This window comes from Procambarus clarkii, chromosome 46 (assembly GCF_040958095.1).
Source record: "Procambarus clarkii isolate CNS0578487 chromosome 46, FALCON_Pclarkii_2.0, whole genome shotgun sequence".
In the NCBI taxonomy this organism is placed as follows: domain Eukaryota; kingdom Metazoa; phylum Arthropoda; class Malacostraca; order Decapoda; family Cambaridae; genus Procambarus; species Procambarus clarkii.
In genome coordinates this window covers 19271436-19323647 of record NC_091195.1, presented here as the reverse complement: position 1 = coordinate 19323647, position 52212 = coordinate 19271436, and the positions used below count along the sequence as shown (strand labels likewise).

The following is a 52212-nucleotide window of genomic DNA, read 5'->3' as shown; positions in this document are numbered from 1 at the left end:
CCTACTCGTAGATGTTTGCAATTCTTTAATTATTCATTTACTTGTTTTGCAGGTAATTGACAGTGAGCCAGCAAGGCCTTCACACGAGATTATGGAGCAGGAGCATCAGGGGAGCAGCAGCCACAGTAGTCATCTTCTAGTAAAAGTTCCTCCTACATACCGCTCACATGCTTCCCTGAGTCAGTTCAGCTTGCAAGTACACAATCAACAGCTTGGGGGACCTGTTATTGTCAATGGCCGAGCACCTCTCCCAGAAAACTTTTCAAACTCTTCGGGTAACAGAGCGGCATTACAACAGACTAATGTTCCGCTGAATCTAACAGGCCATAACAAATCGCCAGATGACACGGAAAAGGAAGATAAAGATCCATTTTTTGGCAAGATCTTGACAAATCGCAAGAAAAGACTTCGTGGGCCAAAATCCTGGGAGTATCTGGTACGTCTTCTCAAGGATCCCACAACTAATCCATCCCTCATCCGCTGGGAGAACGAAACCTCGGGAGTGTTCCGGCTCGTTCAACCTTCGGTCATAGCGCAGCGGTGGGGAAGGCGGACCGGTAGACATGCCGGCGAGACTTTGAGCTATGAAAACTTTGCCAGGGGACTACGCTACCACTATGCCACTGGAGCCCTTTTGCCCGTGTCAGAGAGAAGCTTTGTATACCGGTTTGGGCCTAAAGCTCTCAAAGTTTTGAAGGAATGTAATTCATCAGAATTCCCATATATATGATAGACGAGATTACAGAATTTCCAAAGTTGTGTATACTGTATCTCAGTGAATCCAATTATCTGTGATTTTAACCATTATGACAATACAGTTGTTAATGTTAAATAAAGTATTGCCATTTGGTTTCAATATATTACTGTTTTAATAAAAATGGTTATTATTTGTTATAAAATTTGCTTTATAAATGTAGCATATAAAAGTTATGGGATAAAAAAAAAAATTGGAATGTCATTTAATCCTTAGTTGAATTTCGATAAGGTAGCAACTTTATTTGATAAAGCAATCATCATTACAGTACTACACATATCATGTCAAATATATATAGTGTATTATTACTTGATTATTTATATAGCCATTTCAGTTATTATATTGTGCTGTACGAGTTACTTTTATTTCTAATGCATGCTATATAATGTTAGTGTTCCCTCTTGCTAAAACTGAAGTCAAAATCAGAAAGTGAAGAGATTAATGTCAACACATTAAGCAGTCCCCGTGGTGAAGCGGTAAGATACTCGCTTGGCGTTTCACGAGCGCTTTGATTTGGGTTCATGTCTTGGCCGGGGGAGGATTGACTGGGTGCCAATCCTTAACTGTAGCCTCTGTTCACCCAGCAGTGAATGGGTACCTGGTTATTAAACGATTTGGCGGGTCGAGTTCCAGGGAAAATTAGGATTAAGAACTTGCTCGAAACACTATACGAGCTAGTGGCTGTTCAAGAATGTAAGAACTCTTGTATATAGTGTATGATTATATATAAATGATTACTCTGCGTAATTACAGTGACATGGCAGATCCATCCAAATAATGTTTCAGCCTTTAAACTATGCAATACTTGTACATTAAGGGTCCTATAGCATGGTGGTCTAAGCATTCGGCCCACAATCTGTAGATCCTGAGTCTGATCCTTGGGCGAGGCAGAAATAGGTAGTAAATAGGTATCAGAGTTAGTCAATTGTTGTAGGTTGTATCCTGGAGAAGGTCAGAAACTGACCTAGGGAAGGTCAGAAATTGACCTAGGGAGGCATAGACTGACCTAAGTACAGACATTCTGTCCCGGACAATGGGAATTATTAATACCGTCTACAGCTTTGTAACTTAACTCGGCGGCTTCTACACAAAATGGGGTTAGGCCTAGTGCAGGCTCGTCGCAGCTATGTTTACTCTCACCTAACACAATGTTGAAAAAATTAATTCTTATACACTGCTAGTGCTCATTATTTGCAATGCACGGAGTGATAATTAGTGAGCTCTGAGCTATCAAACATAGTATATGGAATGCACAATGAAATCACAACAGCAAGATGCAGTGTATGTAAGAGAAAATCTTTTCGAAACAAAATAATAGAATTGGACTTCATTACCTACACGAAAGCATGAGCAGTGGACGAGTAACATAAAAATTGGATTTGGTACTCGCTCGGTGCCTTCTAAACCCTTTGTATAGTTAGGAATGCATTAGGCAGGTTGTGTTACTTTTAAACCCATCGTGGTCTAGTGGATAATACAGTACATTCTTCTTAGCTGATCTAAAACGCAAGTTCGATTCCATTGTATTGCTCCAAAAAGATTTTTGCATTGTATATGGAATCTTTGATTTTCATAGATGTTAAAGAACGGGCAAGAAATTGTCTTGAAGAAGGTGTTACTTCTATTTTTGAAGCTATCAAGAGAATTTGGACATTCTTGACTAAAGTATTTTTTACCCAGAGGGCACCGCTGGTTGAAAGTGACCGATGTTATACATTAAATCGAATGTAACGTGGGTGACTTTCAACCAATGTTGCCCACTGGGTGTGTCTTCACCTCAACTCTCTACTTCTCCTATGAAGTCTGGCAAGACATTTTTTAACATTCATCTTTCCAATCCTCGGTTGTTCCGTTTGCACTTTGTTAAGGCTTTTATTGATATTTTTCTATGCATCAACCTCAACAGGTTAGGTGGGTTGCTTAGGTTTGCATGTTTCTGATTAGGCAAAAGAGATGCATTTTTTTTGGAGTGGCAAATTGAGAGAATGGGCCACCCAGCGACACCAATCGTGCTCAATTCGTCTCTGTATTCCCTAATTAATATATATTTTCCTCACACAAAACAAAATAAATTCACCATGCTAAACAGTAAATACAATAATACTAAAAAAAAAAAACAGAAAATGGAATTTAACCTTTTCAAGCAAGATTTTTGTATCTTGTTTGGCATCTCTTTGTACAGCTGACTACATTCTCACCCCACAATTGAGGATCCCAGATTCAATTCCCAGGTGGGACAGAATGGTTTGGCTCCTTTCATTTCACCTAATGCCTCTGTTCACCTAGCAGTAAATAAGTACCCGGCAGTTAGGCAACTGTTGTAGGGTTGTATCCTAGGGGAGGGTCGGTAATTCGACTTTAGGGGGGAACCTTGATACAGAACAAGCGTGAAGTATATATAGATACACAGGCTCCCTGCCCCAACAAAACTAATCAAATGATAAGCAATACACTGTTTTGTATTCTATTATGTCTAAAAGCATCTCTTTTAGGAGCTTATTATTTACCATAATAAATTTTATGGTTCTGCATGGATAACTTGAGCTAAGCATGGACAAGAGTAACACTATAAAGCATAAAAAATCCTGAAGTCTGCTTGTAGCTCATTTTGCATCTATGTACAGTACTTTTACCTAAATAAACTACCATTACTATTATTATTGTTATAAAGTTTGAGCCTAGAGGTAAAAATGCAAAAATCTCACCTTGATTAGGCTGTGTCTGAAAACGTTTCCATTAAAGACTGGTATGTGCATCACATTCCAAAAGGATTCACGGTCCACGTACATCTCCTTACACCATCAATGGGTGTGAAGAGAGAGAACTCTGCAACATCAAATCAAATTTAACCAAGCGTCTCTTTTGTAAGAATCGGAAAAAAAACAAGGAATTATAAAAACACAAAATCTCAAAGACTCAACTATGGGCCTGGCTAATTTAATGGAGAATTATACGAATAAAAATAACACTGTTGCCCTTAGGCCAATAAATGGTTCTTACAAAAATCAAGAAAAGGTTATTTATTGATTTGTTAAATTTAAGACTTTATATTTAATGTTTTATTTTATTTTCAGACAGAGGTATGGTCCACAACAAGGCATATTATATGTAATAAATAAGGTCAAAGACCAGCCCCAAAATCAGCCCATAAATTGTGGGCTGATTTTGCCCATAATCAGCCCATAAATTGTGGGCTGATTTTTTTGCCTAAATTAAATGAAAATGTTACGGACACACACTAACCACACAATGCTACCTTGCACATTAATACGAGACTTTAACAGGCACGGTGGTTCCCCAGAAACGATTCACTGAACATAGAATCTTTTTATGCGAGTTTTCGAATGCAGGAAGAACACAGTCAAAAATATTACAAGTAAAAAGAGTACAGAAACACAATTCTCCCACGTTCCATAATATCAGATCTTAACACTCAGCAGTTTCCGAGAAATGAACTGCCAAACATTGGGATACCAGTCACCTATCTCCGCACCTCTGAGGACTAGTTTCCAATACATCGGCAGGTTATAATATAGTCCATAATAGACTTTGTTCTACTGGCAAAAACTTCTCGTACAAATGCGTGATGCTGTATGTTTCTCTGTACAGAGACTCTCACTAGCGAGTCGAGAGACTTACTTTGTGATGAAGCAAAATGTTACCATAATTTGTCAATATCTTTGTAGCTACATGTAATTTTTACCAAACAACATCTCTTTTGAATGATACCATACATTATACAATAAACCTAACAAGAGATAATTTTGACTCCGTGAACACCAATAACTTTCTTAAGCATCTGAAGACTAATGACATTCCTCTATATGACTCTATATTATTATTATTATTTTTTTTTTCTTTTCAATTCTATAATACAATTAATATAAATAAATAAATAAATAAATATGTTTATTCAGGTAAGGTACATACATACAAGTGATGTTACATTAATGGATTGATATATAGGTAGAGCTAGTACATACAATGCCTAAAGCCACTATTACGCAATGCGTTTCGGGCAAACATGATGAATAGATATATATGATGTATGCAAATATGATGAATAGATGAGTGATATTCTTCTTATTTTAATATCTATTGCCTTCTTTCCCTACAACATCATGATTGAACGTATAGGTACATACTGTATGCATGTACAAGATTAACAAAAGGTTTCAGATTTTAAAAAAAGAATTCTTAATCAATGGACATACAAGCAATCTTCTATATAATAAGAATAATAATTAAAATGTTATATTCCTGAAAAAAAGTTCAATTAAAATATGTGCAAATTATACTTAAAGGTATCTGAGAAAATAAAAAATGTTGTGTTTCAAAGGTTTCACAAAGTCCACAGCTTCCCACAAAGTACCAATTAGAACATTACTATTTAATTCTCCCTCCATTTTCCCGCCACAAACTGAATACACAAGAAAACTTGGGATGCACAATGATGCATAAACATAAACTAAATATATAAATATATATATATAAATATATATATATAAATATATATATATATATATATATATATATATATATATATATATATATATATATATTCATATATATATATATATATATATTCATATATATATATATTCATATATATATATATTCATATATATTTATGAATATATATTCATAAATCACATGAAGATAGTGAGTGGGAATGCAACTTACTGCTGAGAATCTGGTAAATTTGCTCTCGTCTGCATGTATCCAAATATAATTAAAATAATTAATTGTGTTGGGCACAGGAAGCCAGAGTGTATGCATACACAGTGGACTTATATCGAGGTAAGACATATCGAATATGCATAATTAAATATCATGTAAATACCAACTCCCTACATATAACTCGTGTACCGATTGTACAAACTGTAACAGCAGCAATGGTCTCATAAAACAGTTGGCTTCGCTCCTGACTCACAATCGGGGATCTCGGGTTTAATTGTTCGGGAGGACAGAAATAGGTGGACTCATTTCCTTACACGTGATGCCTCTGTTCACCTTGCCTTAAACAGATAGGAGAATAATTCTCAAAATTCCTGTACATATTACCTGTACTCACCTAGTTGTGCTCGAGGGGGGCCTGTGTAGCTGTTACTTGTTAAAGTCATCTTGCAATGCTGGTTATACTTGGCTTAATTTTAATTTTGCAACGAGGGGCGAGTTTATTGGGCAGCGTCACTCATCCTGTGAGTGGACACACCGCCATAGTGACAGTATTGGGCAGCGTCACTCATCCTGTGAGCGGACACACCGCCATAGTGACAGTATTGGGCAGCGCCACTCATCCTGTGAGTGGACACACCACCATAGTGACAGTATTGGGCAGCGCCACTCATCCTGTGAGTGAACACACCGCCATAGTGACAGTATTGGGCAGCGCCACTCATCCTGCGAGTGGACACACCACCATAGTGACAGTATTGGGCAGCGCCACTCATCCTGCGAGTGGACACACCACCATAGTGACAGTATTGGGCAGCGCCACTCATCCTGCGAGTGGACACACCACCATAGTGACAGTATTGGGCAGCGCCACTCATCCTGTGAGTGGACACACCACCATAGTGACAGTATTGGGCAGCGCCACTCATCCTGTGAGTGGACACACCGCCATAGTGACAGTATTGGGCAGCGCCACTCATCCTGTGAGTGGACACACCGCCATAGTGACAGTATTGGGCAGCGTCACTCATCCTGTGAGTGGACACACCGCCATAGTGACAGTATTGGGCAGCGTCACTCATCCTGTGAGTGGACACACCGCCATAGTGACAGTATTGGGCAGCGTCACTCATCCTGTGAGTGGACACACCGCCATAGTGACAGTATTGGGCAGCGTCACTCATCCTGTGAGTGGACACACCGCCATAGTGACAGTATTGGGCAGCGTCACTCATCCTGTGAGTGGACACACCGCCATAGTGACAGTATTGGGCAGCGCCACTCATCCTGTGAGTGGACACACCGCCTTAGTGACAGTATTGGGCAGCGCCACTCATCCTGTGAGTGGACACACCGCCATAGTGACAGTATTGGGCAGCGCCACTCATCCTGTGAGTGGACACACCGCCATAGTGACAGTATTAGGCAGCGCCACTCATCCTGTGAGTGGACACACCGCCATAGTGACAGTATTGGGCAGCGTCACTCATCCTGTGGGTGGACACACCGCCATAGTGACAGTATTGGGCAGCGCCACTCATCCTGTGAGTGGACACACCGCCTTAGTGACAGTATTGGGCAGCGCCACTCATCCTGTGAGTGGACACACCGCCATAGTGACAGTATTGGGCAGCGCCACTCATCCTGTGAGTGGACACACCGCCATAGTGACAGTATTGGGCAGCGCCACTCATCCTGTGAGTGGACACACCACCATAGTGACAGTATTGGGCAGCGTCACTCATCCTGTGGGTGGACACACCGCCATAGTGACAGTATTGGGCAGCGTCACTCATCCTGTGGGTGGACACACCGCCATAGTGACAGTATTGGGCAGCGCCACTCATCCTGTGAGTGGACACACCGCCTTAGTGACAGTATTGGGCAGCGCCACTCATCCTGTGAGTGGACACACCACCATAGTGACAGTATTGGGCAGCGCCACTCATCCTGTGAGTGGACACACCGCCATAGTGACAGTATTGGGCAGCGCCACTCATCCTGTGAGTGGACACACCGCCATAGTGACAGTATTGGGCAGCGCCACTCATCTTGTGAGTGGACACACCACCATAGTGACAGTATTGGGCAGCGCCACTCATCCTGTGAGTGGACACAGCGCCATAGTGACAGTATTGGCCAGCGTCACTCATCCTGTGAGTGGACACACCACCATAGTGACAGTATTGGGCAGCGCCACTCATCCTGTGAGTGGACACACCGCCATAGTGACAGTATTGGGCAGCGCCACTCATCCTGTGAGTGGACACACCGCCATAGTGACAGTATTGGGCAGCGCCACTCATCTTGTGAGTGGACACACCGCCATAGTGACAGTATTGGGCAGCGCCACTCATCCTGTGAGTGGACACAGCGCCATAGTGACAGTATTGGGCAGCGCCACTCATCCTGTGAGTGGACACACCACCATAGTGACAGTATTGGGCAGCGCCACTCATCCTGTGAGTGGACGCACCGCCATAGTGACAGTATTGGGCAGCGCCACTCATCCTGTGAGTGGACGCACCGCCATAGCAGCATGTACAACACTCCCCAATAGGAAGAAAGCCCGCTGGGTTGATCATCCTGTCACTTGTAACCAGACACAGCTGGGACTTGCTTAACTGTCTCACGGAAACAGCTTGTAGTCTTAGTTACTCAGGTTGCTCTGGCACTTGACGATTCTCTCGGGTTCAGAATGTCCTCCTGCTGAAGGTAATTAGATAGGACAAATAAGGGAACCTTTTGACAATCCGCTGCTTTCCTGTCCTCGCCGAGGCCACCAGAGATCATGGTCCTCAGGTTAATGCAGGTAAATAATCCGTTCACAACCCGGACACTAGGACCCTTTTGTTGTTGTTGTCCTGACGTGGCTGTGTTTGGACTTAATCTTCGACTTCGTTTTGGGAATCTTCAATTAGTTTCTAATGTCATTTAAGGTTCCTTCTTAGTGTCTTGTATTCTTCATCCTCCTGCCGGTGTTGTAAATCATTCATAGGAGGTATTTTAAATCGCTTGTATGGAGGATATTATTCGGTTATTAAAGATGGTTCTGTGGCCAGGGATTCGGACACTTCGCGCCACATTTCGATTGGGGACAGGGGAAGGGGGAAAAGATCAGGAAGATCAGGGGAAAGCGCCAAACCATTATGGCTATATAGCGTTTATTTGCTATATAGCAAATATAGCTATATTTGTCCTGCACACCACCCCTGGATGGGGGGCGGTGTGCAGGACAAACATATCAATTGTGACACTAGCTCTCCACATATGTCAGTTGCTTAATTTAGAAACTGTACTTGTGGTCGATCTCGAACCCATTGTTGATGTGACGACTTATATTGAATTTTGTAACTAGCTCATCAAGATTGTAACTTGCTTAGCTAAATGAATTGTGGAGTTCAGTCCCTGAGCCCATTATGTGCCTCTGTAACCCTTTCCACTACCGCCCACAAGATGGGTATGGGGTGCATAATAAATGAACTAAACTAAAACTATATACCACTGGGAAGGGGTCAGGATAAGGATTTGGGATGGGACGGAGAGGAAAGGAATGGTGCCCAACCACTTGTTGAACGGTCTGGGATTGAACGCCGACCTGCATAAAGCGAGACCGTCGCTCTACCGTCCAGTCCAAGTAGTTGGGCATTTCGACATTAGGGGTTGAACTGCGTCTCTCAACTTACATATTTTTTTTCCATCTAGCAATCGTAGGTGCACAGCGTTTGACTTCTACATGTGAGGGATTACATATAGTGCAGGACAATGCCTAAGCTGCAGACTAACCATAGCCCGAGCTTCTTGCCTCGCTCCTGTGCCGTAAGTTACGGGCTCACCATAGCCCGTGCTACTTGGAACTTGTTCCGAGTAGCTGAATCTATAACAACAGCCTAAGCTGACTCCTAAGATGCAGCTGCACCCGTCTAAGCCACGTAGTACAATTGGCTTCGTTCTCCACTCATAATCGGGGATCTCGGGGTTGATTCCGAGGCGGGACAGAAATGATTGGGCACGTTTCCTTTTCACCTAAATTCTGTTTACCCAGCGGTAAATAGGTACCCGCGAATTTGTTAAATGTTGTGGGGTTCCATCCTTGGGCAGGTTAGAAGTTCGATCGACCTTGGCTTGACCTGGATACAAGCCTAATTTAGAACCGTAGTTCGGCGTCCTAGTTGAAACACTTGTTCCAATTAATAACTCATTTGATATATGCAAAACTCAAAATTTTTCTGAATATACATAACCTACGTATTAATAAAATAATTTTAATATTATGTAACTTACTGAAGACCTTAAAATAACTAGATTATTATATAGTAGAACTTGCTTATTTATATAACAGAAATCGAAATTTTAATAGTTCTATGATAGTTGCATATATCGTTCACCCAGCGGTAAATAGGTACCCAAGGAGTCAGCTTTTGTGGAGTTGCATCCTGGAGAGGTCAGTAGTTCCAGCGACCTTGGCGTGCCCTTGTTACAAGCGAAGATTTAAACCCTAGTTTAGAGTTCAGATATACGTAATTTATTAAATTTCAAAATTTATAGCACAAGCAACAGGTAGTATCTTTTACAACAATATTTTTTATATAACTAAATTTACTGAAGACCTTATCCTAAAGTCATTGTTATATAGTAGAAATTGCTTATTTAAAAAAGATATCTCATAAGATTTATCATTCTAAAAAAAATGTTAAAAATAATGTTTTCTGTCAATTTTTTATCAAATTATTGAAATTAGGTGTAATAACATAGGAACATAATAATGAAGGCAACTGCAGAAGGCCTATTGACCCTCGGGGCAGCTCCTAAGTGAAGTTTATAACCAGAACCGTGCGCGCCATCTCAGCTGATGGTTGACAGATGGTTGAGTGTGACGGATGAGCGTGAACCATCACATGCTTAGCGTGAAGGCGCACGTCAATGAGTCGGTCCTCACGAGTTAGTCACCTTGTTATGGGGTTGCATCCTGGGCGGGGTCAGTAAGGCGGCCTTTTCCCTCGTTGTTGTAGGGGGGGGGGGGGTTACCTCGATTTAAGTCTACTGTGAATGAATACTGTGACAACTACGGGCTCACCATACCCCGTGCTGCTTGGAACTTTTTATCCCAGGTAGCGAATCTTTAACAACAATAACAATACTGTGACGTAAAAGTGAAAGAATAGAGCAGTGGCTATTCTGGCTGGTGAAATGCTTATCACATTAAATAAAAGAAGTAAAACAAAGTAAATAGGCTCGATCTCCTTGCCTAAGCAAGAGATTTACGTAACAATATATTCTGGCTTCCTGTCCCCCGACACAATGATATTTTTAAATTATATTTAGATAAATGCAGACGAAAGCGGATTTACCAGGTTCTCGGCAATAAATTGCATTCCCACTCACTCTATCTTCTTGTGATTTATAAAATATTTATTGATATTGTATGTTTATGCATCATTGCACATCCCACGTTCTCTTGTGTGTTCAGTTTGTGGCAGGAAAGTGGAGGGAGCATTAAATAGTAATGTTCTAATTGGTACTTTGTTTATTATAAAGAGTGGAAAACTGTGGACTGTGTGAAACCTTTGACACCTAATACTTTTTATTTTCTCAGATATCTTCATGTTTATTTTGCACACACTTTAATTGTATTTTTTCATGAATGTAATATTTCAATTATTATTATTTCATAGATGATTGCTTGTATGTCTATAGATAAAGAGCTATTTTTTTACATCTGCAAACTTTTGTTAAATCTGTACATGCATACATTATGTACCTATACGTTCAATCATGATATTGTAGGGAAAGAAGGTAATAGATATTAAAAAAAGGAAGAATATAACTCATCTATTCATCATAACAATAAACTACAGAACTGTATAAAATAATATGCAGTTGTTCCTGTCTGGGAAGCAGATGTTTCTGTTCAAGGAGTAGCTGTACCTTTCTATCATGCACCTCTACCTGCCTTAGAAGCTGTAAATGCCCAAGAAATAGCTGTTCCCATCTATGACGCAGCTGCACCCATTTAAGAGGCTACACCCGTCTAAGACGCAGCTGCACTCGTCTGAGGAGCAGGTGCACTCGTCTAAGACGCAGCTGTACTCGTCTATGACGCTGCTGCACCCATCTTAGACGCATATACACCCGTCTAAGACGCATATACACCCGTCTAAGATGCAGCTGTACCCGTCTATGACGCGGCTGCACCCATCTTAGACGCAGCTGCACCCGTCTGAGGCGCAGCTCTCCGCGGGTGTCTGGCGAGACCAGGAAACTGGCGTTGTGTGAGTGTCCACTCAACTTTTTTTTTAAGTTGGTGAGTTTCGTGGGGCCTTGTTTTTGGAGCCACGTAGTACAGTTGGCTTCGTTCTCGACTCACAATCCGGGATCCCGGGGTTGAATCCCAGGCGGGACAGAAATGGTTGGGCACGTTTCTTTTTCAGCTAATATCCCCTGTTCACCCAGCGGTAAATAGGTACCCGGGAGTTTGTTAACTGTTGTGGGGTTGTATTCTGGGGAGGGTTAGTAGTTCGATCAACCTTGTTATGGCCTCAATATAAAGAGACTTTCAAACCTTAGTTTAGCCTCCAAACAATGATTTATTTAATATATTTAACTCTAAAAATTTTATCCATGTCCTATTTCTGCTAAAGTTCAGTTGCAATAATTTTTATATAAATCAATTTACTGAGGCATTTAATTCACTATGATTTTTATATAGTAGCAAAGGCTTACTTAAAGAGATATAATAAAAACGTTTATAATTCTAAAATAATGTTAAAAAATAATGTTTAGACTTGTTTTTTTAATTAATTTAATTTAAGATATAATAACATAGGAAAATAAGAAAGACGGTAACTGCAGAAGGCCTATTGGCCCACACGAGGCAGCTCCTAAGTGGTGAAGTTTATAACCAGAACCGTGCGCGCCATCTCAGCTGATGGTTGAGTGTGACGGATGAGCGTGAACCATCACATGCTTAGCGTGAAGGCGCACACCAATGAGTCGGTCCTCACGAGTTAGTCAGCTTGTTATGGGGTTGCATCCTGGGCGGGGTCAGTAATTCGGCCATGGCTGGGGTTTGGGTTTTTGGGGGTAGGGAACCTCGATATAAGTCTACTGTTTATGAATATATTCTGGCTTCCTGTCCCTCGACAAAATGATTTTTTAAATTATTTTCAGATATATGCAGACGAGAGCTGATTTACCGGATTCTGGGCAAATTGCATTCCCACTCACTCTATCTTTTTGTGATTTATGAAATATTTATTGATATTGTATGTTTATGCATCATTTCACATCCCAAGTTCTCTTGTGTGTTCAGTTTGTGGCAGGAAAGTGGAGGGAGCATTAAATAGTAATGTTCTAATTGGTACTTTGTTTATTATAAAGAGTGGAAAGCTGTGGACTTTGTGAAACCTTTGACACCTAACACTTTTTATTTTATCAGATACTTTTATATTTATTTTGCACATATTTAATTATACTTTTTCAGGGATGTAAAATTTCAATTATTATTATTATATAGAAGATTCCTTATATGTCTATAGGTAAAGAATAATTTTTTTTATCTGCAAATTTTGATAATTCTGTACATGCATACAATATGTACCTATACGTTCAATCATGATATTATAGGGAAAGAAATTAACAGATATTAAAAAAAGAAGAATATCACTCATCTATAACATCCCAGGTATAACTGGGATGTAGACACCAATTTATCCTCGTTTGAGGCTGCTTCCATCACCCAGTAACTGATACACAAAGCTTGTTTCCTCTTCTTGACCTGTCAAAGGGCACTAGCTGTAAAGCCAGAAACCTAATATATGACAGCTATATCAGAGAAAACACTGTATAATGAATCATAACAACCAAGGCTTAATTACCTTTTATTAAGAGGCTGTTTGCATTCTAACCGGTTCGCTCTATCTACCTAATATCAATGGCCAAAAATGATTAGATAAACGGGTTTCGGCAGAACACTTCCCTTGATTATTGTTGACAGCGTGTTGATGATGGTAGAGCACTAATATGATCTCCATTACACTTCGTCCAAGAGAAATGATAGGAGCTGTTTACTCCCGTGCGCCTCTGATCTTAACAACAATGGCTGATCACTCCTTCCCCACTGTCCAGATGTCAGTAACTGATAGAAGGGTCACATTTACTTTATTTTTGATACTAATAATTAACTTAATTTATATGAGATGTTTTATGATGTTAAAAAGTCCAAAGACTAATGTATTTAAGAATAATTCCCAACAAATAGCTGGTGAATTTATAATAGAACGTGGCAATGATGTCCCGTTTTCTATAGACGGAAAATTCCACTACAAGCTACATTTTCTATGGGTTAACTTGTGTATACAATGCAGCAATATTATCTGCAATTGCATGATATTAGTAATTGATGTCGGATTTTCCGACAATACAAGCAAAGTTTAGAACCCTAGTTTGGCGTCCTAGCTGATGCACTGACATGCTTGCTCCAACCAATGACACATATTTAATATGTTTAAAACCCAAAATTTTGATTGATAAATTCATTTATACTGCATAAGGCAATATTTTGAATATAAATGAATTTACTGCTGTTCTTAGTTTATTAAAAAGTATTATATAATAGCAATTGCTTATCTGAAAAGATATATCAAAATAATTTTAAAACTATAATAAAGTTTAAAAATAATGTTTTCTGTTTTTTTTAATTAAATAATTTAAACCAAAGTATATTACCATAGGATGATAATTGAATGAAGGTAACTGCAGAAGGCCTATTGACCAACACGAGGCAGCTCCTAAGTGGTGAAGTTTATAACCAGAACCGTGCGCGCCATCTCAGCTGATGGTTGACAGATGGTTGAGTGTGACGGATGAGCGTGAACCATCACATGCTTAGCGTGAAGGCGCACGTCAATGAGTAGGTACTCAGGAGTTAGTCAGCTTTTATGTTTATGCATCATTGCACATCCCAAGTTTTCTCGTGTGTTCAGTTTGTGGCAGGAAAGTGGCGGAAGCATTAAATAGTAATGTTCTAATTGGTTCTTTGTTTATTAATAGTGGAAAACTGTGGACTTTGTGAAACCTTTGACACCTAATACTTTTTATTTTATCGGAAACTTTTATATTTATTTTGCACATATTTAATTATACTGTTTTCAGGGATGTAAAATTTCAATTCTTATTATTATATAGAAGATTGCTTGTATGTCTATAGATAAAGAATAATTTTTTTATCTGCAAAATTTTGTTAATCTTGTACATGCATACAATATGTACCTATACGTTCAATCATGATATTGTAGGGAAAGAAGGTAATAGATATTAAAAAATGAAGAATATCACTCATCTATTCATCATAATTATTATACTACAAAACTGTATAAAATAATATGCAGCTGTACTTAAGATACAGTTGTTCCTGTTCGGGAAGCAGATGTTCCTGTTCAAGAAGCAGCTGTACCTGTCTAACATGCACCTCTACTTGCCTTAGAACAGCAGCAAACGTCCAGGAAATAGCAGCTCCCGTCTAAGGCGCAGCTGCACCCGTCTAAGGCGCAGCTGCACCCGGCTGAGACAGCTGCACCCGTTTAAGACAGCTGCACCCGTCTAAGACACAGCTGCACCCGTCTAAGACACAGCTGCACTCGTCTAAGACACAGTTGCAACCGTCTAAGACTCAGCTGCACCCGTCTAAGACACAGCTGCACCCGTCTAAGACACAGCTACACCCGCCTAAGACACAGCTGCACCCGTCTAAGATGCAGCTGCACCCGTCTAAGGCGCAGCTGCACCTGTCTAAGACACAGCTGCACCCGTCTAAGACACAGCTGCACCCGTCTAAGACACAGCTACACCCGCCTAAGACACAGCTGCACCCGTCTAAGACACAGCTGCACCCGTCTAAGACACAGCTGCACCCGTCTAAGACACAGCTGCACCCGTCTAAGACACAACTGCACCCGTCTAAGACACAGCTGCACCCGTCTAAGACACAGCTGCACCCGTCTAAGACACAGCTGCACCCGTCTAAGACACAGCTGCACCCGTCTAAGACACAGCTACACTCGTCTAAGACACAGCTACACCCGTCTAAGACACAGCTGCACCCGTCTAAGACATAGCTACACCCGTCTAAGACACAGCTGCACCCGTCTAAGACACAGCTGCACCTAAGACGCAGCTCTTGGCTGGTGACTGGAGATGACCAGGAAGATGGCGTCGTGCGAATATCCTCCTCACCTTATTTTTATTATTTTTCAGTTGGTGAGTTTCGTGGGGCTTTGTTTTTGGCGCCACGTAGAGCAATTGGCTTCGTTCTCGACTCACAATCGGGGATCCCGGGAGATAATTCCCAGGTGGGACAGAAATGGTTGGGCACGTTTCCATTTCACCTAATTCGTCTGTTCACCCAGCGGTAAATAGGTACCCCGGGAGTTAGTCAGCTGTTGTGGAGTTGCATCCTGGAGAGGGTCAGTAGTTCGAGCGACCTTGGCGTGCCCTTGTTACAAGCGAAGTTTTTAACCCTAGTTTGGAGTCCAAGCTGATATATTTACTCCATATAATTATATATTTAATATAATAAATCTCAAAATTTATAGTGGAAGAACAAACAGGATGTGTCAGTAGTAATTTTAATTAATATAACTAAATTTACTGAAGACCTTATCCTAAGGTGATTGTTATATAGTAGAAATTGCTTTTGTAAAAAAAAGATATCTCATATAGTTTATCAATCTGAAAGAATGTTAAAAAATAATGTTTTCTATTCATTATTTCATTAAATTATTGAAATTAGGTGTAATAATATAGGAACATAATAACAAGTACAAGTAACAGTGCAAGGCCCATTGGCCCACACGAGGCAGCTCCTAAGTGGTGAAGTTTATAACCAGAACCGTGCGCGCCATCTCAGCTGATGGTTGACAGATGGTTGAGTGTGACGGATGAGCGTGAACCATCACATGCTTAGCGTGAAGGCGCACACCAATGAGTAGGTCCTCACTAGTTAGTCACCTTGTTATGGGGTTGTATCCTGGGCGGGGTCAGTAATTCGACCTTGGAGGAGGGAGGACCTTGATAATAGCCGAAAAACGTGTATGTATACACTCTGGCTTCCTGTCCCCCGACACAATGAATTATTATTATTAAACAAATTTCATGAGGAGGCAACACTGAGCTTGACCCTTAACACTCATTATAAGTTTTAAGCTCAACACCTTACCATTGCAAGGCTGCATCCTGTTGTGTGTGTTCTGAGGCGAGTGTTGGAAATATTTCTTAATGTGATGTTTTGAATGTAATAATTAACATGTTGATATGCACATATACACATCTCAAGGATCTTCTCCTCAACTCTTATATAATTATTTCACTGTGTCGAGGGACAGGAAGCCAGAGTGTCGAGGGACAGGAAGCCAGAGTGTCGAGGGACAGGAAGCCAGAGTGTCGAGGGACAGGAAGCCAGAGTGTATTCACACGTTTTATGGCTTTTATCGAGGTCCCCCCCCCCCTCCTCCAAGGCCGAATTACTGACCCCGCCCAGGATACAACCCCCACAAGCTGACTAATTCCTGAGTACCTACTCAGTGCTAGGTGAACAGAGTGACTAGGTGAAAGGAAGTGTGCCCTATCATTTTTGTCCCGCCCATGGATTCGAACCCGAAATTCTCGGTTGAGCGTCGAGAACAAACCCGACTGTACTACCAGGACCCTTAAATTTTCGCCATCCTGGTATTTATGGCCGTGTTTTTGTATATTATATATTACACGCTTATTATATATATATATATATATATATATATATATATATATATATATATATATATATATATATGCGGAAAATCCACAGAGAAATATGAAATGAGGTGAACGTTTCGGCTTTGTTAAAGCCATTGTCAACACCAGACTGACTGAGTCAGTCAGACTTCAGTCAGTCTGGTGTTGACAAAGGCTTTAACAAAGCCGAAACGTTCACCTCATTTCATATTTCTCTGTGGATTTTCCGCATAAAATGATCAGTGTTTTGTGATCGTCAATTGCATATTATATATATATATGCGAACGACCTGAATGGTCCCCAGGACTATATGCAACTGTTTCTCTTTTTGTGAGGAACACTGTTTGTGTTCCTCACGTGTTGCCCCAAAGAATGAGGTGATTTGATAAAATGCTATGCCCAAGATAACCATCCGAGTGCCGGCGGGGTTCAAATAGTAGTTCAAATAGCTTCGGTTTTCACTTCCTTATGTCTGGTCGTGATGGTCAAGCGGTTTAAGGCGTCCTGTACATACCAGTTGCGTTACTCCTGGCAGTATGGGTTCGAGTCACTTCTTGGGTGGTAGTTTTCAGTTGTATATATATGCCTCTGTTCGCCTGTTCGTTATGTTCACATTTTGAACTATACACTATCCTATTTTCTATATTCCTCCAACTCTGATGGCTGTGTTTTTTAACCACAAACTATCAATAATATTTAATGTACATAAAGGTACATATTTTTACGTATGAAACCGTGGAGAATTTCTAGGGAAGAAATATACATTACATAAAGCCAATAATACGCCACTAGAATTACAGCGGGTGGGAGGGATCGTCAGTGTAGGTGGGAGGCACCATCCCTCTCCCCTCATCCCATCCCAAATCCTTATCCTGACCCTTTCAATAAATAAATAAATAAATAAATAAATAAGTGTTATTCCGCCAAACCACAGCGCCGAGTCACGTTGTGACTTGGCGCTTTCTCCTGGTAGATCCCTTCCCTTCAATATTGGAAGGTTCAAATTGCTGGTTATAATGTTCAACTTCAAGTATGTTTATTGAGACAAGAAAGAAATACATCTCAAAGGGATAGAGTAGCTTAGGCTATTTCTATCCCCCTAATGTGCGAGGTTACTGAACGGGGTGAGAATAGCTTGAGCTACCTCATCCCTTTGTGTGTATTTTACCTCAATAAACTTATTTCAATTTCAATTTCAATTTCAATGTGCGAGGTCTTCTTCCCACAGCTCGACTTAAAGACCTGCTTGTGACGGGACGTCATCGTCCCGTCACCTTCTAGTGTGCGGTCTGGTCAAACTACTTCAGCCACGTTATTGTGTCTCATCGCCTGCAATACAGATTTGTATCGATCGATTATTGTTATTATCATAACAATATTTATGGTATATGAGTTGCCAATATTGGTGGTGGTTGAGACAGGTGTGGCTTCTCCCCTGTGTAACCTTGGCGGCCGTGGGGTTCCCCAGGCGCTGCTCCTCTCATTCTCTGGGGTCACTGACGATTCACAATATCATTCTCTTCTGTGGTTCTCTAACTATTGTTGTTTATGCCGAACGAGGAGAATTCAGATGCAGGATTGTATACTATGATAGTGATTGTATAAATGAGTATTTTGTGTCTGGGTTAATTGAGAGATGATTGTGAGTTGAAGCTTGTGGATGTTACCTGATTTTTTTTTTAGGATGTTCATTATATAGGTGTTTGAAACTTGATATAATTTTCTCTCCGTCAGGAGATAATAGTATTTGATTTCTGTATTATTTAAGTAAATGTCAAATGAAAAAAAACCCTCCAACACTTAATATTTTATCATTGTTGCGCTAAACCAAATCATCTGACACAAATATATAAAACTACTGCGCATATGACAGTTGCCACTTACCAAATCAAAGCAGACCAGAAAGCACAATTCTACCATTATTGTTGAGTTTCTGACCCTTCCTCCTACTATCTCTTAAATAAATTGATAGACAGTGTAAATAAATTAATAAATAACATGCAAAAAAAAAAGATGCTGTATTGGGAATATAAAAATCTGGCATCTTCGTAAGAAAAACAAGTTTTTAAAGGTATGTTCACTTGCCTTGAAGTCCTCAGTCAGCTACCGGCGCGCGGGTTGACAAGTGCAGGTGAGGATTGAAACAAATTTTGCCGGTGAACCTGTTATTGATAGCCATGGATCCTAAATTTACCAGTTCTGACGATGTAAAGGTTTGACAGTACAATGTGGAGCTCTGAAACGCTGTATAGCTACTTGCCGACTTCAAAACAGAAAGGTGTTATATATGCCAGAACATAAAGATGAAGTGATAGCCAGGTTAGGTTGGAAACGGATTTGAAAACCTTCCTAATTAAGTTACTTATCTTCTTGTGTGGGCGTGATCTGAATCATTTTTATCATTCTCCAGAGATGTCAACATTTGTTTTTTTCACTTTCTTAAAGTTTCGTATATAATACAATATACATATATATATATATATATTCGTATATAATAATATATTCGTATATACAACTTCGGTCTCCACTTTAGTGCGCTTAGAAACACAACACTACTCTTTCTAAATCACTGATATCGAAGTTTTAACTTATGGTAAATTAGAAGAAACATACAGTAAGTTCCCCTCCTATTGTATGTTCCCTCTAACTTCCTTCTAATTTCTCTTCTAAGTTCTATTAGGAGGACGGATTGCTCTGTGGCTCATTTGAATACTCAGTTTCCACCCGTTTGAGTAGAATATATTGTGTGACCACTCAAACAGGTGGAAACTGAGTATTCAAATGAGCCACAGAGCAATCCGTCCTCCTAATAGAACTTAGAAGAGAAATTAGAAGGAAGTTAGAGGGAACATACAATAGGAGGGGAACTTACTGTATGTTTCTTCTAATTTACCATAAGTTAAAACTTCGATATCAGTGATTTAGAAAGAGTAGTGTTGTGTTTCTAAGCGCACTAAAGAGGAGACCGAAGTTGTATATACGAATATATTATTATACACTACATACACTGGATCTTCCTCACATGGACAAATATATCTTGAATATATAACTAAATTACTATATCATTATATTTTAAATTATCATATAATTATATAACTAAATTATTATAACATTATATAACAAAATTATTATATCATTAGATAACTAAATTATTATATCATTATATAACTAAATCATTATATCATGATATTAGCAATGCAGGTCCCTGCTTACATGTACCACTTACGGGCTATTCATGCCCGTGCCACCTCTTGGGTGGCTTAATCTTTATCAATCTGCTTACATGTGTCTTAGCTCTCACATCACTCCCGTGCCAGGTAAGTCCACTACGGGCTCACCATAGCCCGTGCTACTTGGAACTTGTTCCGAGTAGCTGAATCTATAACAACAACAACATGTGTCTTAGAGCTTCCTACGAGAGTGTAGGAGCCACTACAAGTGTTTCTGACTTCATTTTCTCTCGTTCCATCCTCAGGTGGTCCCAGAACGCAACGCACGAGCGATGGTACGCCTGGTGACGCCCTTCGCCACCCTGGTGTTGGTGACGCTGGCGGTGGCAAGTCCCCAGAGGCCAACGGGTAAGTCAAGGTTTTAGGTTTTACCTGTGGAAACCACTGCGCTATAATGAGGGTATATTCAGTGCGTAGTTAAGGTGCGCGGCTGGGAATATCCTGATTCGAGTCATCTTGTTGCTCCAGTTGATTTTTATCATATCAATAAGCAGTAAGAATAACAGAAGCAAGGTAATTGCAATGTGAAAGGGTAGATATTGACTACAGAGCCAATGTTGTTAAAGATTCGCTACCTGGAACAAAATGTTCCAAGTAACATGGGCTATGGTGAGCCCGTAGATAGTTATATTCTATAAAGAGCCAATGTTGTTAAAGATTCGCTACCTGGAACAAAAAGTTCCAAGTAACACGGGCTATGGTGAGTCCGTAATGCCTTTGGAGTGGTTATGTAGCTATAGGATGATTGTGAGGTCATGCGGGTGGGGAGTTATGAGGACAAGATAGGATTGCGTGAAGGAATGGCGCCCAACGTATTTCCTGTTGTACAATTGTATATCCTTGTTGTAATTCACGTTGTATTTACGGTTGAATGCATTATTGAATGTATTGTTGTATTTTCTATTGTTACCAAGCTGTTGAGGGACACCACCGGAGGCTGGGAAAGACCAGAGATGGTTGTCATGGTGAGAGATGTCTATCTCACAGCATCCTGGAAATAACCTTCGGATCCCTTAAGATCTGTTGTCAAAACCTGTCTTCCAAGACACTGTTGCCAGAATCTGTATTTCATGAACCAATGTTACTTTAGTTATTTCATTTATTTTGCACCCTATACTCATCCAGTGGGCAGTAGTGGAAAGGGTTATAGAGGTACATAATGGGCTCAGGGACTGAACCCCACAATTCATTTAGGTAAGCAAGTTACAATCTTAACTTGTGTACATGATTTGAGAGAGAGAATCAATATGGCTTAAGGCGTTGAGCTTTGCCTCACGACGAAGCTTGGGCTGATCTCTCATTTGCTTCTTGGGTGGAAAGGGAGGGATTAAAATTGGAAAGGGTGTAATCTCCCACGGTCCATCAATGTTGTAAAGCCTTTCTTCAGTAAAACACTGTTGCCATAAATAACTCCTTATTGAAACACTGTTGTCAGAACAACTCTTTATTGAAACACTGTTGCCAGAACAACTCCTTATTGAAACACTGTTGTCAGAACAACTCCTTATTGAAACACTCTTGTCAGAACAACGCTTTATTGAAACACTGTTGCCAGAACAACTTCTTATTGAAACACTGTTGTCAGAACAACAACTTATTGAAACACTGTTGTCAGAACAACTTCTTATTGAAACACTGTTGTCAGAACAACTCCTTATTGAAACACTGTTGCCAAGGCTGTCGTAGAACATAAAAAAATCCATCTTCGTTAAGAATGACTAACATTTCATTGAATTTCATGAGTATACTCATTTAATTACCCTGCAGGAACAAGCATTAGCTCTTGGGCCCTGGCATTTCAAATGTTGGCTGGGAATTCAGTGATTCCTGACCCAATAGAGTTCTTTGATACATTTAAACATAAGCATATTACTGGATTAAGATATATTTCCCTACACCTCTATACTTCATCTTCATGTCTAGATAGCGTCCATGATCTCTCTGTTTTTTACGTGTTGTACAACTTGCCCGAACCTACTTTGTCAAAAGGTATTTGTATTATGTACGTCGCGGTCATGTCTCCTGTTGTCTGCTTTTAGAAAGATCCGCTCTTAGCGTTCCCTCAAGTGCCGATCCGCTTCGTTGAGAGAGAGAGAGAGAGAGAGAGAGAGAGAGAGAGAGAGAGAGAGAGAGAGAGAGAGAGAGAGAGAGAGAGAGAGAGAGAGAGAGAGAGAGAGAGAGAGAGAGAGAGAGAGAGAGAGAGAGAGAGAGAGAGAGAGAGAGAGAGAGAGAGAGAGAGAGAGAGAGAGAGAGAGAGAGAGAGAGAGAGCTAGCTAGAGCTAGAACGAGAGTGTGAGAGAGAGAGAAAACAGATGTACAAACAAATACAAATTAATTAAATTACAATATTAGCTCTCAAACAATACAAAAACTAGACGAACTAGAGATAAACGCAAAAAATAAGATATCCGGAAAAGAAAGTGTACTATCACTTAGCATAACTTCAATAACCTTCAACGATGACATGGTAGTTTAGTTCCGGGGCTGACTGTAGGATGCAGTCAGCGCGATAAATTTACCGATCAATGCCAAACGAAATTGCTTAGTTTCCCCTAAAACTTATTGTCCAACTCTTTGTCCTCAGTAGTTTACACCGAAAAAATGAACCCTATGAACAAATTCACAAGGGCCGTGACGAGGTTCTAATCCTCGTCACGGCCCTTGTGGATTTGTTACATTACGCTATTGTGATTTAGGTGTGAAATGAACCCTATATTTTAGTATATGTAATCCGAGTTTACATTACCTAGGGTGTAAGCCAAACACAAAGCCAATGCAAGTATTGCAAAAGTGTATACAATTATATAGTGAATATATAATGACAGCATAAAACTGTAGTTGAACCTATTTTACAACAATATTGTAGTATTTATGATATAGTGAAACAACTAAAATCTTTGCATATATAATGTTATGATTGACAGCAATATAAGGCGACTATTCCCATTTAGTGTTTTCATACTTAGGAATACAAACCTTTCTTGCTCCTATGAACACGTGTATACATCCTGAGCATGTGCACATGTAAGCGTGTGTGTACATCCTGAGCATGTGCACATGTAAGCGTGTGTGTACATCGTGAGCATGTACACATGAAGGCGTGTGTGTACATCCTGTGTTTGTCACCTATGAACGTGTCTACATCCTGAGGATGTACACCTGTGAACGTATATACACACTGGGTGTATTACAGCCGGCTTTCCCAAGCCATGTTTAGCTGGATAGATAGATAGATAGATACGTTATCTATCAGTGCTTGTTTTTGTATATTTGTAGTTCAGTTTACACAGATTTACAGTAAATTGTTTACCTAAGAGAAAGTTATTTTAATAACAAGCGATATCTGTAATGATAAACTGTAAACTCAAGAATTTGAATTAGATTTAGAAGCTTCATTTATCAATTTAAAGTCATGATCGTTGTCAAAATCAGAAACAAAGTTTCATAAATTGTTACAATAATACCTGACCTAACAGGTTTACATCAGTCTTAATCAATGTTGACCAGACCACACACTAGAAGGTGAAGGGACGACGACGTTTCGGTCCGTCCTGGACCATTCTCAAGTCGATTGTGAATGGTCCAGGACGGACCGAAACGTCGTCGTCCCTTCACCTTCTAGTGTGTGGTCTGGTCAACATACTTTAGCCACGTTATTGTGACTCATCGCCTGCAGTCTTAATCAATGTTTACCTTTTGGTTTAAAATGAGTAGCATTTAGTTAACAATTTGAAAGGGGGTATAAAGTGGAAAATTAAAGTGTAGTTTAGTAAGTCGAACCTCCAATACTGTCGAACGTTTGACCACGTCGCCAAATAAAACCTAATTTTCAGTAACTGTGCCCCCCCCCCCCCCACACACACACCAGAGGGGATAAACTAGTTCATCTCAATGTTTGCTGATGATGCACAAATTGTGAGGAGGATTAAGACAGAGGAAGATAGTATGAGGCTACAAGATGACCTAGACAAACTGAAGGAATGGTCCAACAAAACCACTCTAAAGTTACTACTAAAGTTCAACCCAAGCAAGTGTAAGGTAATGCAACTAGGCGGTGAAAACAGGAGGCCAGACACAGGATACCGAATGGGATATAAAATCCTTCATGAAACGGACAGAGAGAAAGATCTAGGAGTTGACATCACACCAAACCTGTCTCCTGAAGCCTACATCAAAAGAATAACATTAGCGGCGTATGCGAGGCTGGCTAACATCAGAACAGCCTTCAGGAACCTGTGTAAGGAATCATTCAGAACCTTGTATACCATATATGTAAGACCAATCCTGGAGTATGCGGTCCCAGCATGGAGCCCGTACCTTGTCAAGCACAAGACGAAGCTGGAAAAAGGTCAGAGGTATGCCACTAGGCTAGTCCCAGAACTAAGAGGCATGAGTTACGAGGAAAGGCTGCGTGAAATGCACCCATGTCGCTGGAAGACTGGAGAGCTCGGGGAGACATGATCACTACCTACAAAATTCTCAGAGGTAAATTGAATGGGTAGATAAAGATAACCTGTTTAACACGGGAGGTACGCGAACAAGGGGACACAGGTGGAAACTGAGTACCCCAATGAGCCACAGAGATGTTAGAAAGAACTTTTTCAGTGTCAGAGTAGTTAACAGATGGAATACATTAGGCAGTGATGTGGTGGAGGCTGACTCCATATACAGTTTCAAGTGTAGATATGATAGAGCCCAATAGGCTCAGGAACCTGTACACCAGTTGACAGATGAAAGGCGGGACCAAGGAGCCAGATCTCAACCCCCGCAAGCACGACTAAGTGAGTACAACTAGGCGAGAACACACACACACACATTACGGGCCTCACGGCTGAGTGGACAGCGTTCTGGGGTCGTGGTTCTAAGGTTCCGGGTTCGATCTCCGGCGTAGGCGGAAACAAATGGGCAGAGTTTCTGTCACCCCTGATGCCTCCTGTTCACCTGTACTGAGGCTGAACCTTCAGATTATAACCAGTTGTCGTGGCTGAACACTCCTACGCCCTCAGAATCTAACGCAGGTTTAACATAGTCCTCCCTCTACTTCTTCAGTAACTAATAAATGGACAACAAAGACCTTTCACAGTCTTCTCAAAGAGAGATATATGCACAGAGATATATTCAGTTTCTTGGTGTATACACACTGAGAGTTTAGTTCTGGACTCTGTTCAGGACTAAAGTATACTTGTTGGTTGGTCAGTAGGCTGTTGTGGTGGTCTTAATTACCCTCTAGAGGTTGATAGGCCTTAATTACCCTCTAGAGGTTGATAGGCCTTAATTACCCTCCAGAGGTTGATAGGCCCTAATAACCCTCCATTAAGCTAGCCTTCCTCTCTTCTCTCCCTCCAGATCTTCTCCCGGAAAAACTGGATAAACTCAAAGAAATTTTCGAAGCCGTTACAAATACAGGTAAAGTATTGCATGCGGGATTTGTTCCAGTATTAGGCTCAAGGCCTATCAACCTCTGGAAGAATATTAAGGCCACCACATTAGAATACTGACCAACCAGCATGTATACTTTATTCCTACAGGTGGCATGTATATTCGTCTGATATTACAGGTAGAATGTATAGCCATTTGGTCGTACAGAAAGCATGTTTATCCATGTTTACATACTGTGTGGGCACATGGACATGCCAAATCTACTCTCTAACGTAACTCCTGAACTGTTGTGTGTCTTCCTGCAGGAGGAGGAGGAGGCGACTGTCCGGACGATTGCCCGGATACCGTCAAGCCCGTTTGTGGTTCCAACAGTGTCCTGTACCGCAATGACTGTTCCCTCGCCAGGGTCGCCTGCAGGGACCCGACTCTCTCTAAGCGCAACGATGGACCTTGCTGTGAGTACTGACGAAGGCGCCTAACAAGAACTTTATTTTAATTTTATTTTAATTTATTTTATTTACTTTATAATTGTATTTTTATTTATTTAATTTATTTATTTACTTTATTTACTTATTTTATTTATATTTATTTGCATATTTATTTTATGTCTTTATTTTAATTTATTACGTTGTTGCTATTTGTTCATATTAAGTTAGTTGCAGGACTTAAGTGACAATAACATGATTGAAAGTTAAATACCCAACCCACACATCAGGAAAAAAAAAAGGATTTGACGATGTTTTGATCCGTCCTGGATCACTTTAAGTCGGGAACTGATTAGGCTTCTGTTCTAATTAAATTTGTATTAAATAGGAAAATTAAAAAATTTAAGTGACGTGATTTGGTTAAATACTTTTTCTAGTTAAACCTACACGAGCGCCGGGCTTGCATAACTAGGTGCTGTTGCAGGGAAGATAGTATGTGAAATGATCGCTTAAGAGATGGCTGTGATTTGAGAATCAAGCTGATCCTGTCCTTTATTTTCCATAGAATCACTTTGATTGCGTTAGATCCAATAACAGCTTCGAGGATTGTAAAATAAATATAAACTGATCGATGATTTTGGATTGGCAGAGGCTGTTGCATATTAGCTGTTCTTTTTGGATTGTTTTTTGTCGATGCTCTTTAACAGTGATCTTAAGAACATAAGAACAAAGGTAACTGCAGAAGGCCTATTGGCCCATACGAGGCAGCTCCTATTCTATAACCACCCAATCCCACTCATATACTTGTCCAACCCGTGCTTGAAACAATCGAGGGACCCCACCTCCACCACGTTACGCGGCAATTGGTTCCACAAATCAACAACCCTGTTACTGAACCAGTATTTACCCAAGTCTTTCCTAAATCTAAACTTCAAGATGGTATCTTGTGGTACCATCTTGAGTACAATCGTTCCAAACAAGAAAATGAAGTCACTGGATAGACCTGTTGTTTTCCTAATGATTAAGAACAAATGGAAAACGACAAATCACTTTTGTTTACCTGGATGATCGGGTAAACGGAAGACCTATTATGACCTGCTTAAAGTACAACATCTTTTTAGACTATATTGGCAGCGTTTAAAATCGCCTACAATAGAATTGTGGAGTCCTGAAGCTAAACTTGAATTAGGACAGGGTTGTGGGCACCTCGAGAGAGAGATTACCCCTCACCCTAGGCGTGGGAATGAGTTGATCAAAAAAACAATGGGGTTAATGTTACTTTCTGATAATTTAAATGCACAGTAGCAGTCCTAGGCGTTCAATCCCCGACCGTCCAAGTGGTTTGGTACCATTCCTCCCCATCCCGTCCCAGATCCTTATCCTGATCCCTTCCCAGTGTTAAATAGTTGTAATGAATGTGCAAGTTGTGTAAATGTGCATCTTTTTGTGTGTGGATAGGCAGGCGAGAGGGTTAATCAGTAGACAAAATATTGAAGTAACTTGCTAGGCAGGATCAAGTATAACATTTGAGGGTTTATGGCCCATGCTCTATGATATGAAAAATTGGTTTACTGAGAATTATATAAATTATATATAAATGTAGTATTTTCCCTAGTAAATTGATTGATGTAAATATGATCTTTATATTTCATATTATATAACAAAGAAAAAAATTCCTCGTACATATTTTATTAACTGACATTGAATTTTAGATCAATATTACGTTTTCTACAAGTACTGTCACTCTCCATTCAATCACCTGCCACCCTCATCTTGAGGTTATCTTCAGATGATTTCGGGGCTTTAGTGTCCCCGCGGCCCGGTCCTCGACCAGGCCTCCACCCCCAGGAAGCAGCCCGTGACAGCTGACTAACTCCCAGGTACCTATTTACTGCTAGGTAACAGGGGCATTCAGGGTGAAAGAAACTTTGCCCATTTGTTTCTGCCTCGTGCGGGAATCGAACCCGCGCCACAGAATTACGAGTCCTGCGCGCTATCCACCAGGCTACGAGGCCACCTAAATATATTATATATTATTACAAGATTTACTGTTCAACACACACACTAGCCCAAAAAGCAATTACATGCCAGCCACCTCTATAGATTCTTAAAACCAACTTTTAATTTCACCAGTTGCTACGCAGTCACCTCCGACCGGGTCTCGCCCAAGCGGCGGGTCGACGATAAACGCTTCAACACAGTGTAGAGAGGAGTGCACGAAGATATACATGCCGGTCTGCGGAACTGACGGCAGGACTTACAACAACAAGTGCATCCTGGAGGCGGAGAGCTGCAAGTCCCGTAACTCTGGTGGGAGAGGCATCGGGATTGCTGCAGAAGGCGTTTGTAGTAAGTGAAAAAGAGAGAGAGAGAGAGAAAGAGAGAGAGAGAGAGAGAGAGAGAGAGAGAGAGAGAGAGAGAGAGAGAGACATAGAGAGAGAGAGAGACATAGAGAGAGAGAGAGAGAGAGAGAGAGAGAGAGAGAGGGAGAGAGAGAGAGAGAGACATAGAGAGACAGAGAGAGAGACAGAGAGAGAGACACAGAGAGAGAGACACAGAGAGAGAGAGACAGAGAGAGAGACAGAGAGAGAGAGAGAGACATAGAGAGAGACAGAGAGAGAGACAGAGAGAGAGATAGTCGAGCTGGTAAACTGGTGGCAGGCTTTCCATATTTTAATTGTATTCAACTATCTTAATTCCTTTGTAGCTCGACAGCCGGTAAATTTGTTAGCCGTTTTCAACGCATGATACGATGATTTAGAAAGAGCGTTGTTGCTTTATGAAGCAACTGGGTAACATGATAGATGTGGGATCGATGGAGTATTTAAAAAGTTATAATATTATATTATATATATAAATGCCCTTTGCAGTGTCATTTATTCTCATATAGTCTCCGTGGCGCAGTGGTAAGACACTCAGGCGCTTCGCGAGCCGGGGAAGATTGAGTGGGCACCAGTCCTTAACTGTAGCTTCTGTTCACCCAGCAGTGAATGGGTACCTGGTTGTTAAACGATTTGGCGGGTCGTATTCCCAGGCCTACGCGCTCGCGAAATGACGGTCGAGTGAGTTACCACTGCGCCACAGAGAGACTGTCCGTGCTGTGGCGCTTGTAATTATTGAGAGCAATATCGTGCATGAACTCATATATCTCTTAATGCCACTCAACGCGAAGGGATTTTTTCCTGAGAGATCAATAAATATTAACATTCAATTATCACTAAATTCAATTATCACTGGATTGTATTCAATTATCACTGCATTGAATTCAATTATCACATTTAATTATCACTGTAACTTGGCTTTCTACATACTATTGTCTTGTGTTCTATCTCAATATTAAACGCAAGCCACATTGCTCATGAAATATATATATTCAAATATTACTAATAATATAATTGCCAGGCGTGTAAATCCGTCCCATAATAATAATGAACACTAATGTACTAGAACTCTGCAATAATTTTGAAAGCCCTTAAAAACGTGCAGCTTAATTTTTTTTTGTTATTACATATTTTCCGGCAAGCACAAATAGAAGACAATTTCATATTGTACTGTCAATGTCTAGATTTCATATTGTGTGTCTTTAATTTAATAAACACTAATTTATTAAGTGTTTACATCGACACCAGTTATTCAAATTCCCCTCCCAAGAACCGCTAATTGTCCTCTGATCACTAAACAGATATTGTATTGAATTTATTGAATAATAAAGTATTGAATGGACATTCATTGACTTTTCTCACTAAAAAATAACCTCATTTCACTTTTGTAAATAAAAGCTGCATTATCAGATAGCGGCTTTAATCATGGTAAAGGAATATATATATAAAGGTATAACCCCGGTATACTGTGTATGTTCACAGAGTTTACTTTAGTCCTAGATTATGTCCAGGACTAATGTATACTTGCTGGTTGGTCAGTATACACTTGTGGGGGCCTTAATATCCCCCGGAGGTTGATAGGCATTAAGCCCAACACAAAGATAAAATAGTTTGTGCTACATATTGCATTTTTGGCCCGTTTTCTGTGATTAGCAACGAAAATGTATTTTCCTCTAAATCGCATCAAAAGTATTTTCCTATATGCCGATTAAGTATGTAAAAGAGGAAATAATAATAATAATAATATCTCTCGGTGTACATATTCTTTTGTGTGGTAATTATCACAACAAAAGTGAAACAAGTAAAGAGTCAGACTTCTAGATTATCTAACTTGCCCCGTTCCGATATATTGTTTAAAATTTTATTGTGATAAAAATGCATTTCCTATTTAACTATTCATGCTGGTTCCTTAGTAAGCTAGTGTCGAGGCCTTACCATAAGAACATAAGACTGAAAGTAACTGCAGAAGGCTTATTGGCCCAAACGAGGCATCTCGTATTTATATCCAGCCAATCTCAGTCTAACCTACGCTTGAAACAATCAAAAGGACCCTACTTCTATTATGTTACGCGGTAATTGGTTCGACAAATCAACAACTCTGTTGCGGAACCAGGGGTTCGATAACAGCCTTTCAGAGGATGATGAGTCTTAAGCCCGACACCAAACCATGGAAAGAATTTGTAAACGCTCTAATGCACTAAACTGATGGCTTATAAGATATTTAGAAAGCTCAGAGGTGATGTGGTGTATAATGGAGAAGTCATTAGGTTGAACACCTTTTCATAAGGCCAATAACTGGTTGGGTGACTTCGCGGATTGCCGCATTCCTTGGCTAGTAGATGCCGCCAATAAGCAACCTCTGAGTACCGTTGTCTGAATTTGACTTAATCATTATCTAACGGTGGTAGACGAGTGGAATGGGTTGCTAGCCATCATAATTGAGACAAATGGTATAACTACCTTCAAAAATAATGTTTTAGATACATGGGAATGTGGCGTTGAATCTATAATGAGCAAAGCCCACAGTGAACTGAAAGACCAAACTGCGTTGATTTCTATGTCTTAGGCCCTAAAGTTAATGGGAAACTTAGGTATTTTTTGACCAGAGGTACTAGTAGTGTCATCCCATTGTTAATTGTAGCAGGTTTCCTGAGATATACAGTTTATTTTCTTCCATAGCTGATGTTTATATTCTCAAACAATTGTGTGTGCTACAGGCGCCAGTGACTTGGCCAACAAGTTACATGTTGACCAGACCACACACTAGAAGTTGAAGGGACGACGACGTTTCGGTCCGTCCTGGACCATTCTCAAGTCGATTGTGACTTGAGAATGGTCCAGGATTGTGACTTGAGAATGGTCACAATCGACTTGAGAATGGTCCAGGACGGACCGAAACGTCGTCGTCCCTTCAACTTCTAGTGTGTGGTCTGGTCAACATACTTCAGCCACGTTATTGTGACTCATCGCCTGCAACAAGTTACATGTTTCCTGACACCCCAGAAACGCTATGCGTACTAAGAGGCTTTACAAGAACTTATGAACTATTGTATATATAAATCTAATACAAATACTAATTACTTAAATCACAATTCCTAAGTCTGTATTATTTTCCAACAGAAAACGACACTTGTCAAACCAACTGCGGGGACTCGTACCAGCCTGTGTGTGGCACCAATGGTGTCACCTACAGTAACAGATGCGAGCTGACAGCTGCAGCCTGTAGAAATGCCACTATCAGCCAACGATCTGAGGGAGCCTGCCGTGAGTAGACCTATAGAAGGCTGTAATTTTATATAAAGTATTTTTTTCATATTAAAAATATCTAAGTTACTGTTCAAAAGATTGCACTATGCAGGGATAACTATTTAACACAGTGTGTCACTGAATAGTCAAGAATACCAGGATATCGTTCAGGATTCTAATATAAGAACAAAAGTACAATGTCCAAGGAATCAGTCACTGATACCTGGTTGATACCTGCTTGATGGGGTTCTGGGAGTTCTTCTACTGCCCAAGCCCGGCCCGAGGCCAGGCTTGACTTGTGAGAGTTTGGTCCACCAGGCTGTTGCTTGGAGCGGCCCGCAGGCCCACATACCCACCACAGTCACTGAGGATTCTATATTTGGACAAATAACAAGGAAATTGTATTATAAATCATCTCGTTTAGCTTGAATAACAGCCGTCTTAAGTATTATATGAAGGTGAGTACACACTTTGACACAAAGATTGTTCCCCTTTTTAAAACTCGGCGCCACATTCGCTCCGACGGGGAGCCGGTCGGCCGAGCGGACAGCACGCTGTACTTGTGGTCCTGTAGTCCCGGGTTCGATCCCAGGCGCCGGCGAGAAACAATGGGCAGAGTTTCTTTCACCCTATGCCCCTGTTACCTAGCAGTAAAATAGGTACCTGAGTGTTAGTCAGCTGACACGGGCTGCTTCTTGGGGGTGGAGGCCTGGTCGAGGACCGGGCCGCGGGGACACTAAAGCCCCGAAATCATCTCAAGATAACCTCAAGAAGATAGCTCAATGTTACATTCTTTAAGTACCTTGGCAAATACCTCGTCTGAATGCGAAAACTTGCTGGACGTGAGTTCAAAATTCAAAAATGTTCAAAATTCAAAAATGTTCAAAATTCAAAAATGTTCAAAATTCAAAAATGTTCAAAATTCAAAAATGTTCAAAATTCAAAAATGTTCAAAATTCAAAAATGTTCAAAATTCAAAAATGTTCAAAATTCAAAAATGTTCAAAATTCAAAAATGTTCAAAATTCAAAAATGTTCAAAATTCAAAAATGTTCAAAATTCAAAAATGTTCAAAATTCAAAAAATTCAAATATTTATTCAGGTAAAGTACATACATACAAGGTGAGATACAAAACGTTGATGGATTTATAGATAGCGCTATAGATGGAGAGTTCAGAGAATTTAGTACATTATTTTATTGACGTTGTGAACGCTCGAGAGGGCGGGGTGAATTTGGATGCCTTTTTGATGAGTTTCTTAAAATTGTTTGCTGTAATTACAAAACCCGTCTTGTGCCATCAAATAATGGTTCAGAATGTGGTTGAACAATTGTAAACGCTGATTTTTTTTTTTTATCTTATAACAATTCCACAGCTAAAGTTATTTTCACTGTCAAAAAATATTAAAATTGTATTTCCGGAGCAGTGTAAGAACTAGGGGCCAGATTCACGAAGCAGTTACGCAAGCACTTACGAACCTATACATTTATTCTTAATCTTTGGAAGCTTTGTTTCCAATTATTAAACAGTTAATAAGCTCGGAAGCACCAGGAGGCTGTTTATAACAATAACAACAGTTGATTTGCAAGTTTTCCTGCTTGTAAACTGTTTAATAAATGTAACCAAAGCCGTCAAAGATTGAGGAAAGATGTACACGTTCGTAAGTGCTTCGTGAATCTGGCTCTAGGATAGTATTCCTTCAACACTTTATCACAAACTTTGAAACCTAAATATTCCTCTTTCTCCTCAGCACCGTCAACCTCCAGAGTGCATTCCGTCACCGTCAGTTCAGTTCAGGTTCCTCCTATTCCATCCGCTCCTGTGACGACCGGCCCGGACTGCCCGGATACATGCAACCCAGGATTCCGGCCTGTGTGTGGCTCGGACGGTCAGGTATACGGTTCGGAATGCAAGCTGAATCTGGCCCGATGCAAGAACAGCAACCCGTCGCTAGTCAAGAAGAATGACGGAGTCTGCAGTAAGTGTCAGTTAGTGTGGGAGATGAAGCTCGTTTTCTAATCATTACAACTGTATACTGTTAAGCGTAGACTGCATAAGGTTCTTTAACAGTTCCAGAGATGCATTCTGGGAAGAGTCAGTAGTTTGAGCTTGCGGAGGGGGGATGGAACTTAATATAAACCTAACATATAAACATACACAGGCTGGTTGTCCCCCGACAAAACGAATTATGTTTCAGCGTCAACTGAATAATGCTAGAAAACTGCTACACTTTGAGGATTACTGAACACCTCAAATTACGCGTGAATCTAATTAAAAGTAACAGATATCAGGCATAAGCACATTTTCTTCTATTCTTATCGGCAGCGTTATGACTGAATAACCAGAAGACAAAAATAATTGGGTGAACGTGTATGAAACAGGAAGGAAACCTCCTGACTGCGAGAAATGCTCTCGACAAGAGTGAACGCTCTTCGTGTTCCAGTTAGAATTCTAGAATAGCAGTGGATTAGTCTAGAGTTTATTAGTAGCACATCACAGAATTAGCCTGTGGATTATTCTCCACTGAAATTATTAAATAATCTAGCCAGTGGATTATTACATTTTTTTTTACATTATTTAATTTAAAATGTGATATATTTTAAATGTAATAATTTCAAAATTTTTTGTGATTTTATTTAAGTTAAATTATTTTAATATGCAAGATTTTAATAAATACAATTTATTACTAATTTTAAAAAAACTATGTGTATGAGCTTACTGAGCCAAAAATTCTGAGCTAAATTCTTAATTGAGAAGCTACATTATTTGAAATAAAGTCAATATATCCCCTCAAAAGTCAAAAGTTACAGAGAATTTTACTGAACTTCAGAGCATTTACCAAATCAAAGAAAACTGAAAGATTATGTTATGTTGTGTCTCTCCAGCCAAGGATTGTAGTATCGTCTGCTACGAGGATGATGAACCTGTCTGTGGCAGCAACAAAGTTACTTACATCAACGACTGCTTCCTGGCCGTTGCTCGCTGCAAGGATCGTTCCATCTCCAAGGTTTCCAACGGCGCATGCAGTAAGTGATCACTGCAGTATTTACAGGAAAAAATCTCCAACAGTATGTACTAAGTCCTCAGTACTTCCAGAAAATATCTCTAACAGTATGGAGTAAGCCCTCAATGCTTACAAGAAGACCTTGAACAACTGATGCATCAAGCTCTTTCCAGAGGGTTTCCAACCTTCTGTACATTAAATCCAGTTCTTAATATTATGGAAGACACGATTGCCTGTAGGTCTTCAGTTCCGTTAGGTAAGTCTATAATGATCCTTACAGAAAGCCGTCAGTTCTGCCACAAGTCTCTAACGCAGGGAGACTTCCATACTGTGTGTTGGTCTATGGGGAAGTATGTATAATCTTGCATTTAAATCATAATGGTTATCCTCACTCTTGGTGGATTTTTGGTTCATCAATAGGTTGCACAACAGTTCTGTTAAATGAACAAATCCACAAGGGCCGTGACGAGGATTCGAACCTGCGTCCGGGAGCATCCCAGACACTGCCTTAATCGACTGAGCTACGACAGGGTAAAAAGAGTTGAAACCGAAGTTCTACTGAACTTACTGGATCCCGTAATTTGATGCATGAAATGGATCATTTGATGCATCACGTTAGTGTGATCTCTGTGTGTAACAGTTCTGTTGTTGACGAGGTAGCTGGCGGGATGAGCAGGATGATAAATTTTGAGACTAGTTTCACACAAATGTGAAAATCATGCCCAAAACCTTTGGGAATTTGATGTGGGCTGATAAAGCCTAATGATACGGATGATAAACTCCGTCCTCTCGAGTATTCACATGACAGAAAATGGGGCACTAAAATTTTCGAACTGAACCCTAGACTAAAAGCGTTCATGAGAGCCGCTAGGACGTATATCCCGTTATTTGTTCACATGGGATTTTGACGTCAAAATGCCGTGTACTCTGTGAGATGACGGGTTGCAACATCAGCAACATAGACAACAAAGCTAGCAATAACGAAGTTGATAATGATACATTCAAATCTACCTGTTGTAATCCGTGTTCACCCTCTCACCAGACACCACAGTGCGACCCGTGTGCGCGCTACAGTGTGACGAGGTGTCCAACCCCGTGTGTGGCAGTGACGGAGGCACTTATAACAACAACTGCCAGCTACTGGCCGCCAGCTGCTACTACAGGGGACTCATCAAGCTCTATGACGGCCGCTGTAGTAAGTATACCACTTGTGTGACGGCCGTTGTAGTTTCATAGGTTCGTGACGGCAGCTGTAGTATGTGTCCCAGGTGTGCGACGGCCGCTGTAGTAAGTATACCACTTGTGTGACGGCCGCTGTAGTTTCATAGGTTCGTGACGGCAGCTGTAGTATGTGTCCCAGGTGTGCGACGGTCGCTGTAGTAAGTATACCACTTGTGTGACGGCCGGGTTAGTAAGTATACTACTTGTGTGACGGTCGCTGTATTAGGTATACCACTTGTGTGATGGTCGCTGAGGTAAGCAGTCTCCACTGCGATAAAGTGTCCGCTGTATTACGGTTGCTTCATTAAGTACCCATGAGAAGATGGTCAATGCAACTGGTGTCCACTGCATGATGGTCAATGTTGAGAGTGGCCACTGAATGTTTACTTAAGTCATTAAACTGAAATAAATTAAATTCATTGTTAAACTGCTTTAGTTTTGTGTTTGGCTTAATAAGTCCTAGAACTGTGTATATACACCAAGAAACTGCATACATCTCTTTGTATTAATATAAAAATTGTAAATTTCTATAACTTTGGAATTATACCACGACTGAAACAGTATAGTATAAATAGTACACATATGCTAAAAGGTTGTATTTCAGGAAGTATCAGGATATATGTGAATGTAATCTTGTGAAAAAATCATATTTTTGTTTTAAATATTATTGAAGTTTCCGTATTTAAAACAAAAATGTACTAATATTTGTGAAATCAAATTTAAAATTTATTTTAACTTTGCACTTTCTTCACCCTAGAAGCTAACAGCAAGTGAAACAGCACTCTGCAAGGGCTTCAACACCGGAGCACCTCCTCCGAGCAACACCCCCAGCACAGTATTCTAGCAACCTCCAGTTCAGCATCCTAGCAACCTTCAGTCACAGCATCCTAGCAACATACAGCACATTTTCCTAGCATGATCCCTTAAGCAAAATTCTGCTGTGCTGTCAGTCTCAACCCTCAGTACAGCTTTCATTATGTCGCATGATTATTGTTGCTCTCTAGACTTGGCCTCTTTCTCCTTGTATTGAATAATCGTAGATGTAGATTGTAGACACCTCATTCTTCTTCGCATAGGATAATCGTAGATTTAGATCAAAGACACACCGCTTTCTCTTCGTATAGGATAATCGTAGATTTAGATCGTAGACACACCCATTCTTTTAATATAAGATAATCGTTGATTTAAATCGTTAAGTTTGTATTACTCTCAAAACGTCACTCGTTCCTGTTAGTGTGCGACCTAATATATTTATCTCAGTTTTTATAAATAGTTATGTTTACCCTCAAAATTATTTGTTTTTAAATATATCATCATTGTGCCAGCCAATTTCTATCATGTTCTGTCTGCCTGTCACACACAGTGTCTCTGCCTGTCTAAAATATCTACCTACTTGTCTGTCTCTTTCTGTCTCCCCCCCTTCCTCTTGATACAACACCAGGAGACTAGATAATAATCCCCTCCCTCTACGTTCATTCCAAGAGCCAGATCCGCCATTCTGTGACTTCTTCTGTGCAGACAGCAAGAGGGACCTCGTCTGCGGCAGCGACGGCAGCACCTACCACAACCACTGCGCCCTGATCGTCAGCGCCTGCCGCAGGGGTCAGCAGGTTGTTAAGATCGGCAGCGGCCCTTGTCCCAGGAGTATCAAATTGGGTGATTCCATGTGGACACTCAAAAGGCGTTCGGATCTTGGCTACAGACCGGCCTCTGTTAGGCATCAAGGCGTTTGAAATTGGTCAGTGTTCGAACGTTTGTCTTGCATTCGAACGCTTGATTCGGATGTTCCTCGTGTGTTTGATCAATAGATATACAGGTGTCTGGCTGTCGTTGTAACGTTAGGTAATGACATTAAATGCATTCGAACGTTATATACAAGCGTTCGAACGTTAGATACAGGCATTCGAACGTTAGATACAGGCATTCGAACGTTAGATACATGCTTTCGAACGTTAGATACTTTCAACTGGGATTCGAACGCTAAATACAGACGATTATCTGGCGTTCGGGATGTTAGATGACAGTGTTCGTTTCAAGTTGGAACTCTTAGCGAGGAGGCACCTAAGATTATCACAGCGGGTGTGAGGACTACTTAACTCTTATGACTTACGATGAGGAAATATATTAACCGAGAATGAAATAGAAACGCGTTTAAAAAAGACCAAAAAATCTGAATAACGATGTCAAACCTTAAGTTTTATCGAAGGAATAAAGATCATACAAGTAAATATTTAGATAAAGAAGTATCAGTTACCCTTATTTGTGTGTGTATATATATATATATATATATATATATATATATATATATATATATATATATATATATATATATATATATATATATAATATATATATATATATATATATATATATATATATATATATAATATATTTATACATATATATTATATATATATATATATTTCATTCACTACTGTCATCGGGGCTTCGAACACAGGACCACAAAAGCAGTAGCCTGTAGCTCTACCCACTACACTACTGAACACCCACAATATGGAAGGATGTCAACGATATCCAACTGATATCCAACTGCGATCTGAAGCCTTCCCTGGGGTGTCACGGATGTGTAGAGGTACAGGGTGATCCAGGCCCTTACAAATATTAAGACCTTCAAATATTTTAAATACTTGAAGGTCTGAATAATTTTCAATTGATTTAACTGAAGCAATTAGTATTATTCAGCAAGCATTCAGTCCTTTGGAATGGAAGTACCCAAAATTGTTAACCCCTGGGTGGATTACTTTTCACTGTATAGAATACTCTTTAATACCGAACTCCTTATCAAAAACAGCCCGAAGCCGACGGAGAACCCCCTACAGCAGTCAAGCGTTGTATACATGTACACTTGCCCCCACGAAGGATGTAACCTTCAATCTAAGTACATAGGTAGGACGTCGACCAAGCTGACGAGGCGATTGACATGCCATCTTCAATCCGGTGCCCCCAGGAATCACATGAGACAAATACTCTTTAAATGCATAGTGCATAGATTACCGGCATCAGTGTTGGGGAAACCTTGACAATTGCATTTTCTAAGACATGATCAGTTTGTAAAGACTTTACTGGTGAAACTACATCTCACGTCTACTCTAAATTTACACTTAGAAACGTAATTCATAAGTGATTTGTGCAAATCATGAGAGTTATGGCTGGAGCAAACAGGTGAATAGCCGTAAAAAACGTGATTACAACTACATTGGCAAAACATATATGATATGAAATTATAATGAAGAGAATGAAATTTGAAGGATAACTAATGTAAATTGATACGTCTACGCCTGAGAACTTCATGTAACCCTTACCTCCGTATGCAGGTTAGGTCAAGGTTCCAGACAGAGAAGTCTTGAAGCCTTTGTGACCTGCTAGGCATTGTTTAGTTAGTTTAGTTCATTTATTATGCACCCCATACCCATCTTGTGTGCGGTAGTGGAAAGGGTTACAGAGGCACATAATGGGCTCAGGGACTGAACCCCACAATTCATTTAGCTAAGCAAGTTACAATCTTGATGAGCTAGTTACAAAATTCAATATAAGTCATCACATCAACAATGGGTTCGAGATAGACCTCAAGTACAGGTTCTAAATTAAGCAACTGACATATGTGGAGAGCTAGTGTCACAATTTTGAAGGTTATGTTCCATACACATCAGTATTGCACGATTTATCAGTTATCTGAGCCTATATATCACCTACTTGATAGAAAGACAAGATTGGTGATGAACTGAATACCAATCAACCGAGTGAGTGTTAATCAAGCAACCACAATGATTTACTGATGGACCAGCAAGTATATTTTGCAGTGTTAGTCGTGAAGAGGGAGATACGGATGGGCTTAAGGCCTATCAACCTCTAGAGAGTAATCAGGCCACACAACTACCTTAACTGACCAACCAGCAACACTAACCCTGAACATTGTTGTCCAGAGCATAACTTAGTACATGAACACTTAAGTGTAGGGTACAGATATGACGTATATAATCCTTTTGCGAAAAAGAAAATGGATTTGATTTGATGTTGGACTTACCGCCTATCAATCTCTAGAGGGTTATTAAGGCAGAGGCATAATTTACAGGCCAACCAGCAAGTACTTTTCATCCTTAGACATTGTCCAGAACTAAAGTAGAAGTTCTAATAAAGTAGAACTATAGTAGTAAAGTTGTGCAATCCTTTTACACCAAGAAGCATGTTATACCTCTAATTTTATATATTACTTTAGAGCATCTCTCTCTCTATATATATATAATCTCTGACTGAGGAACAAGAAAGGAGTTGAACAGAGATACAATGTTGATGGGAACAGATTAGACTGAAAGTGGCTATATTTTGTTTTGTTTTGCCATGTAGGGCATTTATTGTATGTTTGTTTTTAGTGATATTTATGCATTTGTTTTTTGGCGTGATGAGACATTTATTAAAATTGTTTAACATTGTATTGGTGATTTATTTTTCTTTACCTTGCCATCGGTATTTTGTAACCCCTTGAACAGTAGGTGTAATTCGAAGAGAATGCACAACCACGTAATTGTTGCAGAATGTGTGCTTTGCAACGCGCTCGTGACTGCAATAAGCAATTATCCGTACAACATCCTGGAAGAAAATTCTCTCCCCCCATCCTTAAGTGAACATAACCTCAGCCTCCTTAAAAAAGCACCACCTTGACCTATTCAACCCTATTACATGTGCCGTTGTTTTAATAGAGACTTTAGCTTTCATGACAGCAGTACGTTGGGTATGAAAACAATCGGTTCGAGGGTTAATGATATTGATAATTATTCCATAAAAAGTACATTCATACACAGGCAGAGAGAAATACATTACAACATACATTCATACAAAATGAGAAATAAAAATCAACATACACAATGAATTACAAGCAGCAAGTTGAAAATTAATAGTATATACCATAATTAATACACAACAGTATGGCATACCGCGCCTCTCAGTGTATCTACACTTCAGGGAGTACATTAGACCTGATTGACGTTCAGAATTAAAGTACTGTTTGCTGGTTGGTCAGGAAGGAATTGTGATCGTGAACCCTCTCCTAAGGTTGATAGGCCTTAATCCCAACACCAAACAAATAAAACACTAAAGTTAGTAAGTTAGTAAAGTAAATACACTGTTAGATTAAGGATCTGCCCGAAACGCTGCGCGTACTAGTTGGTTTACAAGATTGTAAATACTATGCTATGTATTCTCACAAACCCATTGTACCTTCTTGTATATAAATAAATAAATAAATATATAAATAAAATACATAAATAAAGGGTGTACTCCACTACAAGGTGTACTTATCCTGAGAGTTTACACAAGTGGTTGGGCAATGTTCAGACCACACACTAGAAGGTGAAGGGACGACGACGACGTTTCGGTCCGTCCTGGACCATTCTCAAGTCGATTGTGACTTGAGAATGGTCCAGGACGGACCGAAACGTCGTCGTCCCTTCACCTTCTAGTGTGTGGTCTGGTCAAACAAGAGTATTGTTGCTGGTTGGTCAGTAAGCACTAATCTTCTCGTGGTTCATAGAACATTTGACGTACATTCTACCCACGACCAAAAATTGTCGTACTAGAAAATGGTAGCGACTCGTAAAATTGACATACTGTCCCGTTTTCTATAATAATAATAATAATAATAATAATAATAATAATAATAATAATAATAATAATAATAATAATAATAATAATAATAATAATTTTTATTTAGGTAAGGTACATACATAAAGAGATTTTACAAAGTTTGTTGGCTTTATAGATAGAGCTAGTACATACAATGCCTAAAGCCACTATTACGCAAAGCGTTTCGGGCAGTTTTGGGTCAGGATCTGCATGATCAGGGGGCACTTTAGTACGACAGTTTCCAGACGTTGGGAAACCTTGGGAGTACGAGCTAGTCCAACAACGTATCAGAAACAGATGCATCCCAACACCAAGGCCACAAACTGCTTCATCCAACAGAAAACGGGCCGTGATTATATACCATACAACCGAGGAGGAGAGACTTCGAGAGTAATACATTAAGTTGATAGAAACAACAGTCGACTCGTCAGGTTAAGGAAACAATGCATAGTTGAGTTACCTTGAACCAGCCGTTATCATCCAACGAATTCCTATGTCGTCATTTCCTCTCTCTCTCCCTCCTTCTCTCTTCTCATTTCTTCCTCTCCTTCACCCCTTCACCTCTTCCCCCTTTCCAAGAGCCTGACAGCTTCTCCCAAATGCACATAGATGAGGAAATGTAATTACAAATTGCTGCAAGGTGATATGAGGAATATGTGGGGAGAGAGAGAGAGAGAGAGAGAGAGAGAGAGAGAGAGAGAGCGAGAGAGAGAGAGAGAGAGAGAGAGAGAGAGAGAGAGAGAGAGAGAGAGAGAGAGAGAGAGAGGCAGGCAGAGAGAGAGAGAGAGAGAGGCAGGCAGAGAGAGAGAGGCAGGCAGAGAGAGAGAGAGAGAGAGAGAGAGAGAGAGAGAGAGAGAGAGAGAGAGAGAGAGAGAGAGAGAGAGAGAGAGAGAGAGAGAGAGAGAGAGAGAGGCAGGCAGAGAGAGAGAGAGGCAGGCAGAGAGAGAGAGAGGCAGGCAGAGAGAGAGAGAGAGAGAGAGAGAGAGAGAGAGAGAGAGAGAGAGAGAGAGAGAGAGAGAGAGAGAGAGAGAGAGAGAGAGAGAGAGAGAGAGAGAGAGAAATGAGTCCATCTCATATATATAAAAAAGTAGACATCGCTCCTGGGTATACATAGTTTACTATAGTCCTGGACTATGTTCAGGACTAAAGTATACTTATTGGTTGGTCGGTAAGCTGATGTGGTGGTCTTAATAACCCTCCAGCGGTTGATAGGCCTTAATAACCCTCCAGCGGTTGATAGGCCTTAATAACCCTCCAGAGGTTGATAGGCCTTAATAACCCTCCAGAGGTTGATAGGTCTTAATAACCCTCCAGAGGTTGATAGGCCTTAATAACCCTCCAGAGGTTGATAGGTCTTAATAACCCTCCAGAGGTTGATAGGCCTTAATAACCCTCCAGAGGTTGATAGGTCTTAATAACCCTCCAGAGGTTGATAGGCCTTAATAACCCTCCAGAGGTTGATAGGTCTTAATAACCCTCCAGAGGTTGATAGGCCTTAATAACCCTCCAGAGGTTGATAGGTCTTAATAACCCTCCAGAGGTTGATAGGCCTTAATAACCCTCCAGAGGTTGATAGCTCTTAATAACCCTCCAGAGGTTGATAGGCCTTAATAACCCTCCAGAGGTTGATAGGTCTTAATAACCCTCCAGAGGTTGATAGGCCTTAATAACCCTCCAGTGGTTGATAGTCCTTAATAACCCTCCAGAGGTTGATAGGCCTTAATAACCCTCCAGAGGTTGATAGGCCTTAATAACCCTCCAGAGGTTGAAAGACCCTAACCTCAGCACCAAACTGAACCACTACAGCCTCGTCACATCATAACGTGTCGAGGGATGATTCTTTTCCCTCCAGAGCGTGACGCCCTTGAAGCGTCAACCACCAATCAAAACCCTTCAATGACTCTCTCTCCAGTTCTTATAAGGAAGATTCTGTCTTCAACCCCACGTCCCCAGAAGAGCCCTGAGGTATAGGTATGGCATCTTATGGGGAATGTAATCGTGGACGCTCATTAGGGAAGATGGGTTATGGTTTTTAACGTGAGTTTGGAAGCTTATGGTGTGTGTGTGTGTGTGTGTGTGTGTGTGTGTGTGTATTCACCTAGTTGTGTTTGCAGGGGTTAAGCTCTGGCTCTTTGGTCCCGCCTCTCAACTGTCAATCTACTGTTGTACAGATTCCTGAGTTTCTCAAGCTCTATCATATGTACTTTTGAAACTGTGTATGGAGTCAGCCTCCACCACAACACTGCCTAATGCATTCCATCTGTTAACTACTCTGACACTAAAAAAAGTTCTTTCTAACGTCCCTGTGGCTCATTTGGGCACTAAGTTTCCACCTGTGTCCCCTAGTGCGTGTGCCCCTTGTGTTAAATAGCCTGTCTTTATCTACCCTATCAATTCCCTTCAGAATCTTGAATGTGGTGATCATGTCCTCCCTAACTCTTCTGTCTTCCAGCGAAGTGAGGTTTAATTCCCGTAGTCTCTCCTCGTAGCTCATACCTCGTAATGTGTGTGTGTGTTGAAGGGCGGAGGGTATAGTATCCATTTGTTTGAAAGCACGAGGAAAACATTTGCTTTATAGAGTATATAGAGTTGAAGGGAAGACGCGGGAAAGAGAGTGCAAGGGAAGAGGTACAAGTCAGAGGGGAATACCGTCTAGAGAACCTGAAGCCTCTCTCACTACTCTCCGCCTTACACGACCGGATGAGAAAAGAGTAGGAAATCGCACCGAGCGACGTGGAAACTTTACAGGAAAGGCGTAAAAGTGAGTTAGCCTTGTCACCACCACCACCATTTCCACCATTTTTTCTTTATAAATATTGAATTCCATGAATTTAGACCCGGAGCCGAGTGCATGGGCAGATTTTCAATTTCTCTTTCAAAGTCTAGTACGCTCGTGTTTATATCAGTTATATTTACAGGAGTTTGGATATCCCGCATAAAGAAATTGTCTGGATCTTCCACCTTCATGTTGTTTATTGGAGTGCTAAACATGTCCTCATACTGCTTTTTTAGGATTTCACTAATTTCTTTGTCATCCTCCGTGTATGAACCTTCACTCGTGCGAATAGGTCCAATACTGGCAGTGATTTTGCGTTTGATTTCGCATATGTGAAGAAGTATTTTGGATTTTTCATTATTTCCCGAATTGTTTTCTGTTCTAACTGCCTTTCGTCAGTCTTATATGAGTGTTTCAATTTCCGCTCGATTTCTTCAATCTCCCTATTTAAATTATTCCTTCTTTGACGGGAAATTCGTGTCTGCATAAGCATTTCCGTTATTTTTTTCCTTCGTTTATAGTGTCGTCTGCGTTCTTTTTCTACGTTGGATCTCTTTCTGGCTTTCCTCAAAGGAACATGTTTCAGACAGACTTGATACGCTTCCGAAGTCAGTTTTTCTATTCCTTCTGTAGGACTTGTATTACTTAGAACAGTTCCCCATGGAATGTTTGTAAGTTCCCTGTTTATTATCTCCCAGTCTATCCTTTTATTATTAAAATTGAATTTACTGAATAACCCCTCTCGCTTGATCAACGTTTTAGGTCTATTCTGAGTATTGATGGTCGTTTGCACTTCAATGAGCTTGTGATCTGAGTATGTGGTATCTGATATCGTAATGATAATGTCTTTATTGTTCATAAAATTGAGATCTAAAATGTTATCAGTACTACCGCTTATAATTCCTTTATCGTACATCACCAGTTAGTGATGCATAGTAAAAGAGAGAGCGAGAGAGAGCGAGCGAGAGAGCGAGCGAGAGAGCGAGCGAGAGAGAGACAGAGAGAGAGAGAGAGTCAGAGCGAGAGAGTGAGGATAAGGTGTATAATCACCTCTGATGACTACTCAGGGGAAACCCAACTACCTGCTACCCTCCCACCAACAACACACAACACCTGCCCTCATCACTGCCACCAACATATGCTGGAAACTTTCCAATGTTGAATTTCACACCTCACATGTTGGAAATTATTTCAACTGGATTTGGACCAAACCTCCGTCCTTGCTCATAAAGAATTCTCCTGACACCAAACCCTTCAAAGAAACAAATGTCTTCTGTGTCTTCACATGTACTTGTGGACTGTCAGCTCCAACGAACTCAATATATAGGCAAGACAACACCATCAAGATGCCTAACACTGCACAAGCAGCAAGGCTCTACCAAAGAACATACAGTCTCCAGATGTTCACCAACAGAGATATCCTCACAAACACCAAAATAACCGACATATACAGCGACAACAGAAGACTGGACTTGGGGGAAGCGCTTAGTCATGGGTTCGTATCCTGGCCGGGGAGGATTTACTGGGCGCAAATCCTTAACTGTAGCCTCTGTTTAACTCAACAGTAAAATGTGTACTTGGTTGTAACAACGATTCTTCGCGGCGGGGATCGTATTCCAGGGAACTGCCCGAAACGCTACGCGTACTAGTGGCTCTACAAGACTGTAAGAACTCTTGTATATATAAATTATACATTAAGCACACCAAGCCACGCATCAATACCCATCCAACACCACATCTCACTCTGCCAACGTCCAGAACACGACGAAACATCCAACATACTGCGCCAGCCATCGTGGACACACAGGAGACTGGTGAGCTGAAGTGAACCTATTGGCCCATAAGTGAGCCAATCATCACCTTCACCTCACTTCACAGTGGTACAACACCCGGCTTTGTATAGTGATACAGTGGTACAACACCTGGCTTTGTAAAGTGGTACAGTGGTACAACACCTGGCTTTGTATAGTGGTACAACACTTGGCTTTGTATAGTGGTACAGTGGTACAACACCCGGCTTTGCATAGTGGTACAGTGGTGCAACACCCGGCTTTGTATAGTGGTACAACACCTGGCTTTGTATAGTGGTACAACACCCGGCTTTGTATAGTGGTACAGTGGTACAACACCCGGCTTTGTATAGTGGTACAGTGGTACAACACCCGGCTTTGTATAGTGGTACAGTGGTATAACACCTGGCTTTGTATAGTGGTACAACACTTGGCTTTCTATAGTGGTACAGTGGTACAACACTTGGCTTTGTATAGTGGTACAGTGGTACAACACCCGGCTTTGCATTACGCGGGCGGAGGTTCTAGTTCCAGCAAGGGCATTTGAAACTTTGAAGTATATATATAACTTTCTTCTTTATATATATAAGAAACAGATACACAGAAAAATCAACAAACTCAAGTTATCATTGTTTGAATACCCTTGAACTCCCTCACCCCCCCCCCCCCCCCGCCCCCCGTCCATCCACCTATCCATTAACATCCAACGCCCCGAGAAGAGGCTTGGGGCGGAATCTGTCAATCACCATCATCCTAGAAAAAAAATATCAAATCATACAGAAATACATATATTCTCTCCGGGTAAGTATATCCCGGGCTAGACCTTCCTGGGATGCGAAATAATTACAAGAGGTGGCTCTGGCAATGATAGGCTTGACAATTGTTGTCAATATATATATATTGGTTAGGTCATTGTTGGATAAAAATGGGTCCACGGGTTCGAGACCCATACAGCCCGGGTGACTGGAATCATTGATGCATCTTCTTTAAGCTATTTTTTTGATGTTTCTTTGTCGAATCTGGTCTTTTGTGGATGGAGGTGGCTTTTACCAATTTTTTTCATCATATAAAAGGGTGTAATGTATGTTATCATTTTATTAATTCTGCTAGAATTTACCTACTTAAAATTATCTGTTAGATTAAGGATCTGCCCGAAACGCTGCGCGTACTAGTGGCTTTACAAGAATGTAAATACTATGCTATGTATTCTCACAAACCCATTGTACCTTCTTGTATATAAATAAATAAATAAATAAATAAATAAATAAATAAATAAATAAATAAATAAATAAATAAACTTATATATGTGAATTTTTTGTTTTAACTCATTTGCGTTTCCAGCTTTCATCTTTGTCCTCTTGTCTTGTTTTAGCTAGATTTAAAATAGGCTGTCCTTGTTCAATCTTATATATTCTCTTCGGTATCTTGTATGTAACGATCATGTCCCCTCTATGTTACTTCTCTTGTCTGCGGTGTTCAGAGTGTGTTTTAATTACTTGCAAACACACACACGTGTGTGTGTGTGTATTCACCTAGTTGTGCTTTGCGAGGGTGCTTACATTAAGTGTGAAAGAAACGTTGCCCATTTGTTTCTGTCTGGTCCAGGAATCGAACCCGGGCCACAGAATTATGAGTCCTGCGCGCTGTCCACTCAGCTATCAGACCCCTATGTATATATGTGTGTGTGTGTGTGTGTGTGTACTCACTTAATTGTGCTTGCGGGTGTTGAGCTCTGGCTCTTTAGTCCCGCCTCTCAACCGTCAATCAACAGGACCACAGAATTGTGTGTGTGTGTGTGTGTGTGTGTGTGTGAGTATTGTTAGAACCTTAGTAACACGTGTGTAATTGTTAGTTTAGAACAATAAAATGTTCTAACCTAATAAGCATAAACCTCCAATAATTGACACATTGTGTGAACCAAAACAACCCACATAACCCGACTGATGCATAGAAAACGTAGAGTTATGTGAGCCATGGCGGCGCTGTAGACCATAACGTCCAGAATTAGACGTATTTGTTGAGAGGGACGAGTTTTCCAGCGAGACAGGATCAAGGTCGAGCGGACTCGCCGCCACAAAGCACCAGTGAAAGTCAAGAGTTGTGGCCCTCACACAGTAGTGGGGTAACAGTGCCCTCACGCTCATACGGCACTTGAGCGGTGACTGGCTTATACCCAGTGTGGACCAGCTGGGGCCAAACACAGCTGGCTCCTAGTGTGGTCCATCTGTAGTCTTAAACCTGGTTTCTAGAGTGGTCCAGTTGAGGTCTCAGACGTGCAGCTGGTCCCTATAATGCCGGTCCGTCCCTCGTACGCATCTAGTTGTGCATGCGGGGATTGAGCTTAGGTCCTTTGGTCACTCTCCTTATGGTCCATTTGAGGTCTTAATAAGCTTCAACCACCCTCCCCCACACCAAGTGGAGATCAGCTGACATGGAAAGCCTTTAGCGTTACTCCGTACCCCCTTGTAAATAATAGTCATGACCTATATACTAATAACTAAAAATCGCAGAACTAAATAACTATATCCCAACCCTAATATACAAACAAATGTATGCCTTTTTAGCACAAACTACTGTTTAGCAACAACTACGCATTATGCAAGATACATTAAACTAAGTATCATTTGTAAATTCATTATCTATAAAACCAAATAAAAATTTTCAAACTAAGATTTTTATATCATATAATATATTCCTCTTCTTCTTCGTACATACAGTAAGTTTTAAGTTCTAGTCAAAGTTCAAGTCTAAAGCATAAGCTTTCTGACCAGTCACTAATCTAATTTAGTGGCTGTAATACACTAGCTACATTCAAGACATATGAAATAGAACTTTTTAACTCACCGAAGCCTTTCTTCCATAACTCATCCCGTTATATAGTTTGAATTCACAGAAGCCTCGGACAATACTGTATTGTCCGAGGCCTCTGCATATAGAACATTCTTAAACAATACGAATAGCCTCGCACTTTTATTTACAGATTCAAACCCCAAAAAAACAACGTTGTTGCTTAAGGCAAAGTAATATAAGAGAAACACAAGTAAATATTATAACTCTCAAAAACAATTAAGCGTAAATTAGTAAATTTACTGCATTTAATATTATCTTATATTAGATCAATAAATATGTTGAATGCAGTTCATTGTTGCATATAGAGCAGCAGAGGTGCTGTCAGACGTTATTTTTCGTTTGGTGTTGGGTTTAAGACCTATCAACCTCTGGAGGGTTATTAAGGCCTATCAACCTCTGGAGGGTTATTAAGGCCTGTCATCCTCTGGAGGGTTATTAAGGCCTGTCAACCTCTGGAGGGTTATTAAGGCCTATCAACCTCTGGAGGGTTATTAAGGTATATCAACCTCTGGGGGGTTATTAAGGCCTATCAACCTCTGGAGGATTATTAAGGCCTATCAACCTCTGGAGGGTTATTAAGGCCTATCAACCTCTGGAGGATTATTAAGGCCTATCAACCTCTGGAGGGTTATTTAGACCTATCAACCTCTGGAGGGTTATTAAGGCCTATCAACCTCTGGAAGGTTATTAAGGCCTATCAACCTCTGGAGGGTTATTAAGGCCTATCAACCTCTGGAGGGTTATTAAGGCCTATCAACCTCTGGAGGGCTATTAAGGCCTATCAACCTTTGGAGGGTTATTAAGGCCTATCAACCTCTGGAGGGTTATTAAGGCCTATCAACCTCTGGAGGGTTATTAAGGCCTATCAACCTCTGGAGGGTTATTAAGGCCTATCAACCTCTGGAGGGTTATTAAGGCCTATCAACCTCTGAAGGGTTATTAAGGCCTATCAACCTCTGGAGGGTTATTAAGGCCTATCAACCACTGGAGGGTTATTAAGGCCTATCAACCTCTGGAGGGTTATTAAGACCTATCAACCTCTGGATGGTTATTAAGACCTATCAACCTCTGGAGGGTTATTAAGGCCTATCAACCTCTGGAGGGTTATTAAGGCCTATCAACCTTTGGAGGGTTATTAAGACCTATCAACCTCTGAAGGGTTATTAAGGCCTATCAACCTCTGGAGGGTTATTAAGGCCTATCAACCACTGGAGGGTTATTAAGGCCTATCAACCTCTGGAGGGTTATTAAGACCTATCAACCTCTGGAGGGTTATTAAGGCCTATCAACCTCTGGAGGGTTATTAAGGCCTATCAACCTCTGGAGGGTTATTAAGGCCTATCAACCTCTGGAGGGTTATTAAGGCCTATCAACCTCTGGAGGGTTATTAAGGCCTATCAACCTCTGGAGGGTTATTAAGGCCTATCAACCTCTGAAGGGTTATTAAGGCCTATCAACCTCTGGAGGGTTATTAAGGCCTATCAACCACTGGAGGGTTATTAAGGCCTATCAACCTCTGGAGGGTTATTAAGGCCTATCAACCTCTGGAGGGTTATTAAGGCCTATCAACCTCTGGAGGGTTATTAAGACCTATCAACCTCTGGAGGGTTATTAAGGCCTATCAACCTCTGGAGGGTTATTAAGGCCTATCAACCTCTGGAGGGTTATTAAGGCCTATCAACTTCTGTTCAAATGTCTTATTTTTTACTGTCTGTTGTAGTAAATAAGAGGTTATACTATCTCTTTTTTACTCTATGTTGTTTTCTGTTACTTTGAGGCTTCTGTCCTGTGCCTCTTTTTTCTTAAGAGTCTCTCTCTCTCCGCCCCTCTTATCTGTCTCGTTAGATTCCCGCATATTCCAACTTTCATTCCACGTTTCGATATATATTTTTGTCCAAATTTTAGACATTTGCGTTTTGTTTCCCCCAATTCTTTCTCACGGGTGTCCAGCCTCCTCTGGCTCCCCAAACCTTGGCATTTTCACCAGCCGTGAGAGTAAGAACATTTCCAACATCAGATCATAGAAGGTTAGTTGTGATTCGCGTGGCATTTAGAGGAGAAAATGCGTGGGGGCATCTGTGTCTGATTCTAAAAATGGAGATATTGTAAAGGTAAAAAATATGGGATATTTTATAAAATATCATAATATAATGATAATATTATATAAAATTATATATTATATATTATAATATATAAAATTATATATTATATATTATAATATATAAAATTATATATTAAATATTATTAAATTATATTAAGTAAATAAAATTATATATTATATATATATTATAAAAAATAATATTATAAAATATAAAAAAAAATAAAAATAAAGAACATTTACGTATGATTCCTAGAATGATTCAACTATGAGGGGAAAGAGCCAAGCCATCACGCCTATATAACACTTGAAAGGGGTCAGGAAATAAGGATTTGGGATGGGACGGAGGGAAAGGAATGGTGCCCCAGCCACTTGTATGGACGGTCGGGGGATTGAACGCCGGCCTACATGACGCGAGACCGTCGCTCTACCGTCCACCCCCAAGTGGTTGAGCAAGTGGAGATATTTTAAAATGTAGAAATATGGGACATTTGCGTCTGATTCCTTAACTTCTGGCATTTGAAGTTGGCAATTCTTTGGGCATTTTTGTTTGTTTGAATTTTTACATTTAAAGATGGAAACACTTTATGTTTGTGTTAAGTGCTAAGTGCTAAGTGCTAAGTGTTAAGTGTTAAGTGCTAAGTGCTAAGTGTTAAGTGTTAAATGTTAAGTGCTAAGTGTTAAGTGTTAAGTGCTAAGTGCTAAGTGTTAAGTGTTAAGTGTTAAGTGTTAAGTGCTAAGTGTTAAGTGTTAAGTGCTAAGTGTTAAGTGTTAAGTGCAGTAAACATGTTAAGGACCCCCAAGGGGGGGGGGGGGGTTCAGGACTCCTCCCCAGGGGGCGAATCTTGAGGTTATCTTGAGGTTATCTTGAGATGATTTCGAGGCTTTAGTGTCCCCGCGGCCCGGTCCTCGACCAGGCCTCCACCCCCAGGAAGCAGCCCGTGACAGCTGACTAACACCCAGGTACCTATTT

At 40.5% G+C, this 52212-nt stretch overlaps 3 protein-coding genes across 11 annotated transcripts in view; 2 read left to right on the top strand and 1 right to left on the bottom strand.

Moving 5' to 3' along the window:
• LOC123770486 (protein tramtrack, alpha isoform) overlaps positions 1-1062 on the top strand; it is an 11732-nt gene extending 10670 nt beyond the window's left edge. For both annotated transcript variants that reach the window (XM_069301760.1, XM_069301759.1), the window contains one exon: positions 53-1062. In XM_069301760.1, the coding sequence (XP_069157861.1) occupies positions 53-730 (678 nt within the window). In that variant the 3' untranslated portion in view covers positions 731-1062. The remainder of the gene's footprint in view (positions 1-52) is intronic.
• Positions 1-6068, bottom strand: part of LOC123770487 (quinone oxidoreductase) — a 94596-nt gene extending 88528 nt beyond the window's left edge. The window contains exons 1-2 of one of the 2 annotated variants that reach the window (XM_069301766.1): positions 5829-6068; positions 3460-3580 (exon numbers count right to left, since the gene is read on the bottom strand). The gene's annotated coding sequence lies outside the window, so the exon portion shown is untranslated. The remainder of the gene's footprint in view (positions 1-3459; positions 3581-5828) is intronic. The other variant, XM_069301763.1, reaches the window with a different exon arrangement.
• A 13215-nt stretch (positions 6069-19283) lies between these two features.
• LOC123770488 (ovoinhibitor) lies at positions 19284-38313 on the top strand. 7 transcript variants are annotated; one of them, XM_045762403.2, is made up of 10 exons: positions 19284-19332; positions 20677-20779; positions 25778-25837; positions 26119-26265; positions 28369-28584; positions 31737-31880; positions 33611-33838; positions 34746-34886; positions 35907-36059; positions 36843-38313. In XM_045762403.2, exons 2-10 carry the CDS (start codon positions 20704-20706, stop codon positions 36857-36859), a joined length of 1182 nt encoding a protein of 393 aa, XP_045618359.1. In that variant the 5' UTR covers positions 19284-19332; positions 20677-20703; the 3' UTR covers positions 36860-38313. The 7 variants fall into 7 exon arrangements, with proteins under 7 accessions (XP_045618359.1, XP_045618357.1, XP_045618362.1 ...); XM_045762401.2 differs by having other exon boundaries at positions 26116-26265; XM_045762402.2 differs by lacking the exon at positions 19284-19332 and adding an exon at positions 19499-19520 and having other exon boundaries at positions 26116-26265.
• The last annotated feature ends 13899 nt before the right edge of the window (positions 38314-52212 follow it).

Coding starts and splice junctions, on each gene's coding strand:
- LOC123770488 (XM_045762401.2), top strand. CDS start 20,704: ATGGTACGCCTGGTGACGCCCTTCGCCACCCTGGTGTTGGTGACGCTG. Junction 25,838..26,115: donor CGAAGCCGTTACAAATACAG/GTAAAGTATTGC, acceptor GTCTTCCTGCAG/GAGGAGGAGGAGGCGACTGT. Junction 34,887..35,906: donor GGTTTCCAACGGCGCATGCA/GTAAGTGATCAC, acceptor CCCTCTCACCAG/ACACCACAGTGCGACCCGTG.